The sequence below is a fragment of the Microcebus murinus genome, chromosome 20 (genome assembly GCF_040939455.1).
Source record: "Microcebus murinus isolate Inina chromosome 20, M.murinus_Inina_mat1.0, whole genome shotgun sequence".
In the NCBI taxonomy this organism is placed as follows: domain Eukaryota; kingdom Metazoa; phylum Chordata; class Mammalia; order Primates; family Cheirogaleidae; genus Microcebus; species Microcebus murinus.
Window position 1 is genome coordinate 35,314,100 of NC_134123.1, and position 68,066 is coordinate 35,382,165.

Sequence of the window (68,066 nt, forward strand, 5' to 3'; positions counted from 1 at the left end):
TGGGAGGTTTCCCTAACTGTATCTTCCAGCACTTCCACTGAGGTTTTTACTCGGACTGTTGTAGTCGTAACTTCCATGACCTCCTTGTGTTACTGGGATGTTCTTTCTCGGGGCATCTTGTGCTCACTCCCAAGGCTACGCTGTTTCCTGCTCTGTGAGGACATCGGCGGGTTGTTTCGGCGTTCTCGCTCCTACAGCCCCGGCCCTGCGCCTGTTCTGCTGGTCGTTTTTCGGCTACATCTCACGTGAGAGGCTGCTCGAGACTCGGAGCTGAGGCCACCGCGCCTGACAAAGTTAGCACGGCCCCAACTGCCCCGTCACCGCCGGCAGGACCCACTCGCCGGGCCGGCCCGGAACCCGCCGCCGCGGCGCCGCGCCCGGGGGGACGCTATTGGGCGACGGACGCTTGGCGCGGGGGACGCTGTTGGGCGACGGACGCAGTTCCGGCCGGACCCGGCCTGACCTCTGCCTGACCCCGGCGAGCGCGCAGCTGTACGAGAAGGACCAGCCGGCGAGGTAGAGCGCGCCCCCGAGCTCCGCGCGTGACCCCGGCCTCCTCGCGCGCCCCCGGGCCTCCGCGCCCTTAGGCGCAGGCTCCCATCCTGCCCAACTCGGGCCGTCCATTGCCCGGCTGCCCTGCCTGGTCCCCCGCCCAGGCCGGGCAGACGAGTCTGGACATTGGCCCCGCCACGAGCTGGCGCGCCCGCCCGGCGGGTCATCGGCCGTCCTGGGCCGCGGTGTCGCTGTGTCGCGCGGGTGCCCTCCTGGCGGGGACGCCGGCCCAGCCTGTCCTCATTAGAGCGAAACGTTGTTGTGTCTATAATAAGTTCGTTTCCACTTCTCACCGGGCTGCAGAAGCCATCCTGGAAGCACCCCCGCCCCGCTTTATTTGGGTGCCCTGGGGTCCAGGTTTGAGGTTCGCAGCGGCTCTGGCTCCTGGGGGGGTGGGGGGACTGGGAAGCAAGGCAGCATGTCAGTGCAGCCTATTTTGAAGGCTGGGCCAGCAGCCACTCCCTGGAGAGAGCCGGGGCTTTAAAGAGGAGGTGGCATTTAAGCTGGGCCTGGAAGGGTGATTGGGAATTTGCAAAAACAGAAGAGGGTGAGTGTTCAGCAGGGGAACAAGCACTGTGTGTTTGGGTGCGTTGTTGAATTCCCTGCCTAGGAGTGGGGATGTTGGTGACAGGGGCGCAAGACTGAGACCTGCCTGGGACGTGGGTGCTCAATGCCAGGCCCTGGACCAGAGCGGGGGGCACCTGCGTGGGACGCAGGAGATTTATTTGTAGCCAAGGAGTGACCCTTGGTGTGGCACGTGGCAGAGCCCAGCGTTCTGTGACTGCTGTAGGACAAGGCCTCCCTGCTCCCACCCTTTGTCTCTGAACCTTCTGTTTAAGACAGAACTGGTGGATTAAACTGTGGGTTTGGGGTAGCTGTGTCACCCTTCTAGATTATCTATATATTTTTTATTTTATTTTTAGATTATATTTTTAAAATGGAATTTTTTCCTAAAATGGATATGGGTTTCAATTGTGTCTCCCCCTTTTGATTTTTTTTTTCCCCACTGTACTGCTCACAAATGCAACGTGAATGCCTGTTACTTAATAATTTTGGTGGTGGCTCACGCCTGTAATCCTAGCACTCTGGGAGGTCGAGGCAGGAGGATCGTTTGAGCTCAGGAGTTTGAGATCAGCCTGAGCAAAAGCGAGACCCTGTCTCTACTAAACATAGAAACAAATTATCTGGACAACTAAAAATATATAGAAAAAATTAGCCGGGCATGGTGGCGCATGCCTGTAGTCCCAGCTACTCGAGAGGCTGAGGCAGGAGGATCGCTTGAGCCCAGGAGTTGGAGGTTGCTGTGAGCTAGGCTGACGCCACGACACTCTAGCCCAGGCAACAGAGTGAGACTCTGTCTCACACACACAAATATATATATATAATTTTGGAAACAACTCCCCAAACCACAAGCATGTTGGATACAGACCCTGCACCACAGGGAGAGGCCTCTGCCGCTCACCCAGTCAAGTTCACAAGCAAGAGGAAGTACCAGTGTCCTCTTTGCACACGAATTCTGAGAGTGGCTGGGTCAGGTGTGTTGGGTAGATCAGGTGCCATTTTGTTCATTTCGAAACCAGCTCCCTTCATTTGAATGCAAGTATCGTTCTTATCAAGTGATTTTTGTCTTAGGCTCAGCGGTGAGCGCCCTGCAGCAATGGCGGGCGTTTGTTTTCCACTCGGTGCCCGCCCGGCACCCATTCTTTGTGAACTCCGTGAGGCAAGTCTTGTCCTCATCCCGCCTTATAGATGGGAAGGGAAGGCTTAGGTGAAAAAACTAGGATAAAAAGAATGACCGTTCAGGTCCAGGTCTGTGTTGACGCTAACGTCTGCTCTGAGCAGGGTCCTGGCTAAGAAGGAAAGACGCACTGCTCCTGGTAGGGGACGTGTGTTCCGGAAAGGCCCCAGATCTTGGTCTGATCTGAGAATCTGGTGCTTACAGCACTCGGGGGCCTCTGCCCAGGTCTCCAGCTGGGGTCTTGCCTCCCTCCTGGGGGAATCAGAGAGCAGCTGCTCTCAGTGGCTCCCAAATCTTAGAGGACATGATGTCTTTACCAAGAAGAGGCTGTCCAGGCTCACACACATTCCTTAGCTTTTTTTTTTTTTTTTTTTTTTTTTTTTTTGAAACAGAGTCTCACTCTGTTGCCTGGGCTAGAGTGCCGTGGCATCAGCCTAGTTCACAGTAACCTCAAACTCCTGGGCTCAAGCGATCCTCCTGCCTCAGCCTCCCATGTAACTGGGATTACAGGCATGCACCACCATGCCTGGCTGACTTTTTCTGTATGTTTTTAGTTGGCCAATTAATTTCTTTCTATTTTTTAGTAGAGACAGGGTCTCGCTCTTACTCAGGCTGGTCTTGAACTCCTGACCTTGAGCAATCGCCTGCCTCGGCCTCCCAGAGTGCCAGGATTACAGGCGTGAGTCACCACGCCCGGGCGTTCCTTAGCTTTTGACAGGTTTTGCACATAGTCCTATGGTGACACTGCTCCACTCAGGGGACTCAGCGTGCTGAGTGTCAGGTGCGTGAAGCGGGTTGATTAAGATGGAACCCCCTGACTGAACTGCCTTTGTTTGGTGGGCAGTGTCACGCCAAGCTGTGCTGCTGGTGGTGATGGGAGCCCCACATCAAAGGGGGGTCCCTGGGGTTAGAAGGTGGGGGTTCTCCCTGCGGGAGCTGTGGGTCTCTCTGGACCTGGAGGTGTTCACGGCCGTCTGCCCTGGGTGGATTTTGTTTGCTTGTTCAAGGTAGGGCTCTGATCCAGATGACCTTGAAGACTTGAGCTGGAAGAATTTATGATTGAGTAGTTCAGGGTCTCATACCTGAGAGGTTTAAAGGCTGGTTTGATGGGGCTACCCACTTCCCACATGCTTGGTGGGAGAATAAATCAGGACCTCTTTGGAGGGGACTTTGGCAATATTTACCAAAATTGAAGGCGTCCCAGCAGCACCACTTCCTGACATCTGTTCCACACACACCCTGTGTGAGCACAGCCTTAGATGGGAGGACTTTCCTCGTCCCCGTCATCAGTGCTGAGATGACGTTGGCTGCTCCTCACCCCTCAGGTCCTGGCTTTACTGTCCCTCCCGCCCTGGTGTCTCCTGGAACCCCGTGGGCTCCCTGGAGCCAGGACCGTCTGTCTCACACAGAGCCCATCTCATCGCGGTACCTCGAGGATGCCCAGCGATTCAGGGCTGAGGATTCTGCCCGGGGAACCTGCACTTTGAGGGCTTTGCCCTGTCCCCAGCCCATCACTTGGGCAGCTCCGCCGAGCTCTGAGCTTGTGAACAGTCCACCCCTGCTCTTATGCCACCAGCAGCTGGTCAGCCACTCTGGCTCTGGCCCCACGTCACAAGGCGAGAGATTTGTGGTAGAGCAGGGGAGAGGGGACCCGTGTCTCGGCAGCAAGCTGGGCGAGCGCTTGAACTCACCTTGTCGGAACTTGGTTCCTCATGGTCTGCTTGGCTCTACCGAGCCCTTTTGCTAGAGGAAGCTGGCGTCTCACCTGCGTTTGTCTGTCGTTTTGAGAGCAACAGCTGCAGATAACTATTAATACAAATGTCTTGTATGTCCCCCTTCCATAACAAGTATTTTCTTGGTCTTTCTTTTTTGTATGAAAGAAAATACTAATGCTGGAGTTGGAGCATCTTCATTTTTAAAAAATAAATGACATTGAAAATAAATAACGTTTTATTTTTCTGATTACAAAAGTCATACATGCTTATGGCAGAGAAATTGGAAAAAATTGAGAAGTACTAGGAAGGAACAGAAATCACCCAGCATTCTTGTTGTGACCACTTGGGTGCTCACCCCTCAAGTCTTTTTTTTACTAAATGATGACTGTATTTTTCCCTCAGTAATGTTGCAAGAAGCCTTTCCCATCAGTGCAGTGCACACCGCTCTGCAGTTGGGTTAGCGGCTACCTAACACCCCATGCATGTGTGTGTGCGTGTGCAAAATGTGATTCTCCTGGACCACTTGGTTTAGTTCCAGTTTTTCAATATCATAAAGAAGTGAATTCAGTGGACTGAACATCCTGTGTGTCTTTATGTGCATCTCTATTTCCTTAGGGTAAGTTTTTTAAATACAGCCATGGGAAGAAAGGGTTTGCCTTTCCCATTTTCAGGGTTTTTGCCTGGTGTTCATTTCGAGGTGGGGGAAGCGTCCTCCCCCATCGCTGAGCCGAGACTCGGCCTCCCCAGGAGGGGAGGCAGCCCTTCGGGGGCCTGCAATGTGGCCCTGGGGCCGCCAGGTGCCTCCCTTGTTTTGTGGCCTCGAGCAGGTTTCTTCACTTCTCCCAGATGTGCCCACCTCACCCTTCCCCAGTCCCATTGTGAATATAGGGTTCATGACGACATTTCTAATTTTGGGGTTGTGCTAAAGACACAAGCAAGGTTTTCTGGTCCCTCTGAAGCCGACAAGCCCTCTCCCGGTTAGCAGAAGCCCATTCAAGGGGGGAGGAAGAGGGGGTTCTTCCCTGTGCTCCTTTTCCCTTTGCTGACTGTCCCCTCCCCGCTGGTTAACGTGTGGCTCCCTGTGGTGGCCCGGAAGCCTGGGCGGGAGGCGGCAGGTGCCTCTTCCCTAAGTCCCCAAAGGTGCACGTATGGGCCCCTGGCTGGGCAATCCCGGGGCCTGCGTGTTCGTGGGCAGCTGAGATCGTGGCTGCGTTCAGCCCTCCTGCCACGCCTCCCGGGGAGCCTCAGCACAAAACATAATTTGGTTCTGACAGTCTTTATTGTCGTGGAGTTTGTTTGTTTTGTTAGATAATTATAAAGTGTTGTGTACAATCTGCTTTTTAAATTAAGAGCAGACAGCAAAACTGTTTGGTATGTACAACAAACAATAACACGTTAGTTTTCCCCTGCAAGTTAACCAAAGAAGGAAAAGTGAGGATTTCTCAGAGGAAGAGCATTCTGAACGCGCAGAAACAGCCGTGCAGGGACTTGGGGTGGGGGTGGGGTGGGGGTGGTCCCTGCCCCGGGGTGTCACAGGAGAGGAGGTTCTCGGCCTTGTCATGATGCTGTCATCTAGTTTGGAATGGAACATCTGCCCCTCCCCTGTGTAACATCATTCAGAATTTACCTTAAATACATTGGATTTATTTGGTTCTCTTTGGTTTTACCTGGGTTATTTCATTGTTATCAGACCTCGTATGGTTTTGAAATCCTTAAACTAATGAGGTCAAATAAAAAGCTGGGATGTTGGACATCTGGGTTTCAAAAGTGTTGTGTAAGTGTGAGCATTTCACGTGGGAGGATGTCACCTCCCCAACTTGGGCAGACGTCATCTGTTTGGGAATTTAGGTTATTAGGTATGAAATGTCCAATTTCCTGAAGTACTGAGGCAGTTGATCTCTCTGACATTTCACTTTGATATTTCTTGTTTTATTTTAAGTGTGAAGGTATATCAGTCTTTCAAATGGACACTTTGGCTTGTGATTATGTCTCAAATTTTTTTTTAGAGGAATTTTGTGAATGGATAAGTCAAAAATTCGTGTTATTTTTTAAATATAAGTTCCATTGTGCAACCAATGCAGCATAGACAGCTCAAAATATCAAAGAAGTGTTTGGGAAAGATGTAGCTAATGAACACACAGTATGTCCATAGTCTGAGAAGTTCTGCTCTGTTGATTTTAATCTTGAAAATGAGCCACGTGGGCGACCTGAGAACAAGGTGGATAATGATGAGCTGAAAGCTGTAGTGGAAGCGAATCCATTCCACCTACACATGAATTAGCAGCAAGGTTTGACATTACTATTCTAACAATATTGGACCATCTGAAACAAATCAGCAAGGTAAAGAAGCTGGATAGATGGGTTCCCCATGAATTAAATGAGCACCAGAGGAGAAATCATCTTGAAGTTTGCATTTCTTTGCTGCCATGACATAAAGGTGAACCATTTCTACACCATGTTGTTGTGTGTGATGAGAAATGGATTCTTTTTGGCAATCCCAAGCATTCAGCACAATGGCTGGATAAAGGTGAAGTGCCAAAACACAGTCCCAAACCAAATATCCACCAAAAAAACCAATGATGTCTGCTTGGTGGTCCAGCGCTGGTATTGCCCACTACAGCTTCATGGAACCTGGTCAGCTGATGACAGCAGATGTCTCCTGCAACCAGTTGGATGTGTCAACCGAAAAAAAGCCAAACTCTGTAAAATAATTTTAAAGAGATTTATTCTGAGCCAAATTTGAGGACCATGACCTGGAGCCACTGCCCAAGAGGCCTTGAGCAAGTGGGCTCGCTGTGGCTGGGTTACAGTTCAGTTTTATACATTTTCAGAGAGACAGGGGTTACAGGCAAAGTCACAAATTAATACATGAGAGGCAGACATTGGTTTGGCCCAAAAAGGTGGGACATCTCCAAGCGGGGGCTTGCAGGTTATAGGTGGGTTTAAAGGTTCTTTGGCTGGCAATTGGCTGAGAGAGTTAGACTTTATCTTGAAGACCAGAAAGGATGTGCTTATTTTAAGATAAGGCTGTGAGCACTCTGGGAGGTCCAGACAGGAGGATGTTTTAAATTTACAATAGGTGCCTGCTAGGATGCTTTAAGATATTTTAAATTTATGATAGGCATCTGCTAGGATGCTTGAGTTAAGACAGGAGCTTCTTATCTTTTAGGTGATGTTAATGCCATACCAGAATCAGGTATGGAAGTAAACCACCCCACTTAGTGGGAATGCTTAGTGGGAATTTACTGTTTGTCAGCCTGACCTAGCTGGCCTCCTTAGGAAGGAGTTTTTAGCAAAATAAAAAGATCAGAGTTCAGTCCTCAGATGAAATGACGACACTTGCGATTAAGCAGCTGAGATTGGTCAACAGAGACAGGCCAATACTCTAGCAAGACAACGCTCAACCACATGTCACACAAACAATGCTCCTCAGACTACAGAGGCTGGACTTGGAAACTGTTGTCATCCACCGTATTCACCAGCCCTTGCACCAACTGACCACCACCTCTTCCAGGCTCTGGACTTCTTCTTGCCAGAAAAAAATACTCAATTCTCAACAAACTGTAGAAAATGCCTTTCACGATTTCATCACCGCTCGCTCTCTGGGCTTCGCTGCTGGCATAAACGAGCCACCATTAAGATGGCAAAACTGTGTCGATAGTTTAGGCGCACACTTTGATCAACTGCACTGCTTCTTGTCTGAGACAGTAAACTACACTTTTGATTTGAAATCGGACATTTCATGTTTAATGGCCTGATATTTCTTTTTTGGGGGGGCGGACAGGCCCCGGTGGGTGCTAACGTGCTGTGCTCTCTCTTCCCCAGCGCTGCCCCAGGGAACGCGAGGGGCATGTTTGCGGCTGCGATGGCCCCCCAGCTGGCGCTGTCCCTCCGGCGGCTGGCCTGTGCCTTGGCGTCCTGCAGGCCAGCTCGGCTGAGCCGCAGAGGACGCGGCCTCCTGCACACGGCGCCGGCGGTCTGCACGGACAGGGCCGCGCCGGTGTTCGCCCGCGCGCTGGCCTTCGCGGACAGAGTCGCCGTGGTTGACCGGCACGGCAGCCACACGTACGGGGACCTGTACCGGCGCAGCCTGCGCCTGTCCCGCGAGATCTGCGAGCTGCGCGGCTGTGCGGGCGGGGACCTCCGCGAGGAGAGGGTCGCCTTCCTGTGCTCCAACGACGTCTCCTACGTGGTCGCGCAGTGGGCCTCGTGGATGAGCGGCGGCGTCGCCGTGCCCCTCTACCGCAAGCACCCCGAGGCCCAGCTGGAGTATTTCATCCGGGACTCCCGGAGCTCCGTGGTCCTGGCCGGCCCGGAGCACGTGGGGCGCCTGAGCCCGGTGGTGGGGAGGCTGGGGGTCCCGCTGCTGCCGCTCACGCCCGCGGTCTACGAGGGCGCGGCAGGGGAGCCCGCAGAGGCGCCGGCGCGGGAGCAGGAGTGGCGGGACCGGGGCGCCATGCTCATCTACACCAGCGGCAGCACCGGCAAGCCCAAGGGCGTGCTGAGCACCCACCGCAACGTCGCGGCCGTGGTGAGTGTCGGGCCGCGCCCACGGGGGGTCTGCTGCGTCCTTCCCACGCAGTGACGGCGTCAGTCTGGGCGGGCTCTCAGGGCCGGAAGCGCTTTCCGGTTCGTCTTTCTCCGTAGGGCAGTTTGCAGCGGTCACTGCCCTACGACCCTGTGTGGGATGCTGGTGACCGCTGGCCGTAGGGTGTGCCCACCGGCCGGACGCAGGAGGCAGGGGTCGGGGTGGAGCAGCAGGTATGGGGGGGAGTCCCCTGGGTGGCCCCACCAGGACCGGGTGGCGTGTTCAGGTCAGAAGGGACGGCTGTGTATGATGGGGGTGATTTAAAGAGACCAGCCACACACTCGGCCTATGGGATTAGGACCGAAAACCAGGGCTTATTCTGGCAGCCTGAGAGCAGATCGCGTTTGTGCGCAGCCGGCTTCCTGTGTCCTCACCTCTGGGAGGGGCTTGTCTGGAGAGCCGGCCAGCGAGGATGGGACGGGGAGCTGCTGGGGAGGGGCGCATCTCACTCAGCTTCTCATCTCTGTGGAGCCCAGGGTGCGCCCAGGCCCTGCCTCCAGGGAGGAGTCAGCACGGATGCAATGCTGGGCCCAGAGCCCCAGGGCCTGGGTGGGGCCGAGCTGGTGCTGAAATCACACCTCTGCCCGTTCTGCTGCCCCAGAACTCACGGAAGCCTGTGGGGCATCCCTGGGGTGCACAGGTCTCCCAGCAGATCTTTGGACGACCCACAGTCCTCCCGCTTTTAGTTTCTGTAGTGGGAGGCACAGCAAAGAGCCGGCTCTCTCCCCTTCCTCCCCTGGGCTGGGAGTGTGTGGTGCCCACGTGTGAGCCGGGTCGGTGCGTGGTGCAGCAGCAGCAGCGGCCTTGAGTTCCTGCTCCACGCTGTGCTGTTATCCCTGCAGGTGACCGGGCTGGTCCACAAGTGGGCGTGGACGAAGGACGACGTGATCCTCCATGTGCTCCCGCTGCACCACGTCCACGGCGTGGTCAACAAGCTGCTCTGCCCGCTCTGGGTGGGCGCGACCTGCGTGATGCTGCCCGAGTTCAGCGCCCAGCAGGTGAGTCAGGGATGGGCTCCCCGAGCCACCGCGAGCCAGATACCTTTTCTGGCACACAGTTGTCCCCCGTTATCCACGTGGAGACCTTCCGGGACCCCTGGTGGGTGCCTGGAGCCACGGATAGTGCTGAGCCCTGTCACTGCTTTTTCCTGTACATACCTAGCGTGAGGTTTGATTTATGAACAGGCAGAGTATGAGATTAACAGCTGATAATACAATACAGCAATTACGACAGTGTAAGAGCTATGACCCCACCGGACGCAGAGGGAGGAACCCCCCCTTCTCAGGCCTGAGCCCCAGGAAATGTGCATCAGGAGCTCAGACAGGCCGAGCTCCGAAGGCCAACATGTCTAGTGGATGTCGCATGAGTCCAGATCTCCTAGTTCCTGCTTCGGCAGCGCCACATGCCCTGAGAGGCGTGGCCCAGCAGCTGCGCAAGAGTCAGAATCCAGCAGGGACAGAGAAGCCACCTCCCCCACACGCTGGCCCAGGCCTGGCCCCTGGGTGGCCATGCGCACTCCACCTCTCTCGTCTCTCAGCCCCCTTTGCCGCTCTGGCCCCTGCTGGGCACACCACCCTACTGGGCTTGCTTCTCCCCTCTGCAAGCCAGCGTGGGCCGCGGCTTTCCTTCTCAGGAGGCCCCAGCTTCCCTGTTCCGCTGCAGCCCTCACCCCGCCTGGCTGTTTATCCCGGCATCTGTCTCCTCGAAGCACGGGGTGGAGTCTGGGGTTTGTCCAGCCATGTTCTCTCGGAGAACACCGCCCAGGGGCCCGCCTGTGGCAGCCTGGGGTCAGCCGCCCCTTGTGGGCATGAGAACGAATGAGTGAATGAATGAATGAGTGAACGGACACCCATTGCTTTATTCTGCAGGTGCCCGGGCCCCGAGCCCAGGGCCCAGGTGTCTAAAGCGGCTTGCTCACTCCCCGCTGCGGACTGCCACACCTCACTCGAACGTGGCGCAAGTACCTGGACGCGCACAGCGGGCAGCTGGTGGGAAAGGGCCCTTAGATCACGCAAGGGAAGTTATTTGTTTAATCTCCTCTGAGGAAAGAGGTGAAGCATGAACACACACAGTTCACCGCTAAAAATCCACTGCCGGTTTCCCCGGCAGTGCAAAGCCCAGGGTTTGCGCACGTATGCGAGAGGCCCAGACAGTAGGAGCCGGGTCTGTGCTCACAGGAGGCCGCCGTCTCCTGCCGCGTTGATGGCGTGTGGCGTGGGCGGGCTTGCTGGTGTCTCGAGCCGAGGGAGATGTCGTGTGGAAGCGGCAGAGCCAGTCCTCGGCGTGTGCAGGTCCCCGCCATCCTAGCGTCCACCCTAATCTTGCCGGTGCGAAAGCGCGATGGATTGATGCCACTGCATGTGCGCAGGTTCTAGCTCAGGTGTTCTGGAAAAAACTGAATTTTGGAATAGTGAGCACTCTACAGGAAACAAGAACAACCTATAAGGATTTCATATCTGCTCCCCGGGTGTCAGATGTTATGGGTGGAATTGCGTCTCGCTGGGCATTCCCCAGCGTCCGCGTGCTGCGCAGCTAGCCGCCGTCTCTCCTGGGCGCGGTCAGGCCTCGCTCGCTGCTGGCCGGCCGCACGTCGCGTCGCCACCCTGCTGCGGGCAAGGCCCCTCTGCCCGGGGGGCCTCTTGGGCAGCAGGCACCTGTGGGGTCCGTGTGGCTTGTCTGCCACTGGGATTAGCGCGCGCCCCTCCTGACCAGGCCACGGCCGACGGGACGTGCGCAGACGGGCTGCTGGGCCGGGAGACGTGGGTCGTGCGTGCCGGGAGACGTGGGGTCGTGCGTGAGGGCGTGCATGCCGGGAGACGTGGGGTGCGTGTTGGGAGACGTAGGGTGCGTGCATGCAGGGAGACGTGGGGTCATGCGTGAGGGCGTGCGTGCCGGGAGCCGTGGGGTGCATGCCGGGAGCCGTGGGGTCATGCGTGAGGGCGTGCGTGCCGGCAGACGTGGGGTGCATGCCGGGAGACGTGGGGTCATGCGTGAGGGCGTGCGTGCCGGGAGCCGTGGGGTGCGTGCCGGGAGACGTGGGGTCATGCGTGAGGGCGTGCGTGCCGGGAGACGTGGGGTCATGCGTGAGGGCGTGCGTGCCGGGAGCCGTGGGGTGCATGCCGGGAGACGTGGGGTCATTCGTGAGGGCGTGCGTGCCGGGAGACGTGGGGTGCGTGTCGGGAGATGTGGGGTGCATGCCGGGAGACGTGGGGTCATGCGTGAGGGCGTGCGTGCCGGGAGCCGTGGGGTGCATGCCGGGAGACGTGGGGTCATGCGTGAGGGCGTGCATGCCGGGAGACGTGGGGTGCATGCCGGGAGACGTGGGGTCATGCGTGAGGGCGTGCGTGCCGGGAGATGTGGGGTGCATGCCGGGAGCCGTGGGGTGCGTGCCGGGAGACGTGGGGTCATGCGTGAGGGCGTGCGTGCCGGGAGACGTGGGGTCTTGCGTGAGGGCGTGCGTGCCGGGAGCCGTGGGGTGCATGCCGGGAGACGTGGGGTCATTCGTGAGGGCGTGCGTGCCGGGAGAGGTGGGGTGCATGCTGGGAGACGTGGGGTGCGTGCCGGGAGACGTGGGGTGCGTGTCGGGAGACGTGGGGTGCATGCCGGGAGACGTGGGGTCATTCGTGAGGGCGTGCGTGCCGGGAGACGTGGGGTGCGTGCCGGGAGACGTGGGGTCATGCGTGAGGGCGTGCGTGCCGGGAGACGTGGGGTCATGCGTGAGGGCGTGCGTGCCGGGAGACGTGGGGTGCATGCCGGGAGACGTGGGGTCATGCGTGAGGGCGTGCGTGCCGGGAGACGTGGGGTGCGTGCTGGGAGACGTGGGGTGCGTGCATGGAGGGAGACGTGGGGTCGTGCATGAGGGCGTGCGTGCCGGGAGACGTGGGGTGCGTGCTGGGAGACGTGAGGGCGTGCATGCAGGGAGACGTGGGGTCGTGCGTGAGGGCGTCCGTGCCGGGAGACGTGGGGTGCGTGCTGGGAGACGTGAGGGCGTGCATGCAGGGAGACGTGGGGTTGTGCGTGAGGGCGTGTGTGCCAGGAGACGTCAGGTTGCGTGTGTCTGAAGACGTGAGGTCGTGCATGGTGGGGTGCATGCCGGGAGACATGGCATACGTGCCAGTAGACGTGGGGTGCGTGCCGGAAGACGTGGGGTGTGTGCCGGGAGACGTGGGGTGCGTGCCGGGAAACGTGGCGTGCGTGCCAGTAGATCTGGGGTGCGTGCCGGGAGACGTGGGGTCGCGCGTGAGGGCGTGCGTCCTGGGAGACGTGGCGTGCGTGAGCGCATGCGTGCCGGGAGACGTGAGGGCGTGTGTGAGGGCATGTGTGCCAGGAGACGTGGGGGTGTGTGTGAGGGCGTCCGTGCCGGGAGACGTGGGGGCGAGCGTGCCGGGAGACGTCGGGGCGTGTGTGAGCGCATGCGTGCCGGGAGACGTGGGGGCGTGCGTGAGGGCATGTGTGCCAGGAGACGTGGGGGCGAGCGTGCCGGGAGACGTCGGGGCGTGTGTGAGCGCATGCGTGCCGGGAGACGTGGGGGCGTGCGTGAGGGCATGTGTGCCAGGAGACGTGGGGGCGTGCGTGCCAGGAGACGTGGGGGCGAGCGTGCCGGGAGACGTCGGGGCGTGTGTGAGCGCATGCGTGCCGGGAGACGTGGGGGCGTGCGTGAGGGCATGTGTGCCAGGAGACGTGGGGGCGTGCGTGCCAGGAGACGTGGGGGCGAGCGTGCCGGGAGACGTCGGGGCGTGTGTGAGCGCATGCGTGCCGGGAGACGTGGGGGCGTGCGTGAGGGCATGTGTGCCAGGAGACGTGGGGGCGTGCGTGCCAGGAGACGTGGGGGCGTGCGTGCCGGGAGACGTGGGGGCGTGTGTGAGGGCATGTGTGCCAGGAGACGTGGGGGCGTGCGTGCCGGGAGACGTGGGGGCGTGCGTTCCGGGAGACGTGGGGGCGTGCGTGAGGGCATGTGTGCCAGGAGACGTGGGGGCGTGCGTGCCGGGAGACGTGAGGGCGTGCCTGCCGGGAGACGTGGGGGCGTGCGTGAGGGCGTGCGTGCCGGGAGACGTGAGGGCGTGTGTGAGGGCGTGCGTGCCGGGAGACGTGGGGGCGTGCGTCCTGGGAGACGTGGGGTTGCGTGCCGAGAGACGTGGGATGAGTGCCGGGAAATGTGGCGTGCATGCCAGTAGATATGGGGTGCGTGTCGGGAGACATGGGATGAATGCCGGGAGACATGGCGTGCGTGCTAGTAGATGTGGGGTGCGTGCCGAGAGACATGAGGTTGCGCGTCCTGGGGGGCTTGGAGCTCTGCCCTGGCAGAGTAGAGACTTGTCACCCTGGGTGCTGGGCTGACACCTAAGGGCCAGGCCACTGAGCAAAGCTAAAACAAGAGCCTGGTGCGTCCGCTCCCTGCCAGACAGACCTCCCTTCTAGAGAGCCACGGCAGTCCCACAGTGTCTCCTCCTGAACAGCCTCCCCACCCCACCCCCTCCAGCGGGGCGCCCAGCCGTTCCTGAGGGATCTTCCCCCTCCCCCTCCCCCTCCCCCTCCCCCCAGGGTCCCCACCAACATGAGGTCAGTTTCACACGGGGTTTGGAGGGCCGAGCGTCCAACCACGGCGTGCACCGGTTCCGAGATCCTACAGTCCTTGCAGGTCTCACAGCGCGTTGCGTGACGTGGAGGGAGAATTTACCCGCAGTTCTCAGCGCCTCGCTCTAGGACAGCGGTCGTTTAGGTAAATTCCAAGCCTGGCAAGGGCCTCTCAGCTGGGAGTGGCTCCCAGACCAGCAGCTGAGAGTCAGGTGTTGTCTGTGACAATGAGGAGAGGTCAGCGTCCTTCGTCTGCCTGTGCTGTCACTGCCGTTAGACTGTGCGTGTGCTGTCACTGTCGCTTGATTGTGTGTGTGATCTGTCCCCCCGTAGCTCCAGGGGGACTTGTGGGCCAATATGAATACTTGCTGGAGGAGGCCTGGCTGAGACTCTGAGTCTGCGGGTGCAGGGACAGCATCCTCCGGCCGCCCTCCCGCCTCTCCTGCCTGCGCAGCCCGTGAGGAAAGGACCCCTCTGCTCTCGTGCCTGGGAGTGGCGCGGTGCGTGTCTGTGCCACTTCTCTTCCCTCTTCTGAGCGCCCTGGAGAGCAGAATAAAGAACTGGGCAAAGGAAGATGCCCCTGACCGGGAGCCACCCCCCCCCCGTGGGGGCCCTGCTGTGTGCAGATGGCCGCACTGTACCACAGGCTGTTGGAAGGGGCTCAGGCGGTCAGGGGTGATGCTGAGCTTGGGAGATAGGTCGCTGTCACATGTGTGATGGGGCCAGGCCGTGCAGGGTGGCACCAGGACTCCTAGGGAAGCAGTTTCATCCTGCAGCTCTGCGTTGCAGGGTCAGGCACACCAGTCACACGAACCGGGCAGCTGCTCACCTGCGGACGCCGTCTGGGCCAGAGGCAGGGCGCTGGGCTCTCGAGTGCTCCTGGCTGGAATTGCCAGAGTCCCCAGTGCGGTGCCTACTGGCGGGTCTGGGAATCCCAGCTGCCCTGTCCTGACCAGCAGGTGGTGGTGTCCGTCCTGCTGCTCTGGCCACTTTGGCAGGTGGGTCTGAGGTCGTGTGGTTTTCGTTTCCCTTTACTCGGGCGTGGTGACGTGGAGTCCCAGAGCTGGTGCATCGATGGAGTGTGTCGGTGGCTCAGCTGTGCTGGCCCCGCCAGGGCGTGACACCATCCTCGCCCGTGACACTCCTTCCCCACTTCTCCAGTCAGCGACCCTGTCCTGACGGCCGCCCTTGTGACTTCTGTTACCTCGAGCTAGTTTCCTGTTCTTGGCCTTCGTTCACACAGAATCGTAGAGTGTGTGTCTCGCTTCTTTCTGTGATGTGTTTTTTTTGTTTTTGTTTTTTGAGACAGAGTCTCGCTTTCTTGCGTAGGCTAGAGTGAGTGCCGTGGCGTCAGCCTAGCTCACAGCAACCTCAAACTCCTGGGCTTAAGCAATCCTCCTGCCTCAGCCTCCCGAGTTGCTGGGACTACAGGCACGAGCCACCATGCCCGGCTAATTTTATATATATATATATTAGATGGCCAATTAATTTCTTTCTATTTTTATAGTAGAGACGGGGTCTCGCTCAGGCTGGTTTTGTCTTTTTTTTTTTTTTTCTTTTACATGTTGTCAACAGCTGGGATCAGGCTGGTTTTGAACTCCTGACCTTGAGCAATCCGCCCGCCTCGGCCTCCCAGAGAGCTAGGATTACAAGCGTGAGCCACCGCGCCCGGCCTTCTGTGATGTGTTTTTAAGATTCATCCAAAATCTCAAAATTTATCCAGAACTGTACAACACGCACGTGCCAGAGGGGAGTCCCTTCCCCAGTCCCGCGGTGCCGCCTATGCTCCGTTGTCAATGGAGGTGTGGGTCGTTTCCAGCATGTGGCTTTCCGAAGGAAGCTGCTAGAACATCCGCACACACGTCTCTTTGCAGACGGGCGATTTCGTTTCTTCTGGGTAAACACCCAGGGCAGCATTGCTGGGTCCTCAGTCAGCGTCTGTCTGACTTTGTAGGAAACAACCAAACCGTTCTCCAGGTGTTATCCGTTTCTCAGTGCCGTGGGCGGCGTGTGAGAGCAACCATGGCTGGGCACGTGTGTCTGAGCGTGGTCCCGCTGGTGGGTGCGTGACACTGTCTCACTGTCACTATAAAAGCTGCATTTCTGTGATGAGTAATGTTGTTGGACACTTTTTATGTACTCATTGGTTCATGTGTCCTTTTGTGACGTGCTCCTTCAAGTCTTGTGCCCATGTTTCAGTTGGCTCATCTGTTTACTGCTAACTTGTAGGTGTTCTTTACATATTCTGCATAAAACTATTGTCAAAAATACACACATGAAGCCAGGGACGGCGGCTCATGCCTATAGTCCTAGCACTCTGGGAGGCTGAGGCTGGTGGATTGCTTGAGCTGAGACCAGCCTGAATAAGAGCGAGATCCCATCTCTACCAAAAACAGGAAAAAAAATTAGCCGGGCATGGTGGCGCATGCCTGTAGTCCCAGCTACTCAGGAGGCTGAGGAAGGACGACTGCTTGAGCCCAAGAATTTGAGGTTGCTGTGAGGTAGCCTGATGCCACGGCACTCACTCTAGCCCAGGCAACACAGTGAGAATTCTGTCTCAAAAAAAAACAAACACGTGAGTCTCCCCCAGGCTCTGGCTGGCTGTTTCACTTTTTTCTGACAGTCTTGATAAAGAGAATTTTAACTTGAATCACTCTAATTGGGAAGTGATAATGGCACATGCCCATCAGATTGTTGCTCCTCCCCAAGGGCCAGGAGTCAGTGGCCCGAGACACCCCTTTCAGCTGGGGCTGTGTGGACTCGTCCATCTCACAGTAAGGAAAGGCTCCTGTTAAGAACACTGATGGGGCAGAGGCCTCAGGTGGGGGTTGTGGGGCCGTGCCCAGAGGGCTCACATGGGGGGGTGTCCGGGCATGTGCAGAGGGCTCATGTGGAAGGTGTGGGGCCGTGCGCTGAGGGTTCACGTGGGGAGTATGGGGCCGTGCGCAGAGGGCTCACAAGGGGGTGTGAGGCCGTGTGCAGAGGGCTCACGTGAAAGGTGTGAGGCCGTGTGCAGAGGGCTCACGTGGAAGGTGTGGGGCCGTGTGCAGAGGGCTCACGTGGAAGGTGTGGGGCTGTGCGCAGAGGGCTCACGTGGGGAGTATGGGGCCGTGTGCAGAGGGCTCACGTGGAAGGTGTGGGGCCGTGTGCAGAGGGCTCACGTGGAAGGTGTGGGGCTGTGCGCAGAGGGCTCACGTGGAAGGTGTGGGGCTGTGCGCAGAGGGCTCACGTGGAAGGTGTGGGGCCGTGTGCAGAGGGCTCACGTGGACGGTGTGGGGCCGTGCACAGAGGGCTCACATGGGGGTGTGGGGCCGTGTGCAGAGGGCTCACGTGAAAGGTGTGAGGCCGTGTGCAGAGGGCTCACGTGAAAGGTGTGAGGCCGTGTGCAGAGGGCTCACGTGAAAGGTGTGGGGCTGTGCGCAGAGGGCTCACATGGAAGGTGTGGGGCCGTGTGCAGAGGCCTCACATGGGGGGGGGGTGTCCGGGCATGTGCAGAGGCCTCACGTGGGGAGTGTGGGGCGGTGTGCAGAGGGCTCACGTGGGGAGTGTGGGGCAGTGTGCAGAGGGCTCACGTGGAAGGTGTGGGGCCGTGCGCAGAGGGCTCACGTGGGGGGTGTGGGGCCGTGCGCAGAGGGCTCACGTGGGGGGTGTGGGGCCGTGCGCAGAGGGCTCACGTGGGGGGTGTGGGGCCGTGCGCAGAGGGCTCACGTGGGGGGTGTGGGGCCGTGCGCAGAGGGCTCACGTGGGGGGTGTGGGGCCGTGCGCAGAGGGCTCACGTGGGGGGTGTGGGGCCGTGCGCAGAGGGCTCACGTGGGGGGTGTGGGGCCGTGCGCAGAGGCCTCACGTGGAGGGTGTGGGGCCGTGCGCAGAGGGCTCACGTGGGGGGTGTGGGGCCGTGCGCAGAGGGCTCACGTGCGGGGTGTGGGGCCGTGCGCAGAGGGCTCACGTGGGGGGTGTGGGGCCGTGCGCAGAGGGCTCACGTGGAGGGTGTGGGGCCGTGCGCAGAGGGCTCACGTGGGGGGTGTGGGGCGGTGTGCAGAGGGCTCACGTGGGGAGTGTGGGGCGGTGTGCAGAGGGCTCACGTGGGGAGTGTGGGGCGGTGTGCAGAGGGCTCACGTGGAGGGTGTGGGGCCGTGCGCAGAGGGCTCACGTGCGGGGTGTGGGGCCGTGCGCAGAGGGCTCACGTGGGGGGTGTGGGGCCGTGCGCAGAGGCCTCACGTGGAGGGTGTGGGGCCGTGCGCAGAGGGCTCACGTGGGGGGTGTGGGGCCGTGCGCAGAGGGCTCACGTGCGGGGTGTGGGGCCGTGCGCAGAGGGCTCACGTGGGGGGTGTGGGGCCCGTGCGCAGAAGCCTCACGTGGAGGGTGTGGGGCCGTGCACAGAGGGCTCACGTGGGGGGTGTGGGGCCGTGCACAGAGGGCTCACGTGGGGGGTGTGGGGCCGTGTGCAGAGGGCTCACATGGGGGGTGTCCGGGCGTGTGCAAGAGGGCAAAAAGTACAAAAAAAAAATTATTAAAAATCTCCCTTTTCCTACCTTTGTCATAGTTCTGTTACTTAGATGACGTTCTGAACAATTTTTGTTATGTAACAGCCCCTTAGGTTTCTGGAAATTAATTATATATCCTACCTGCAAGCCTTTTTTTTTTAATTGAAGTTGGAAAAGAAAAATCTGTTTCTTTAGCCCTTGTTAAGTGATTCTGAATGCCTTCACCACTCTGAATACGGAACGTGTTCCAGTTCCCCTTAAAGTGTGGTTCTTCCAGATGCCGTCGGACAGCGTGGAGCACTGTCCGAGAGTGCTGAGACCCCCCTTGTTCTAGGGAAGGAGTGACCCCTCACGGTTAAGATTAGCAGCTTCAAATTAGAGAGGCTCGGGGAGACTCACAGCTCTGCCACTTGTGGCTTGTCTTGGACACGTCACCTAAGTGGCCTCAGTTTTTGTCTAAAAAAAACAAAAAAACAAACACTGACAGGGACCAGGAAACACCTGACACTGTGCGTTGGCTTCCTAGTCTCTTACATGGATACTTCCTTTTTTCGCTTTAGGTTTGGGAAAAGTTCTTAAGTTCTGAAACTCCACGGATTAATGTATTTATGGCCGTGCCTACAATATACGCCAAACTGATGGATTACTATGACAAATATTTCACCCAGCCACACGTCCGAGATTTCGTGCGTGCAGTGTGTGAAGAAAAAATTAGGTAAACGAAAAGAGCCCATTTTCCCGCTCAGAGAGTCTTGAGGATCAGCTTGTACAACTTACTTCTGAGGACTCAGTACTACTGAGTTTTAGGGAGCAGTGTTTTCCATTCCCTCCAAATGACATATCCGTACACCTCTCTCTGTCAGTCCGTGTGCATGTCTGTATTCTGTCCATAGTCTATGTCTGTACCTCCGTCTGTTAGTATTCTATGTCTCAATCTCCATCTGTCTGTGCTCTATATCTCTACCTCCATCAGTCCATATTCTGTCTCTGTCTCCCTCCATGTGTATTTTATGTCTGTATCTCTCTCCATCTGTCCATAATCTATATCTCTACCTTCATCCGTCTGTCTGTATTCTATATCTGTATCTGTCTCCATCTGTCCGTATTCTATATCTGTACCTCTGTCTGTCTGTATTCTATATTTCTATTTCCGTCCGTCTGTCCGTATCCTATATCTCTGTCTCTGTCTGTCTGTATTCTGTGTCTGTATCTGTGTCCATCTTGTCAATGGAAAAAAGCCAAACTCTGTAAAATAATTTTAAAGAGATTTATTCTGAGCCAAATTTGAGGACCATGACCCGGAGCCACTGCCAAGAGGCCTCGGGCAAGTGGACTCGCTGTGGCTGGCTTACAGTTCGGTTTTTATACATTTCAGAGACAGGGGTTCCGGGTAAAGCCATCTATCAATACGTGGGAGGCATACATTGCTTTGGCCCAAAAAGGTGTGCCATCTCGAAGCGAGGGCTTACAGGTTATAGGTGGGTTTAAAGATTCTTCACATTGTAATTGGCTAAAGACATGAAGCTTTGTCTAAAGGCTTGGAATGTTTTAACATAAACTGTTTTCCAGAGATAAGCCACCATTTGTTGAACAAATTGAGGGCCTGCAGGTTTGTCTTGCATACCCTTAGGCCTGTTAATGGCTTACAAAGGAAGTCTCCAAGAAGGGAGGGGGACATGATAAGGCTCGTCTGACCTCCCTCCTCCTGGCAGGCAATTTTGCTTTAGGATATTTCTTTGGCCACAAGGGGGTCCATTCAGTCAGCCGGTGGGGGGGTGAGCATTTTAGTTCACAGTCTGTTTGTCTTATGTATCTATCTGTCTCTCTCTCCATCCACCTCCTGTCTGTCTCTCTGGCTTCCATATCTCCGTCTGTCTCTCTACCTTGCCATCTGTCTGTCTGTGTCTCTGTCTCTGTCTCTGCCTGCACTGTAGTAGGACCAGCGTAAGGACAGGGAACCACTGACCTGTCCACTCCTGTCCCCGGCTCCCGCCTGCCATGTGTCCGTCTCCCTGACTGGGCCATGTGCCACTCCTGCCCTGGCTCCTTTGTGAACCCATCAGGTCACCAGGCTGCGTCTCTGGGTTCCCAGGCGAACCTGCAGACACTGCGGGTTTCTCCTCCCTCTTTTTATCAACGTGTGAGTCACTAACTGGGAAGCGCAGGTGTGAGCATGTAGCTCGGTGAGTCCCCACACACCCGAGGGACCTGCGTTACCCGCGGAGGCCCGGGTGGGTTGGGATGTCTTCCCTTTGTCGCAAGCGGAAGAGGTGACGGGGCAGCGCCCAGCAGGGAGGAACAGGCTCTCGCTGGACGCCAGGGAGCTTGAGTCCAGCTCAGATGCGCTTCGTGCAGATGTCCCGTGGCCGCTGTGCCGCTCGGAGGAAGCACCTTCGTGCTCGGAGCGAATTCTGGGTCATCGCGACAAATGCTTGGGCAGGGGGGCGTGTTCTTGCCCAAGTGCCATCGCTCTGCGCCCTATCTATAGAGACACTTGGCCTGTGCTCCCATCCCGCTGCTCTGCCACGGCCCTGAGTTCCAGGGAAGGACCCGCCCTCTGGGGCCACGCCTGGGGCTGGCAGAGCTGACAGGGTGTGGAGTGCGCGGTGGCACAATTTGCCGCCTGTAAAGAACCAAGACGGGCCGGGTGTGGTGGCTCACGCCTGTAATCCCAGCACTCTGGGAGGCCGAGGCGGGAGGATCGCTCAAGGTCAGGAGTTTGAAACCAGCCTGAGCAACAGACGAGACCATCTCTACTAAAAATAGAAACTATTTGGCCAACTAAAAATATAGAGGAAAAATTAGCTGGACATGGTGGCGCATGCCTGTGGTCCCAGCTACTCGGGAGGCTGAGGCAGGAGGATCACTTGAGCCCAGGAGTTGGAGGTTGCTGTGAGCTAGGCTGACGCCATGGCACTCTAGCCCAGGCAACAGAGTGAGACTCTGTCTCAGAAAAAAAAAAAGAACCAAGGCGAGAGTGAGGGCAGTGAGGGAGCATCAGGGGGTTCCTGTGACAGGTGAGAGGTTGGCTGGTCTGGTCGTGGGGGTCACCGGGGTGCACCCCGCAGAGGAGACACAGTGGCTGGCGCCACTTGGCCCAGACTGCAGACAAAAGGGTCTTCCCTTCTGCACGTGGGGCCTAAGGGAAGCGCCGTAGGAGAGGAGGGCGGGAGCTCACGGACCTGACCTGACTAAACGTCCTCGTCCTCGCTGTTGGCCCCCAAGCCTCCCTGGGTGTCGTATGGCTCTGTGGCGCTCAGTTCCCCCCCCCCCCCCCCGCGTGTCTGGCTCCTGCTCCTCAGCGTGGGAGCATTTCATCTGTAAACTAAGGGTATTGTCGTCTTCGTTAGCGCCATTATTGCCGTTTTTTAGGATTGTTTGTGAACAGCATATTAATTATTTGCAATGAGTGCTACCAAAGACTCTAAAAATATTTTTTTTTTGGCCTTGATTAACCATTCATCCTTTTTGAAGACCTGTTTTCATTCTAAAATATACATAACAAATTATTTTCCAAAAGCTAGAGTTAAGTTTTAGTACGCTACGGTTTTTATCAAGAATTTAAAAATGTATTAGCCGGGCACAGTGGCTCACACCTGTAATCCCAGCTCTCTGGGAGGCCGAGGATCGCTTGAGCTCGAGGAGTTCGAGACCAGCCGGAGCAAGAGCGAGACCCCGTCTCCAGTTGAAAAACAAAATAAAATATAGTGATGCACATGTACTCACCAGCAAATTGGTATTAATGGATCAACACCTCAGTGGACACATAGGAATAACATTTATCGGGTGTCGGGCAGGTGGGAGGGGGAGGAGGGATGGGTGTATACAAACAGAACGAGTGAGATATGCAATGTCTGGAGGATGGACACGCTTGAGGCTCTGACTGGGGGGGGGCATGGGCAATATACATAACCTAAACACTTGTACCCCCCCCCCAATACGCTAAAATAAAGTTTTAAAAAATGGTGATACTAGGCCGGGCGCTGTGGCTCACGCCTGTAATCCTAGCTCTTGGGAGGCCGAGGCGGGCGGATTGCTCAAGGTCAGGAGTTCAAAACCAGCCTGAGCAAGAGCGAGACCCCGTCTCTACTACAAATAGAAAGAAATTAATTGGCCAACTGATATATATATAAAAAAATTACCCAGGCATGGTGGCGCATGTCTGTAGTCCCAGCTACTCGGGAGGCTGAGGCAGGAGGATCACTCAAGCCCAGGAGTTTGAGGTTGCTGTGAGCTAGGCTGACGCCACGGCACTCACTCTAGCCTGGGCAACAACGAGAGACTCTGTCTCAAAAAAAAAAAAAAATGGTGATACTGAGCGAAGGGTGCTTTACGTGGTCTCTGTTTTCGAGTATCAATATGTACAGAGAGGCGTCGTCTTTGCGCACGAGTGCCGAGCCCTGTCAGAAGCTAAGGCTGCGTTTGGTTGTGCCGTGCAGGTTGATGGTCTCGGGCTCGGCCGCCCTGCCCCTGCCCGTGCTGGAGAAGTGGAAGAGCATCACGGGGCACACCCTGCTGGAGAGGTACGGGATGACGGAGGTCGGCATGGCCCTGTCTGGCCCCCTCACCGGGGCACGCCTGCCAGGTAGGAGCAGTTGCCGCCGCGGTGCCCCTCCCCCACTGCACCCTGAGCCCTCAGGTGGGCCAGTCCTGGCCCCCGGGGACCGGCCAGCGGAGCCCTCTGGGGCCCTCGCCGTCTATTAGGACCTGTCCCCTCTGGGCAGGTGTCCGGGGCACGGTGGGAGGGTGCCCTTCACGCAGGTGCCTGCCTGCGTTACCCGGGCAGGCGCCCGGGACACAGGTGTTGGCAGGTGTTCTCAGGGCAGGACGCCTCGAGGGCTCTGCCCACTCCAGACTCAGCAGTGGCAGGGTCTCCCATGGGCATCAGAGCCGGGGTGCCACGCCGTGCCCGTGGCGGCGGGCGGGACGGGACGGTGGGCGTCGAGTCCACCCCAGCCTGTCCAGAGCAGGCTCAGTCTGGAAGTGAGAGTGGGGTGAGCCCTCCTGTCTCCGTGTCTGCTCGGCCACCTGGGCTCACGCAGCATGGCGCTCACGCTCTGGGCGGCGGTTCTGTGAGTTTGAAAACTCCGTCGTAATCAAGGCAGAGGCAGTTCCTCGCCTCAGAGACCCTTTCGGGGCTCCCCTTTTCTGTGGTCGCACGCGGCCCCCCGCCCCAGGCCCGCGGCCTGTTCTCTGCTCCTGCCCTTCGCTGTCCCGGAGTGTCGTGCGGTTGAGCCCCGCGGGTACAGCCTGGGCCTCTGGCGCCACGTGCTCGGCAGGCCCCAGGCTGTCCCGGCATGGCCTGTGCTCCCTGGCCAGGCGGGTGCAGCTAACGAGGAGCCGACACTAGAGCCCACCAGTGGTCCCGAGGCCCCCGGAATCACTTGGGAAGTGACGTGTGAAGCGTTTGGAGCCTGCCAGTGCCCTGCGAGCTTGCAACCACTTGCTGCGGCCACGGTGGGCCGTCGTCATAGCGTCACCCGGTTGCTCTCGCTGACCTCCGGCACGCACAGCCTGCGGCTGAACACGCAGGAGTCCTGGCCAGGGTGCGAGCGCCGCGTGCGGGTCTCTCCTCCACACTTCTCTGACTCTGCCCCTCTTCCCTGCGTAGGTTCCGTGGGGACCCCGCTACCGGGGGTGGAGGTGCGCATCGTGTCTGAGAACCCGCAGAAGGAAGGCAGCCCCTACGTGGTCCACGCCGAGGGGAACGAGAGGGAGACCAAGGTAGGCCGATGCTGTGTTGGCTGGCAGTGGGGGGACTCCGCCGCAGGGCTGGAAGCCCACCCAGTGTGGTCACACGAGCCGTCTCTTCCCCATGGAGACCCACTCCTCACGGGCCGGCCCTCCCGTGTGGTGGACATGCAGGCTGGGTGCTGAGGGCACGCGCTCCTGTCCCGTCCTCGCCTGCCCTGTGTGCCCCGGTCGTGCACAGGACGGGGGACGAAGGGACCCTCCCGGTCGTGCTCCACCCGGCCCTCCCAGCGGCGCCGTCTGTCGGGGAAGCTCTGACGCGGCCAAGGGCAGCCCGAGACACAACAGCACACGGGCGTCTGGCTAACAGTGCTGACCTGGCACGGCCGCGCCCAGCCCAAGCGGCAGACACTGACCCACGACCCCCGGGGCGGGTGCGGCGGATTCGCCGAGCCGCGCAGGCTCCCAGACACGCCTCTGTAGGAGTCAGCCGTAGCTCTGAGCCGTGTGTCACTGGGACGTTGACCCGGGTGCCAGGTGTTGTCTCTTCTCCACGAAGGTTTCTGTAGTTGAGAGTCTGCTCGTTGGGAGGGGGCCCGAGTCACGGGGAAGAGCTTAGGGGTTGTTGGGAAATGGAATGTTGATTTAAAGGAAAATTACGTTCCCTGAAGCCACCGTCCACACTGGACGCCATGTGTACTGGGTGATGTCACCCCGAGAAGGTTTCGAAAGATGGAGGGGTCACGAGTCCTCTCTCAGCCGCTCCTCCTATGCGGCCAGCGCGGCCGCCGTCGCCTTCCAGGGCTCCCTGCCATCACTCGAGCCCCTTGGGCAGCTTGAGGGCCGGAGCTCAGCAGAGGGACGTCAGTCCTGTGAAAGGCTGTGGGTGGCGGCAGGGGCAGGCGTGTGGCTCACCCACAGGAACGTCTCTCCCGGGCCCACAGCTGGCCGCGCTGTGTGGGGGGTCACCTGCGCACCTGCCCGGGCTTTGACTCTCTGGGCCCCGCCTCCTGGAGGTCGCAGGGCCCCGGACCCCGCCGTGGTCTCCGCCCAGAGCCTGGGGCCTCCCTGACACCGCCCGGGGGCTGCCCCCTGCCGCGGCCCCAGGGCCCCGGTGTGGCTGTCCGTCCCCGACACGCCCTGCCTGGCTCTGGGGCTGTCGGCCACAGCCCAGTCCCGGCTCTCGGTCGAGGACGCCCCCGGTGGGCCACCCAGCCCCCTCCCATGCACACAGGGCTCCCACAGAATGCTCCCAGCAGAGCACGGGGGTGAGCGAGGGTGGGGTGGGGTGGGGGGAGTGTGGAGGCGCCTGGCTCACGCCTTGGCAGAGAGACGCGCAGAGGAGCAGGCCTCGCACGGCTGCACAGCCTCTCCAGGTGCCGGCGGCGACGGCTCCCACCTGCACGACGGGCGCCTGTTCTGCCGGGAGTGGCGGAAATGTCACCAGAGGAAGGCGTGGGGTGGGCGTGGGGGTGTTTCTGTCTTAAAGCAAACTTTAGCTGCTTCGCACCTGCCGTGGGAAGCTGCCGTTCCCGCCAGGTGACGCTCCTGCCCGAGAGCCTGGCTGTTTCTCTCTGCAGGCGGCTCTTCCCGCAGCAGGGCCCTGGACAGAGAGGAGCCTGCGTTCGGTGGCTCTGGGCCCTGGGGCCGTGCGGAGAGACCCCGTGAGGCAGGCCCACGCAGAGGCACCCGGGCCGTTTAAATGTGAAACAGAGGGACTTAGGTCTGGTGACAGCATGTTCCAGAGCGTTTGCAGTCCAGTCACAGGGCGGTGCTGCCTCCCCCAGAGCGCTGTCTGAGAGCCGGCGGCTGGAGGCCCTTCCTTGGGGGAGCGGAGCCCGCGGCCCCTTCGCTCCACGCGCAGCCAGGGCTTGGAGGCCGCGGTGAGCCGTGGTGGCACCACTGCGCTCCTGCCTGGCGACAGGGCAGGACCCTGTCTCAGTACCCCTGAGAACAAGAAAGAAAAAGAGAAACAGGGCAGTTCTCAGACCTCTGAGAAGGGGCCGCTCTGGACAGGTGGTGTCAGACCCTCCACCTGCAGTGGGAGCCCTGGCATTGCCCCAGAGCGTTTGTGGGGACGGAAGGTTCTGTGGAAAGGGACGTGCCGTGTGGAGGGGAGGACGCCTTCCCGGGGCCTGAGTCTCCGTCTCCTCCCAGGGCCGCCGCCCACCTGCTGGGGCCCCGCCTCCGTCCTCACCTTGTTGGGCGCCGCCAGGTCAGACCACCAGCGTCCTGCTGCATCGTCAAGGGCTGGAGCTTAGCGGTGTCGACTTTTAGGGGTTACCGTCGGGTCTTTTTTCTGCACGTGTGTGTGTGTGTGCACCTGTGTACACACAGTACATGTATGTTCTCATGGTTTTGAGCTGAGTGCAAATACACATTTTCGCTTTTTTTTCGCACGTAACCTTAGGTCCTAAAGCATTTGCTTGTGTGATTCACCTCCAAGAGCACAGATCGATGTGTGGCAGGTTCTCCTGTATCAAGAGTGGCATCGGCCACGTGCAGGTGCGGGAGGCACAGGCTGGGGACCACAGGCAGTCGGTGGCCGCAGGGTGCCAGGTGTACAGGTGGCCACAGGCCTGCTGCAGACGCTCCACCTGCTGTTGCCCAGTAGGGTGTCCCAGACGCATGCACCTCCCTCCGGGGGCACCTTTTTTTTTTTTTTTTTTGAGACAGAGTCTCACTTTGTTGCCCAGGTTAGAGTGAGTGCCGTGGCGTCAGCCTAGCTCACAGCAACTTCAAACTCCTGGGCTCAAGTGATCCTCCTGCCTCAGCATCACGAGTAGCTGGGACTACAGGCATGCGCCACCATGCCCGGCTAATTTATATATATTAGTTGGCCAATTAATTTCTTTCTATTTATAGTAGAGACGGGGTCTCGCTCTTGCTCAGGCTGGTCTTGAACTCCTGACCTCGAGCAATCCTCCCGCCTTGGCCTCCCAGAGTGCTAGGATTACAGGCGTGAGCCACCGCGCCCGACCTCCGCGGCACCTTTTACCTCCACGGGAGCGTCCTGCAGGGACCTCTGTGCTCGCTCCCCTTGGGTGGCCCTGGGACGTGCAGTCTGGCCTGCCCGGCCCCCACCCGGACCTCAACAAGTCCCTGCGGTGCCAGGCGTGGCTGATGCGTGAGCAGCGTGAACCTGTGACGTTCTTCCGCGAGCTGTTCCCATTTTGCACATGAGCCGCCACGTGGGGGCTGTTCCCGACCCGTCCTAGACGCTGTAGGGTCGTCAGCACCTCCGCGCCATGTCCTGTGGACACGTGCTCAGCGCTGTGACTCTTCCGCAAGGCCGGTCCTCCGACTTAGGACATTTGTCACGGGATCGTCCCCACACAAGTCTGGGCCGCTGAGATCATAGGATGTACTTGAACGTGAATGTCAGAAACCGTCGCGGTCGCTGGGATCAGATATCACGGAAACGTGGGCGTGCGTTTCCACTCGTCACTTTCTGCCTTCGTTCATTCGAAGGTGATTTGGGACCAGCCCCCTCGGCCCTGCCGTCTGCAGCCTCCCTCGGGGAGGCCCGGCCCACACCGTGCAGCTGGTCACTTTTGGTTTCAGTCTCAGCCTCTTACCCGTGGTCCTCACCGTGGCGGAGCCTTTCACGGCCCTGAGCGCTCGGGGTCCTCAGAGCGCTTGTCCGTGGCCAGCCCCTCCCGTTACCGTCCGCTGGCCGCTCTGCTGTGGCCACTTCCTGAGTGTGCGGCTTTGTCAGGTGCCGGAAGAGCTGGCGCCTTCTCCCCTCGCCCCGGGGAAGGTTCCGGCTGCTGCACTTGGAGTCGGCCCACCTTCATGGCTGCTCCAGGCCAAGACCCGCAGCCGCTCTCCCTGATGTGCCTGGGAGTCAGCCCGTCCCTCCGTGGAGCCTTGCAGGCCGGGGGGGTGGGGGAGTCGGGGGCTGCTCTCGAGCCCGCCCGCCGCGATGCGTGTTTCACTTGCAGCTGCCCAGCTGCTGCCGCCATAGACCCTGTGAGCACATCAGGCTTTGTCTCTCTCTTTCTGTGTTTTTTATTTTCCAAATCGCTCACTTACGCGAGAGCCGAGCACCAGCCAGTGACGGGGGGGTCTGTCACTGGACAGGTGGCTGCACGGCTGAGGGGCCACGCCGCAGCCACAGGCTTTGCACAGGGTCGACCGCTCTGCCGAGGAGTGGGCTGTGCGGGAGGCCGCCAGGCCGAGAGCTCGGTTCTCTTTATTTCCCCCTTTAAAAAGCCAATTATCTCATCGTTTGTCCATATGCAAGCTGTCGCCCTGGACACAGGCTGCTCCGCGCCCGCCTGCCCTCCCCACGGCCACCAGCACCCCGGCCCCCGGCCCGCCATCTGCCAACTGCTGCACCCGACCCGCCCCGCGGCGGCCCAGGGCCCAGGCTGCGCAGGGGGAGCCGTCCCCGCACGCAGGGGGACGCTCTCCTCAGACCCGCACTGTCTTCCGCTGTGTCCTCCCCTGGAGCACCCCAGATCCGCCCCCTCTGTGACCCCACAAGTGTGTCCGGGTGCCACCCTTCCCTGTGCAGGCAGAGCCTCGTCCCCACGGGGACGCTGGGCGACGCGGGGCTTCGGGCCATTCTCCAGCCTTTCTCCTGATGCTTCATCCGCCCTCGGGTGGCCAGAGCCTTCTGGACGGGCCGGGGCTGAGGCGGGCCCTTGCGCAGGGCTCCGGCGCCGCGTGGTTCCCCGGGTCAGACTCTCTCCTGCCGGCCCAGGGTGCTCTTAACACAGGCCCCCCTCCCCGGCCATTCCCAAGTCCACAGCGGGACCGGGTGCCTTGGGGGTGGGGGCTCCGCTGTGGGTCCCCGCTCCTCACCTGGGGTCTGTCCCCAGCCCCCGCCCACCTGCCAGGGCTCCGGCGTCTTCCCAGAGGCAGAGCCGTGTCCGTGGGCTCGTGTCGGGAGTCCCCGGGGGGCGTTCCAGTATCTGCCACTGACAGCAGAGACGGGTGTCGCTGGCGACAGCAGGTCCCCAGCAAGCAGGAGTGGTTTGCAGCGTGGCGGCAGCTGCCACCGCCCCTGACCCCAGGACTGCGCTGCCGGCAGGTGAGGGCCATGCCAGGGTCCCGCGTGGGCCGCTGTTGAGCCGTCAGGATGGAGCAGTCGGAGTGACACGCAGGCAGGTGCGCCTGTGTCCTCAGCCCCACGCCCGCCACACGGAGAGGGGCCTCCCTGCAGGGACAGCTGGACGTTGACTGCCGGTGCCGCCTGGAGCCACCAAGTGTCCCCTTGGGACAGCCGGGCCCTGGGGACAGCCGTGCTGGTGGCCCCCAGCTCTGCTCTGGGTTCTCTGTTTTTTTTTGTTTGTTTGTTTTGTTTTGAGACAGAATCTTGCTCTGTTGCCCAGGCTAGAGTGAGTGCCGTGGCGTCAGCCTAGCTCACAGCAACCTCAAACTCCTGGGCTCAAGCGATCCTCCTGCCTCGGCCTCCCGAGTAGCTGGGACTACAGGCATGCGCCACCATGCCCGGCTAATTTTTTTCTATATATATTTAGCTGGCCAATTAATTTCTTTATATTTTAGTAGAGACGGGGTCTCACTCTTGCTCAGGCTGGTTTCGAACTCCTGACCTTGAGTAATCCGCCCACCTCGGCCTCCCAGAGTGCTAGGATGAAAGGCGTGAGCCGCCGCGCCTGGCCTGGACTCTCTGAACCTCGATTCCAAGGGACGTGGGCGTCACTTGTCTTGCTGGAGCTTTTCCGAGGAGTCGCGGAGGCCCCTGCGGTCGCTCTGTCCGAGTCGAGGGAAACGTCACGCAGGACTTTAGGCCGATAGTCGTGTCCCGAGGAGCTCATTCTGCTCGGTCTCTGCCCTTCTGCGGCTGGTCCTCTGTGTCCCTGTCTCTAAAGTGTTGGGTGCCATCGACCTCGTCAAGCCGACCCTGCTGTTTCGAGGTCAGCGCCACGCTCAGCTGTGCAGGGCGCAGCTCCTGTTCAGGGGCCGGGGCTGGTGTTGGCGGCTCGTTTTCTCCTCCTCTCCCCAGGGAAATCGAAAGTGACGACGAGACACTTGCCTTCCGTGGACCTCGTGGTCATCGTGAGCAGGGGTCGGGTGGGCGTGGCCTGACTGTGTGGTGTTGAGCCCGTGGGGCGCGTGTCGTTCCAGCCGAGAAGAGTTGTAGGCGGAGTCTCGTCCCGAGGCCCGGCTCTGCCCTGTGCGTGTCCACGGCACCAGGCCGCAGCCGTGGCACTCAGGGCCAGCGGCCGTGGTGCTGGCGGGTGTGTCACAGGCGGGGTGCCGTGGCGTCTTCCTTCTCGGGAAGCCTTTCCCTGGGGCTGGCCAGGCGGTGTCTGGCGTCGGTGTGCACCTGCCCGCGGGAAGGAGGTGGCCTCGCCTCCTCTGGGGTTGCCATCCTCACTCAGGCTATGAGGTGTCCCACACATAGAGGGACAGAGTGGCTGACACAGGTCTCCCGGCTGCAGGGCTGTAGGGACGCTGGCCCAGAGGGTGACATTCTGTTCCAAGTTGAAGGCAGCGTGTGTCCTCCTGGGTCTAACCAGGACACAGAAACCACGCAATGGATTAGGCGCTCGGCGTCTCAGGGGCTGGACTGTGGGAAAAGTAACTGCAAGGCCCAAGAACGTGGCAGGCACCACGGGCCGGGAGAACGCCCGCAGGGCAGGTTGGCAGGGGCGTAGCGGCTACCGCTGGAAGGCAGAGACAGTGGCTGGGGCAGGTCCCACGGGGCCCCTGGGCGCTGGGTAAGCCGGGCAGCCCTCTGAGACACACGGGGGCCACAGCTGGTGGCTAGATGTACAAGCACGCAGACGGAGTGGGGACGTCCACGCAGGCAGGAGGCCTGGAGTGATCGTGTTGTGAGGCTCAGGAAGGGATCACCAAGGGCCTGAGGCCTGGGCCGGTGATGTCTTAGGGTCTGGAGAACAAGGTGGAGGGACCTGCTTTTCACGCTGTCTCGAGAGCAGTGAGGTGACAGACGGCTCCCAGTGCCAAGGACAGTGGGGGACGCTGAGCCCTGGAGTGACTGAGCTCTCCCCGGGCAGAGCTGCGTTTCTGAAACCATTTCCACGAAGCACCTGACTTCAGAAAGCGCGTGGCCCTCGTGGGCAGAGAGCAGCCCGCGCGGCCCGTGTGGGTGCACGGGTGCAGGTGGGGACCCTGCCGTGGGCAGGCGTGTGCCCGGCCCCGACGGCACGTTTCTCTCCGCAGGTGACCCCGGGTTTCGAGGAGAAGGAAGGGGAGCTGCTGGTCAGGGGCCCCTCCGTGTTCCGAGAGTACTGGGACAAACCAGAAGAAACTAGAACCGCGTTCACCTCGGACGGCTGGTTCAAAACAGGTAGGACCCAGCTCCGCGGCAGTGGAGGGGGCGGAGCAGTAGGTGACTAGGGCCCCAGGTTAGGTCTGTGCTGGCATCATCGCCCAGCTGCAGGCCGAGGGCAGGGTGGGGAGTCCCGGGCTGGGCGCAGGAGCGGCGAGGGTGTTGCCTGCAAGGTGCGCACTGGTCACTCAGGACAGGCAGGTGCGTGGGGCGTTGCAGGGGGTTGCTGGGCAGACGTGTGAGCCCCCAGAACAGGCCAGTGCCGGAATGCGCATCTGCAGGGCAGGTGCCGGCCTGCCGGGGACCGGGGTGGGGGGCCTGGAGGCCTGGGGGACCTGCTCCTGCTCCTCAGTCTGCGGCCGGGGCGTGGCCAGCGTGAGGCACAGCCGCCCGGGTCCTCCTCTGGTGTCCCACGACGACTACGGCAATCGAACACTTAGTGCTGCCTCCCCCGTAGGTTCTGTTCCTGCCCATCCCTCCCTCCCTCCGCAGCCCCTAGGTGGTCCTGCCCGGGAAACCTGACCTGCTCTGCGGCCCTCTTATTTTTAAATTCAGATAAGAAGCTGCAGATATTTTTCTCTCTGTGAGCTGGGGAGCCCAAGCCCCATGGACCCTGCCGACAGGGCGCGGGCCGGGCCGCCGGGGGCAGCAGCAGAGTGTGGGGCAGCCGCGCTCCTGATGAATATTTCAGCCGTGCGGGGAGCAGCGCGCATTAATTATCGTAAAGAGACGTCTTTAGGAGAAGACGGTTTTGAAATCCAGTTTAATTTCATTGTGGTGTGCGGCAAACAGGAAGGGAGTATGTGTGTTTAATTGGCTCTCGGGGGTAGGGCCGGGAAGCCGCACGCCTTTGTCACAGGCCATTAGCGACATGGGCTGCATAATGAGCGCGCGCAATCAGCTCGCAGCTGCGGGCTCCTGCGGGGAGAGCGTGATATTAAACAGGAATCAGGACGGATTAAGCTTAACCCTTTCCCCGGCCAGCCCCTCCTGCCGCGCGGGTGCTGGCGTGAGCTGCCGGCGGGCACCGAGGGGGCCGACAGCGGGCTGGGTGAGGGGAGGTCGCCCACGGTGATGCCGCCACCTGCTCCCACGCAGCCCCTTTCTGCCACGAGCGCGTGCAGGGCACGCACGGGGCCGCCCTCGAGCCGCTCCTTGCGGGCAGAGTGATGTCTGCAGACTCTGACCTCCCCGGACCTGCTGGGAGCCTGGCGCACCTGCTGCCCAGGGCAGGGGGATGGACGCTTCCAGGGGCCCGGCGTCCTGGGGGCTCAGCTGACCGACCCCGTGGTCCAGGCTCCACCAGGCAGGTGCTGTGGGCAAACGGCGGCCCCTTCTGGGAGTGGGTTTGGGGGCAGCGGGCCAGGAGAGGGGTTGGGGGTCTTAGAAAGCACCAGGGAAGAAGCCACGTGACGTGGCCCCTTAGAGAGCCGCCCCAGACCCCAGGGAACCCTGGGCGCCCACAGAGACGAGGGCAGGAAAGGAAATCTGCGGTCGAGAAGCCACTCGGGGAGCAAGGACACGGCGGCCCGTCCCCAGCCGAGCGTCAGCCCTGCCGTGCCGAGGGCTCACGCACACTGCCAGGCCCAGCCCCATTCTTGGCTGGGCGCACAGCCCTGCCCCCCTGCATGTCGAGGGGCAAGACAGGCCGCCAGGGCCCATTTAGGGCTCCACGCCCAGTGGGCTGGACGTCCCCACAGCCCTGCGGGGCTCACGGCGGTTTCGAGCTCTGCCCCAGGCAGGGCCGCAGGTTTCAGGGATCTTGAAATTCCGTGGGGATTCGCCTCAAGCAGTAGAAAAGCAACTCCCGCCAGGGCCACCCCATGGGCTCTGTGGGGCTGTCACGGTGGCGTCCCCGCAGCCTCCCCCTGTGGTGACAAGGCGGCCACTGAGCCCCAGTCCCGATGTTTGAAGTGGCCGTCACTGCAGTGGCTCCTCGTGCAGGACGCAGGCGCGGTCTCAGGAGGCCCCGCTGGGCTGCCCCGTCCCGCCCGCCAGCACCGAGTCTCGAGGCTATCCCTGCCGCACAGGACACTGGGGCCCTCCGCAGAGGAGGGAGCGGGACATGCTGTCACGGTGGGACCCCAGACCCTCCCACGGCTGGTGCGGCCGTGCCCGCCTTTGTCATCACCAGGGAGTGGCGGCGGCAGTGCCCCCTCCTGCCCTCCGGCCATTCCAGGGAGGGGCCGAGCTCAGGAGAGGGTGCTCCCCGCCAGCCTGCGCGTGTTCCTCCGTGTGGCGCACACGGGAGGGGCACGGCCTTAGACGCCCCCAGGTCTCCCCAAGGTGGATGGGGGGAGGGGGAGCAGGCAGTGCAGGCGGCTGTTAGAGCCACGCCACCCTCGGGAGCCGGGGGCTGAGGGGTCACAGCGGGCGGGGGCGGGGCCGGGACCCAGGAGATGGTGCGGGGGGGGGGGGTTCAGAACCCCCGTGGGAGCCTCCCCCCCCCCAGACGTCACCCGCCGCTGTGCCAGGTCCCCTGCGGCGCCCGTGACTGTCAGTCCGTCAGGCGTCACTGCACGTGGGAACACCCACCCACACCCCCGGGACAGCCCAGGGTTCTCGTCTCTCTGCTGCTGCCAGGAGCCCGGCCCTTCCTGGGTGGGCGCTCACGGCCCCGCAAGGCTCACGGCCCCCCGTGGGTCCCGGTGGGCTCTGGGCCCTGCTGGGAGTGCCGCGGCCGCTGGGGACACACAGACTGAGAGTGGGGGGCATGTGAGCCGAGCAGGGGCCCCACAGGGAGGGCGGGCCCAGGGCCCACCTTGGGACACGTGTGGTGACTGCCAGGGGCTCACGGCTCACCCGTGACCAGACACACGTGGGTTTCCTCAGGGGACACGGCCGTGTTCAAGGACGGCGTGTACTGGATCCGGGGCCGGACCTCCGTGGACATCATCAAGAGCGGGGGCTACAAGGTTAGCGCCCTGGAGGTGGAGCGGCACCTGCTGGGCCACCCCAGCATCACAGGTGAGCGGCCGGCCCCGTCCCCATGCTGAGTCTCGCACCGTCGGGGGCAAGGTGACCCTTTGCTATCTGCCCCGGGGACCCCTGCCCTGGCCACAGCACGCGGGCTCTGCTGGAACCGCGGGAGCGCAGCTGCCACCGCGCCCACGGCCCGGCTCCAGGCCCGGGCAGGAACGCACGTCCCGTCTGCGTGATCCACTGGCGGCGTGGCTAGCGAGCGTGTCCGGGGTGACCCGGCCCCGAACAGAGAGCTGAGTGGCGGGAAGGCTGAGCCCCAGGAATGCCGCCGAGCGGCGCCCCCACCCCTCCCTGCAGGACCCACCAGCCCCACTCGGGCAGCACAGCAGCCTCCCGCGGCCTCCCACCGCAGGGGCCTCCACAACCACGGTTGGACGCCACCCGCTGCTCCCTGCGCAGTCGGTCTGGTGTTGTCCAGCCCGCAGCGGCCACGCGGGTCCCCACTCCCTGCACGGTCTGGTGGTGTCCAGCCCGCAGCGGCCACGAGTGTCCCCACGGCCCATCCTGCTCTTCTGTCCTCAGACGTGGCCGTGATCGGAGTTCCAGATATGACCTGGGGCCAGCGGGTCACGGCGGTGGTGACCCTCCGGGAAGGACACTCGCTGTCCCACAGGGAGCTCAAGGAGTGGGCGAGGTAGGGCGGGCGGGGCGCCCAGGGGGCTGGGGTGGGGCGGGGGCAGGGGCGGGGGCCGTCCTGGTCTGGGCAGCACCCCCTCGGAGCGGACGTGAGGGACTGGGAAGGGTCGGCCGTGCAAACCCCAGAGGACACAGCCTCTGCCCCCACGCAGCGCAGATCTGGACGCCCAGTCTCACGGCGGCGCGCACGGGGCCTCCCGCCCCAGCGTCGGGTCAGAGCGACCCTCCGAGGAGCAGACGCTCCTGTTCCGGGTCCTCTGAGGCTGCAGGGAAGCTCCGTCCTGGTGCAGGGACAGACCCCCTCGGTGCCAGAGCCGCTGCGGTCGGACCACAGCGGAGGCTGAGCCAGGGGCGGCCCTCCCTGCCCCACCCGTGCGCCCCTGCGCCCACACAGCCTCTCCCCTCCTGCCCTCGGTGGGACCCCCAGCGCCGTCCCCACCTCTGTCCTGGCTCCTCCTGTCCCAGAGCCCCTGGCGCCCGAGGCCACCGTCCCTCCCGCTCAGCCTGCCGCGCCCCACCTGGGAGACTGTACCCCAAACCCCCCAGGGCCTTCCTCCGCCTGTCCCGGTGGTGCCGGGCCCCACAGCGTCACCTGGAATTTTCTCCTCCCGTTCCCTCCCTGCCTCCCCCCGCCTGCCGCCTCCTCGGCGCTAAGGATATTTTTGGCTCGTCCAACATGATTTTGCAAACAGTAGGAATCCTTGTTTCATCAAGGGCAGCGCAGCTGGGCGATTAAAGATCCCGGGATCTGCAGAATCGCAGTTGGAGCCCTGCGGCCTAACAAAGGCAGGGAGGGTCTCGTTGGCCGGTCGCTGCTTTCCTTAAACAATTACTCTGTCGAAGAGAGGAAAATAGAGACCCGTCCGAGGTCTCTCTGCCTTGGAGCTGCTCCGAGGGTTTGTCACGTTGTGGCCTGTGGGGTCCAGACCCTCGGGGTCACGGAAGGAAGTGGCACGTTCCCCAGGCTTCAAAGCCCCGTCCTCGGGACTCGCCGGGGTCTTTTCTCTTAGCGCCCGCTCACTTTGGCTTTTGGACTCAAGTCCCGAGGTCACCCCAGCTGCCTGCAGGGGGCGCCCCGGCTGTGCCGTGTGGGGGACCACAGGCCGCGAGGGCGTCACTGTGAGGGTGTCACCGCCGCCTGGCTGGTGCCTGCGGGACTTGGAGGTTCGCTCAGGTGTCCGAGTGCCCCGTGTGGATGGAGCGGCTGCCCCCACCTCCCAGCCCCTCCGGAAGCTTCCCTGTGCTCTGGGCTCTGCAGGGCACGGGCCGTGGGTGGTACGGCTCTCTCCAGCTCCAGCTCGGGGGCCTTTCCCTGGCCGTCCAGTGGTTGCTCCCGGCAGGCCCATCCTCAACGTGACCTTGACCAAGGCCTGCACACGCCGTGGTGTCTGCGCCGCACGAGCGTTTGCGGGACTCCAGCCGCCTCCTGCGGCCAGCTGCCCCGAGCTCTGGGGGCAGAGACGCGTGCGGTCGCTCAGCTTGCCTGTCCCTGTTGCTGAAAGCCAGCCCGGGCCCGGGGCTCCTGCCGCGGCAGCATGGCAGTGAGGCTCACTCGGGCCGCGCTTGTCTCCACAGAGGCGTCCTGGCCCCGTACGCCGTGCCCTCCGAGCTCCTGCTGGTGGAGGAGATCCCCCGGAACCAGATGGGCAAGGTCAACAAGCGGGACCTGGCCCGGCAGCTCTACCCTGCCTGACCCACCACAGGGCCGGCAAGGACCCAAGCAGGCACACCCTGGGCACCTGGCGCCTGGGGGCTGGCAGAGGCCCCCAGATCAAGACCTGCCTGTCTGGGCTGGAGTCCCCGGCCCCAGGCCGACTGCCACGTTTCGAGGTGGCCCCGGCCCCCCACAGCCTGTTCGGGCACCTCCCTCCCCCCGGGGGGCCCTGAGGTTGCCAGGCTTTCTCCAGGGCAGGCCCCGAGGGGTCCCAGAGGGGTCACCCAAGAAAAGAAATAAAGACTCCGTGGGCGGAAACACGCGTGTGTCCCGTGCTGTCTGCCCACCCAAGCACACACCCGGCCCCCGGCTGAGAGGCCCCCACAGGCCAGGTCAGAGCAGGCGCAGGTGCCTCGAGGTGGGGCTCCCACTGCCCCCTCCTAGGGCCTGCGGCCTGGGCCAGGCCAGGTCAGTTTGTGGACAAAATGCCGGCTCTGACCCCAGCCTGACCCCTGGGAGGCCCAGCCTGTCGCAGGCCCCAGGAATGGCGCAGGAGCCCCGACGACCGGCTCGTCCCCAAGGCCACAGCTGCAGTGCAGCCCCCCGAGTCTTGGCTGCCCCAAGTTGGTGGCCAGAGTGAAGTCCCCTCCGCCTCCCCCATCGTGGCTTCACCCTGGGGGACGTTCCCTTCTGACGGTGGCAGTCGAGCAACCACCCTTCTCCCGGCGTCCAAGCCCAACACCCAGAAGGCCTGAGCCCTCTCTGCCTCGGTTTCCCTGCTCCCATACCAGACCCCCCCCTCCAAACAGGACGTCACCAGCAAGTCGCTGCCGGGACCCCTGAGGACCCGTCACAGACTCGCCTTCCTGTGAGGGCAGACCCGCCCTGGCCTGGCCTGACGCTGCTGGTCTGCACGGCTGTTTGGACACGTGACAGGACCACTGTCCCCGGGGCTCTCCTGCTCGGGAAAGGACCACCACCCCCCCCCCCCCCCGTCTGCGGGGTGGGGTCTTTGTCTCGTCTCAATAAACTTCTGTCCCCAGCTGGCCGCACTCGGTTCTTTCCAGCGTGAAGCCAAGAACTCACCCGGTGAGTGCGGGCCCCTCCCTGACGCGGACCCCCACCCGTGTCCTTTCCTCCTCGTGTGGGACAGGCCCCAGCCTGGCTGTGGCGCCCCCACCCCAGGCCCCCCCATGCCCTCAGCCCCCCTCGGCCTCTCTGAGGGCGCCCCCTCCCCCGCACTGGGACACGTGGCGTTTGTGTGAGACCGTGTGTCAGTGGGTGTGCAGGTGGGGTGCTCGTGCCCGCCTGCCTCTGCACGCGTGTGCGCAGGTGAGTGGCCCCGCCCCACCCGGGGGCCTCTCCCAGCAGCTGGTGCCACCCTGCCGCCCTCTTGTCGGCAGCTTGCCGGGCGGGCACGTCCCCGTCGGCAGTCTGCCCACACGCGAGCATCGGCCGCTCCGCAGTGGCTACGGGACGTTAGGCCGCAGTCTGGGCCACCTGCCCGCCTGCCCCACGCGAGGTGAGGACCAACACGAGGCGGCGAAGGGCAGCGCGTTTTAATGCACCAGGGACACTCCTAGTAGCTCCGGCTCTAACGGGCAACAGCCATTTCTCAGCCAGAAAAAAGAGGACACCCCACACCAGCCACATGGGCGGCCTACAGCACACACACGCACACAGATGTGCACAGGCACACACGCATGCCTCCATGTGCATACACATGCATGTACATGTGCATGTGGACACATTCACACAGAGACCCATATACACATTCACACAAACATGTATATATATGCACACACAGACATGTATACACATGTACACAGAGACATAAACATGCACACACAGACATGTATACATAGGGTACACTGACACATATGCATTCGAACACACATGCACACATGCACAGACATGTATACACATGTACACACTGACATACATGTGTACACAGACACATACACATGCACATAGGGACACATGTACACAGACACGTATATATACTCATGCATCCACAGAGACATGTATACATATGTGTGCACAGACACGCGCACATGCACACAGACACACGTACACAGAGACACATATACACATGCTCAGAGATATACACATGCACACAGACACACGTGCACACAGACACACATACACATGCACACACAGCCACCCAAGTGTCTGCAGACAACACAGATCTGGTCTCAGAAACCACCTTCCAAGTACCAGCTGCCCCGGGAGCCCCGGCGTCTAGCAGTGGCCCGAGCAGGACGGGGAGCAGGGGGGCCTGGCCACACGCCGGGGTGCAGCAGCCTTGGCTGCAGGGTGGGCAGGGAGGGCTGGGCCTGGGCCCCGCACTTCCCCTCAGCAGGGGGTCCCAGCACCCTGCACAGAAGCCCGCAGAGCCCCCAGCTCGAGCCGTCCTCACCCAGAACACTGACGCCCGGCAACATTCTAAACATTGAGGACAATACCCTGCGTGTTCTCACCAGACTTTATCCAGCTTGAGCCCCCCGGCCTCTTAAAGAAGTAATGCTGGCCAGGCACAGCGGCTCCCACCTGTAATCCCAGCACTCGGGGAGGCCGAGGCAGGAGGACCGCTTGAGCCCAGGGGATCAAGACCAGAACTGGGTCTTGATCAGCAGAGCAAGACCGCATCTCTACAAAATTAAAAAGAAAAAACCAATTAGCTGGGCGTAGTGGTGCCTGTAGTCCCAGCTACTGGGCGGCCGAGGCGGGGGGATCGCTTGCAGGCTGCAGTGAGCTGTGATGATGCCACTGCACTCAAGCCCAGGCAACAGAGCGAGACCCTGTCCTAAAAAAAAAAAAGAAGAAGAAGAGTTGGGCGTCAGCGTCCTCAGCCCCACAGGGACGCCCTCCCCTGAGCGCCTCGGTGATCCTGTGGGGTTAGGTCCCCAGTGCTGAGATGCATCATCCTGTGGGGTTCATGTTATTCCGTAACTTGCTTTTGTGGCTCCTGCTCCCGTCTGCTGTTTCCTCGGTTGACAGGCGCGCTCTGACTTTGCCTCGAGGAGGCCACGCCAGCCCCTGCCCCACGGTCATGGGCGCTGTGAGCGCAGCTGCTTTTGCACAAGTGGAAGAATTTGTCCAGCAAATAGTCCTGGGAGTGGAATCACTGCGTGAACTAAAATAAAATCTTCAGCCCCCCCCCCCCCAGCTGACTGAATGGACCCCTCTTGGCCACGGGGACCCCAGAAATACCCTGAGTTGCTGCTGTGAGCAGGCTGGGCGCGGCGGCTCACACCTGTAATCCTAGCACCCAGGGAGGCTGAGACGGGTGGATGGCTTGAGGTTCGAGAACAGGAGTTCGAGACCAGCCTGAGCAAGAGTGAGACCCCCGTCTCTACTAAAAAAATTTAGCCAGACATGGTGGCACATGCCTGTAGTCCCAGCTACTCGGGAGGCCGAGGCAGGAGGATCACTTGAGCCCAGGAGTTTGAGGTTGCTGTGAGCGAGGCTGACGCCACGGCACTCTAGCCCTGGCAACAGAGCGAGACTCTGTCTTAAAAAAAAAAAAAGAAGGGAGGTCAGACAGCCTGGTCACGCTGGTCTCCCTTCCTGGAGACGTCCTTTGTGTCAACAACTCGCTAACAGGCTGGGTCTGTCCCGCCAGGCAGAGCTCACCCCACACCTGCGGCCACCACTCACCCTGCAGACCGCCCGAGTTTCTGTGAATATCCCTGCCTGGTCTCTGACTCACGGACTTCCCTGTCTTAACGCATTCCCAGCCCTTAGACAAGGCTGCGTTTCTTTAACCAATTTACAAATCAGAGAACTTTTAAACCCGCCTGTAACCTGTAAGACCTGCTGTGGGATGTCCTGCCCTTTCGGGGCAAAACCACTGTGCCCCTTCCTCGTGCTGACCCGGCCTCTTACGCACGAACGTGTGAAACCCAACTGCAGCCCCGAGACCGCGGCGGCCCCTTCTCTCGGGACCTCTTGCGGCCACGTGCTCCGGGCCACTCACACACATTTGGCTCAGATTGACAGAGTTTGGGGTTTTTTCCACCATCAGCCGGGGCAGAGGCTCAGGTGTGTCCATGTGACTAGAGACAGCCCAGCGCTGTTCAGAGAGGCGCAGAGACACCTTCCTGCTGCCTCTGCCCGGCCTGGTTCTCCTATCTCGATTTATTTTTATTTATTTGTTTTTTGAGACAGAGTCTCACTTTGTTGCCCAGGCTAGAGTGAGTGCCGTGGCATCAGCCTAGCTCACAGCAACCTCAAACTCCTGGGCTCAAGCGATCCTCCTGCCTCAGCCTCCCGAATAGCTGGGACTACAGGCGTGGGCCACCATGCCCGGCTAATTTTTTGTATATATAGTTGGCCAATTGATTTCTTTCTATTTATAGTAGAGACGGGGTCTCGCTCTTGCTCAGGCTGGTTTTGAACTCCTGACCTTGAGCAATCCGCCCGCCTCGGCCTCCCATAGTGCTAGGATGACAGGCGTGAGCCACCGCGCCCGGCCCTCTCATCTCCATTTTAAGAGCAGTTCCATGCTCCTCTCAAAGAACCTCCTTGGAGCTCCTGTTGGGAGTTGATCAAATTTATGGATTAGTTCGGTGAGATCTGGCATCTCTGCAAGTCTTGACCTCCAGGCCTTCGTGGTTTGCACCTTTGCTCTAATAATCACACACGTCTTTTGGGAGGTTTTAGTCCCAGACTCAGCGCTTCTTGGAACCGTGAATGGGGTGTTTTGTTTTCGGGTTGGTTCCTGGGAGGCCGTGGGTTTGTGTGTGGTGTCTCCGTCCCACGCTCCCTGGGGCCGCAGCCCCTCCCCAGGGTCCCCTGGCCCAAGTCCCCCAGCTGGGGAAGGCAGAGGATGCTGTGGCCCGTGGCCTCTGAGGTCCAAGGCCCAGCTGCCCCTAGACGGGTGACTCCAGAGAGCTCGGCCTGCCGGGCCGGTTGGAGAGAGAGCCTCGCGGAGCCAGGGCTGGGGACTGGTGGGAGGGTTTGCTTAGCAGCAACTAAATCAATCGATTCTATGGTGGCGATTGATTTAATCTGAACGGTCATTAATGTGATTTATGCGGCTGCTTGGGATTCTTTGCTCCCAAATTTGTCTCCTGCACGCAGATAAGTCTGAAAGACGGTGGGGGCAGGGGACGGCTGGGGCTGCTGGGCTGCAAGGGGCACAGGAAGGGACCAGACACCCGCAGTGCCACCTGGCCTCTGCCCTGCCCCAGCCCCCAGCCAGGAAGGACCTGCCCTTCCCCACCCACCCCTGCGATAATGACCCTCTGGGCGGGAGCAGGGGCCTAACCTGCGTCTCCCGTGTCTGAGCACCTGCCCCGGAGGCCCAGAAGCCAGGGTGGGGCCAGGGGCTGCGCCGCTGGGAGGGGCTGCTGGGGGTCCCGGCCCACCCCAGCCCTTCTCCTACCCGGAGCTCCCAGCCCCCTGCGCCCCACTCCCTGACAGCGGCAGGCCTCACAGCCCACGCCCTCCCCATGGCACTGCTCAGGGGACACCAGGACGCGGGCAGCAGGGCGCACAGCAGAGAAACAGCCAAGGCCGCGGGCGCCATGCGGGGAGACAGGAGGAAGTCCTCAAATCCGTGTCCCCGAGAAGTTGGGAGAAAGGGTTTCTAAGGACAGTTTGGCGGGCAGAGCGCTGGGGAACCGGGTCTGCTGAGGGCTGGGGACGACCCAGGGGGTCGGGAAGCAGAAATCGAGTCAGGTCCCAGGTCACACGTGGTTCCTTGGCGTGGGCCACTGGTCTGATGGTGTGGGTTGGGCCACGGGGTGCAGGACCTGGAAGACACGTCTCAAAGACCAGCCTGGGGTTCGCCAGCGGGTGCTGAAGACAGCCAGGAATCTTCACAACCATCCACTGCCGACTCCTGAGCAAGGATAGGGCAGGACCGCAAGCTCCCCTCCCCTCGCCTCCCCTCCTCTCCCTCCTCCCCTTCTCTCCCTGCCCTTCCTCTTCCTCCCCTCTCCTTCTGTCACCTGAGTTCGGCTAAGAGGCTGAAGGACAGAGAGCTTGACGTGGGACAGGTGAGCAACTGTGTAGACGCCGGTGGAGGAGCAAATGGACAGACGTCCAGTCGGGGCGGAGGGGCCCCAGCCACTGGGTGTGATTTGCCGGGAGTGGGGAATGGGGATGGGGGACTCTCCAGGATCACAGCTTTGTGGGCTGGGGCAGGATGAGGCCACACGTGTACCCCTGCCTTTCTGGGGCCCCCACCCCCACAACTCACAGGTCGGCCCGGGGCTCAGGAGCTTCCCCGGGGGCAGCCTGGCCTCCCCACGCGGCCTCCCAGGGGCCCGGCTGCCTGGAGTCTCCAGGTGTGGGGGCTGCACCTGCCCAGGCCCCAGCCCTCTCAGTGAGTGTTTACTCGAGTGGATTTTGCTTCAAAACCAAGCCTGGGGGTGCCGTCAATGACGCATAAATTGTTTTAAAGACTGGGCTGTTAGGAGAGAAGTCGGGCGAACTCTGCTCTCCAGCCCCTGTGACCCCATGGCACCCTCCCATCCATGCTGCCCTCTGACCCTCTGACCCTCACCCTGGCTGGGGGCCAGGCTGACTCAGGAGCCCCTGGTGACCCAGCCCACGTGAGTCGGCCTGGGCAGTCGTGGGTGGGGCTGGCCTGTGCTGCCCCTTCTCCTCCGACTTTCCTGGGGGCTGTGAGGGCAGGCAGGCAGCCAAGGGGACGGTCCCCTTGCTGGGCTGCAGAGCTGGGCTGGTCAGGCCAGGCGTGGGGGCCTGTGTCTGCAGGGCGTGTTGGTGGTGGGCGTGGCCAGGCCGGAGAGGGACACAGGAAAAGCACCCCCAGTCCCCCAACGAAGCTCGAATCTCTGTCCTCAAGACCCTGTGGCAAGTGGCCATCTCCCCCACCTGCGCCCACTGGGCGTCCCTGGAGCCACAGTGCCCCCTGCTGGTGCCAGGGGCTGTGACAGGCTGTGACGTCCCTCCAGGCTGAACACCCACCCCGTGCCTGGCGGCCTCACAGGTCGAGTAATAATCTGGAAGACTGGCCCTGGCAGAGCCAGCCACCCCGGGGTCCCCCGGCCACCTCCCTGTAGGGCTCTGTGTGGCTCATGCCAGCCCCCGCTGCTCAAGACTGAGGGTTCTGCAGGCCCAGCCAGCACCCCCAGCCTCTCTCACCTGCTGTCTCGGTTGCTCTCACGCCTGTCCACATATTCCCAACTGGAGAATGACGTCTGCGTGTTTGTGGGGTGTCATGGTCTCCGAACAAACAGCACCCCAAACCTGATGGGGGCCACTCTAACCACCTGCACTGCACTTGTGGCTGCCAGGAGGTGGATGGTGGCCTGGGGTGGGGACAGTGCCCCCTGAGCCCCCAGGCCCCCCACCCTGTGCAGGCCACGGGGGGCCAGGCCAGGGCTCAGGTGCCACAGGTGTGGGTGGTGTCCACCCACCAGTGCTTCCATACTCTGCTCACCCCTCTCGAACCCCACTGGAGGTACCCCCCCCACCCCGTTCTGCTGTTAGGAAGGTCAGGGCTGGCAGCTGTGGGCGGGGCCTGGGGCACCGAGTGGGTGAGCATCTGCCGGGCCCAGCCCCCCATCCCGCCCGCCAGGCCAGGCCAGGACAGAGTGTGGGAAGGGCTTTCCGGGCTCCTGGCCAGGCCACCTGTGTCTGCCAAGTGAGCTCAGCCCTTGCCTGTGAGATGGGGCCCCAGGCCTCAGGGTCCTTGGGGGCAGGTGGAGCAGGCACGTGCAGGTGGGGCCGGCGCCGGGACTGCTGTGAGCCTGGACTGTGATGAGCTATGGTGAGCACCCGCCCACCCGGCACCTCTCTGATGACCACGGGCACCCAGGTGCACGTCCCAAAAGAGCACAGCCCCCCAGGCCAGTGCCTCGTGTCATCAGGGTCACTCCTTCACTGTCCGGCACTCCCTGGGCACCCCCCCATCCATGGCCTACCCTCTTGCCCCTCCCCCACACCGCCTGCACCTGCGGGAGCTGCGCACCTGGCCCGGCCCCTGCCTCCTGGCAGGGCCCTGGACTCCTCCAGGTGGCTGTGCTCAGCACACCTGCCAACCCTGGTGTCCTGCTGGAGAGGACAGAGGACTGCACGCCCGACCCTTAGTGGTTAGGGTGTGTGTGTATTTGTGCATAAATTCTCCATAAACCTGCATGATTTTGTATCTAATCATTATTGTGTCACTATATGATGACCATATTGTTCTAAAGCAGGAGGCATCACTCTGCTGAAAGCCATCAGTGCCCCCCCCATTTTATCATGAGAAAGTTAAAAATGCCCCAGGACCCATGCTGGTCCCTGGCCACGCTGGACCTCCCGCCCTCCGGAGCCTGTGGGTGCAGAGCAGGCGGGACCTCAAGTACATCAGGGCTGCAGGGTTGCTGAGGGTCCTGGGCCTGCGCCTTGTCCCGCAAGTCCCCATCTGCTGGGGAGAGGAAACAGGGTGGAGCAGTGGGGTGGGAGAGGGTGTGAGCAAGGAGGTGACCGCCCAGCATGGCCAAGGTTGCAGAGTTGGGAAAAAGGAAGGGAGGCCCAAAGTGGGGTGACTTCCAGAGGTTTGGGGTACAGGAGGGTCAGATGTCCCCCAAGTCAGCTGGGAAAGAGGGGGCTCTTCTGGAGGTGGTGGTCCTGCAGCCCAAAGTGGACCCTCACCCGACTGACCTCCAGACTCATGGAGCCCAGCTGCTGCCTGCCCCCTCCTTTGACACAAGAGGAAACTGAGGCCAGAGGTAGGACTGGCCCCAGGGCTTCCCATCTGCCCTGGGCACCTTGTGGGGCAGGGTCCCTCACTGGAAGGCTGGCGGTCCAGCTGGGACCACCCCTCCCCCAGAGCCTGAGCACTTGGGGCCCACCTAGGGCCCTGCCAGCTTATCCTGGGACCCCCACAGCCCTGAAGGAAGGGTTTCTCTCCCTCCCCAGGTGGGTGGGAGGCAGATGGTGAAAAGCCAGGTAGAGGCAGAGTGGAAAATGGGGGGAGGGGTCCCAAGGGTAGTTTCCCCCAAGCCTCTTTCTGGGCAGGGGCCACTCCCTTCCACCCAGCCCTAATCCCTACACTAGCACCTCGAGGCAGAAGCCCAAAAGTATTCAGAGGGCTTCTGCACCCCCAATTTTGGGGTCCCTAGCCTCAGAGGAAGGAGGGTGGTCCCCAAAGGGCTACTCCATTAGCCCTGGGGGCCTCCAAGCCTGGAGGTGGAGGGGCCCCCTGCCCTCCGGCATCTTGGAGCCACCAGTGCCAGGGACAGTCCTGGCCCAGAGCCTCCCCTGGGCAGCCTGGCCCTGTCCAAGCTGGCCAAGGGCACAGATGGCCCCGCACCTGCACAGCCACCCCCAGTCTGGAGAGAGGAGCAGAGCCTGAGCCTGCCACTGCTCCCACCCCCCACACCACCTGCTCCAAAGCAAGCAGCACATGGGTCCACGGAGCCCTTCCCCCACCCCACCCTCGCTCCAGGGCTCTCCTCCCATGCACTGGCCCTGCGGGAGCGGGTGTTGCACACACGTTTAGACACACACATATGCGTGCTCACACATGCGCACGTGCATACATGCACACACGTGCACACACGCACTCCCAGCATAGGAGTTGAGGAATGCAGGTACGCAAATCACTGCCACACCCACCAGGAGGCCAGAGGAGGCGGGAGGGCGCTGGCTGCGGCGGGGAGGGGCTCCGAGAGCAGGGGGGGCCTGAATTGGGCACCCAGGGGTGAGTCCAGCCCGTAGGCGACTGTGCAGAGGAGGCTGTTCCAGGCAGTGGGCCTCAGGGGACACGTCAGAGGAGGCGAGTGGACGGGGGAATTTGGGGAGCACTGGGAGTCGTGAGGGAGGGCAGGAGGTGGCTGGAGTGGGGACACTGACGGGGGGCGGGAGGGTGAACGACATGGAGGTGTCCAGTGGCCTCAGCTGAGACACCAGCTTGGGAGTCCCCAGCTCATGGTGGCATTTAAAGCTGTGGGATGAGTGGGAGCCCTGGGACCCCCAGCATTCCCGGGCGGCTGCTGGTGCTCACGGTGCTCACTGCAGCCTGGGAGGGCCTGCACCTGGCCTTGCACTCACGGCCCGGGCACTGGCCGCGGCTGGGTCTGGCCCCGTGCAGGGGACAGCAAGCGGACCGGAAGAGACACGCTTTGGTGATGCCTTGAGACAAAACCCTGAAGGCACGAGGGAGCCGCCTCTGGGACCGGAGGCAGCGCCAAGGGAGGAGCAGCCCGTGCAAAGGCCCTGAGGCCAGAGCATGCCAGGGAGTTCCGGAAACAACGCAGCAAAGAAGGAACTATTCCTCGGGTCCCCGGCCCGGCCCCCCAGTTCACACTCCACCCCCACTCCCACCCCCCCCACCCCCGTCTCAGGCAGTCCTGACCTCCGCTCTCCTCTTCCCAAGCCCAGCCCCACCCAGCTGCCCTCCGCCCCGCCGGAGTCCTTCTAGCCTGCACCTGCACTGTCACTCAGCCCTCGGCCCCGCCCCTCCAGAGGCTCCGCCCCGCCTGGGCAGGAGCTATCACACGCCCCGCCAGAGGCCACCAACGTGTGTCACTCAGCCCTAGGCCCCGCCCCTCCCCGCCCCTTGCCTCGTCAGAGTCCTCCCAAGGGCTGTCACTCAGCCCCGGCCCCGCCCCGCCCCGTGCACATGCCGCTGGGCCCCGCCCGCGCACTCGCGCTGTCACTCACCCATAGGCCCCGCCCCACCCCCTGCCTCGTCAGAGTTCTCCCACGGGATGTCACTCAGCCACGGACCCGGTCCGCCCCCCTCCCCCTGCCCCCCCACCCCCACCCCCGTGTATGTGCTGCCAGGCCGCACCGGCGCACTCGCGCTGTCACTCAGCCACAGGCCCCGCCCATGGCCCGCCCCCGCTCCATCACAGGCCTCCCACGGACTGTCACTCAGCCCCGGCCCTACCCCGTGCACGTGCTGCCAGGCCCCGCCTGCGCACTCGCACTGTCACTCAACACTAGGCCCCACCCTCCGGCCCCGCCCCACCCCGTGCACATGCTGCCCGGCCCCGCCCGCGCACTCGCGCTGTCACTCAGCACTAGGCCCCACCCCCGGCCCCGCCCCGTGCACATGCTACCCGCCCCGCCCGCGCACTCGCGCTGTCACTCATCACTATGCCCCACCCTCGGCCCCGCCCCGTGCACATGCTGCCCGGCTCCGCCCACACACTCGCGCTGTCACTCAGCACTAGGCCCCGCCCCGCCCCGTGCACATGCTGCCCGGCCCCGCCCGCGCACTCGCGCTGTCACTCAGCACTAGGCCCCGCCCCGCCCCGTGCACATGCTGCCCGGCCCGCCGGCGCAGTCGCGCTGTCACTCAGCACTAGGCCCCACCCCGGCCCCGCCCCGCCCCGCCCCGTGCACATGCTGCCCGGCCCCGCTCGCGCACTCGCGCTGTCACTCAGCACTAGGCCCCACCCTCGGCCCCGCCCCGCCCTGTGCACATGCTGCCCGGCCCCGCCCGCGCACTCGCGCTGTCACTCAGCACTAGGCCCCACCCTCGGCCCTGCCCCGTGCACATGCTGCCCGGCCCCGCCCACACACTCGCGCTGTCACTCAGCACTAGGCCCCGCCCTCGGCCCTGCCCCGTGCACATGCTGCCCGGCTCCGCCCACACACTCGCGCTGTCACTCAGCACTAGGCCCCGCCCCGCCCCGTGCACATGCTGCCCGGCCTGCCGGCGCACTCGCGCTGTCACTCAGCACTAGGCCCCACCCTCCGCCCGCCCCACCCTCCGCCCGCCCCACCCCGTGCACATGCTGCCCGGCTCCGCCCACACACTCCCGCTGTCACTCAGCACTAGTTCCCGCCCCTGCCCCGCCCCACCCCGCCTCGTGCACATGCTGCCCGGCCCCGCCCGCGCACTTGCGCTGTCACTCGGCACTAGGCCCCGCCCCGGACCCGCCCAGCCCCGCCCCGCCCCGTGCACATGCTGCCCGGCCTCGCCCGCGCACTCGCGCTGTCACTCAGCACTAGGCCCCGCCCCCGATCCGCCCTGCCCGGTGCACATGCTGCCCGGCCCCGCCCGCGCACTCGCGGTGTCACTCAGCACTAGGCCCCGCCCGCAACCCGCCCTGCCCGGTGCACATGCCGCCCGGCCCCGCCCGCGCACTCGCGCTGTCACTCAGCACTAGGCCCCGCCCCCGACCCGCCCTGCCCGGTGCACATGCCGCCCGGCCCCGCCCGCGCACTCGCGCTGTCACTCAGCACTAGGCCCCGCCCCTCCCTGTGCACATGCTGCCCGGCCCCGCCCGCGCACTCGTGCTGTCACTCAGCGGCTAGCCAGCTTCGCTCCGGGCGGGAGGCTGAAGTCGCTGCCCGCGTCCCGCACCGCCGCTGGCCGCATGGGCGCCGCACTGCTCCTCGCCCTCGGGCTGCTGGCCCAGGTAAGGCACCGGCGCCCGCGGGGTCCCCGCCTCCGGCCCCCGTGTCCCCAGGACCGTCCCGAGCGCCCGGGGACTGTGGGCTGAGGGTCCCGGGTGGGAGCTGGGCCGAGGCCCTAGGCACTGTGGGGTGGGGTGCCCGCGTCCAGGTGGGCTGCAAAGGGAGTGTAACCCGCCTCCTCTTGGACAGATTTTGGGGGACTCGCCCCAGGACTGGGGAGCCCCGCGGGGGACACCAGGAGACCACTTAACTGGCTGTCCTCCTTTGGGGGACAGGGCAGAGCCTCCCCCAACCCCGCTGGGCCTGGGGCTGCCGGTGCTGTGGTGGGGGCAGGGCTAGAGGGTGGCAGGAGACCCCCGAGCTGGGGGAGCTGGGGGTCCTTAGGGACTCCTTGCCCGTGGCCCGAGCTCACGCTGACCCTGGTGGTCTTGGGTGGTGTCCGGGCCCCTGCCTCCACCGCGACCCGGCCAGCAGGGCAGCTGCGGGCTCTGCCGTTCAGGAAGGCCCCACACTCTGCAGTTCCCCTGCGGGGGCGCCCGTGGGAGCTGGGCCCCCCACGCACCCCGCGCCTTGGTGTTCACCTGCAGACCGTAGGGCAGCAGCTGCCCCACAAATCTCGGGTCCCCTGGTACTGTGGTCTTCAGCAATGTGGGCACAGACAGGGCGAGAGGAGGCACAGGCCTCTGCCCCCCCACCCCCACCACGAGCACTCCCTGGATAGGGCCACGTCTCTCAGGCCCTGGGGACCTGGGGGTGGAGGATGTGGCCTCCTGGCCCCTGCCACAGGGTCTGGGCCGAGCCAAGGCCGGGCCTGGCTACGGCTGGGACATCTTCACTTGGAACGGGACGGCCCCTGGTCTCCTGCTTTAGCAGACAATGGGCTTAAGCGGCCACCACTGGGCATCGTGGCTCTAGGGTGGCCAGGCAGCGCTGGACACTGGTGTGGGGTGTGTGAGTCCCTTCCCAGCTCCCACCGAAGGGGGTTCCTGAGCCCCCTTAATTCCCATGGGCCTCCTGGCTCGGCCGGCCAGCTCAGGTTTCAGCTCCTGGTGCCTACCAGGTGCCTGGCCGGCCAGACCCCCAGCAGCGGCCCCCCCAGGGCACCCCTGCTCCAGCCACCTCCCACCCTGCCTTTGGGCATCCACGGCCCCCGCTTAGCAGCAGTGGCCCTGCCGCCACGGCTGCCCACGGCCCGCACCCCTCCAGCCCTGTGTGGTGGGCTCACCCGCCACCCCCTCTGCAGGGCCTGGACCCCTCACCCCTCACTGGCCCCGGGGACAGCATTTGTTCCCTAGCCCCACGCTGGGCGCATGGGGGCCTGGCACTATGGAAACATTCCTGGGGACCCTTCTTCTCTGGGTTTGGGGGTGTCTGCCTTTCAATAGGCCCCAGGTGGACTCCACTGGTGGGCAGGGGCTAGATCCCTCTCTAGGCTCCCTTTCCTCCTGGAGGGCGCCCCTCCCCCACTTCCCTCCCCCAGGGCTATGGCAGAACACCCCTCCCCCCAGACAGCTGGAGGCTGGGGGGTCATGGGGGCTGCAGTGGCTCAAATTAGCTCAGACCACCAAAATATGTCAGTCAGGACCTTGCCACCTCTCCCCCACCTGTCCGGGCTGCCAGACTTTTGTCCTCTCTGTCCAGGCACAAGGTTCTGTGGACACCTGGGCACCCCATCCTCACCTCCGTGAGCCCCCAGGTGGTGGCCTAGCCCAGCAGGGCCATCTCAGACAGCCCCAGGTGGGACCTGGGTACCTGTACATGTCCACGGCTTGCACCTGGGCCTTGGCTGAGGCTCCAGCCTTGCCTGCCCTCTCACCTGTAACACCCTCTGGGCCCCAGAACGTGGGGAGGGAGGTGAGGACCGTGTGTCTTCCCAACAGTCCCCCGACTGCCCCACCACCCCTGGCCACTGGTCCAGCTCCTGGCACCCACCCCAGCTCGGGGATGGGGGAGTGTGGATGGTTCAGAGGGGCCCCGACAGCTGGGCCCATTCCTGACGTGCCGTCCAGCGAGGTGGCCTCGGATTCCAGCCCGGGGAGGGGTTCGGGCCTGAGAAGCCAGTGGGATGTCTGGGCCGGGGGAGGGGGGGCTTCTCGCCCCCTCCCGAGAAAGCCCCACCCACCATCACGTCACTTTCCTGGAGTCTGGAAGCGGCTTCCCTTGGAAAGTGGACACTCCCTCCCCTTGAGCCGGGCAGGGGCTGTGGGGGCCGGGGCGGGGGGCAGTGGCCAAGCCCCGCCACTCAGCCTTCCCTGTGGGTCGATGGAGCCCAGCAGAGCCGTGAGCTGGGTCCACGCCGCAGAGAGGGAGCCGGAGACCTGGTCTCGGCGTCAGTCGGTCCCGCCACCCGGAGACCAGCACCGCCACCCCGGCTCAGGCCCAGCCTACGGAGGCAAAGCACCTGTCGCTGTGCAGGGCGCGGCATGTGGGATTTTCCACCCAGCAGCTCCCTGGGGTTGGGGCTGGGGCTGGGGGTTCAGTCCCAGAGCTTGGCTTCTAGAAGTCTCTTTCAGAGTCCGTGGTTAAGTGTGTGGTCAAGGTCGTAGAGCCTCCCCTTTGGGGAAGGGGGTCCAGGTTGGGGGCACAGGGAGGAAGGTGCCAGAGCCCACGTCCATGAGGTCGACCCCCCAAGTCTTGTGCCGCACCCCCGTGTGTGGGGTCTGCGTGAGCCCGCAGTGGCGTGGGGCCTTGTCCCGGGCAGCGGATGTCCCGGCCCCCTCAGGGCGGCCCCCAGAGCTGCCACGTCTTCTGGGAGGGGGAGGGCTGGGAGCGCAGAGAACCGGCTGCGAAAACCCCCCTGGGAGCCGGTGGGCTGTGGCCTGCCCGCCCTGCCCGCCCACATCCACCACAGCCTCTGATCTGGGGACGGGCCCTGCCAAGGCTCTGCGGCCTCCACTGACCTCTCGAACTTGGGCTGTGGACGGGCCGGGCACCCGGGATTCCCAGGGTCTGCCTTGCAGGCGCCAGCCCAGAGCCAGCCGGGTGGGCACCGTCCGGGACCCCTGGCAGGGGGTGGGGGAGAGGGGCCGGCCCAGGTCTGGTGGCAGCTTCTGCCCCCGCTGGGGTGGCCCGCTCTCCCTCGGCTACACAGGGTTCCCGGAGCCTGAGGCCCCCCCAGCCTCCACCCAGGCCTGGCAGGGGCAGGGGGCAGGGGCAGGCTTTGCGAGTCTCGGGGTTCCCTTGTGAGTGTGGTTCAGGGCCTGGCTTAGGGCGCAGACCCTGGCTCTGGGCAAACGCTCAGCCCCCCAGCCTCTCTCTGGAGCTGTGCGAGGAGGTTACGGGGGCTGCAGGGACCCTGGGGGGGCAGAGAAAGAGAGAGGCAGGCACAGGCACAGAGCAGCCACGGCCGTGTGTTGGACGCAGACCGCATGCCGGGCAGGCAGGTTTCCTCCTGGCAGGAACTCACCCTGCCCTGGAAGTGGCGTCTGCTTTGCTGGTGCAAGAGCCAGCGCTGCCATCTGTCCCCAGTGAGGCCACTGGGGGGGGGGCTGGGAGCCTGCCCCGTCCTCTCCCCACTTCCGGTCTGCAAAGGGTCTGCATCTCTCTGCATGCCTAAGACCCGTGCAGGTGTGAGGCGACCGGCACAGGAGGAAGTAGCCGGGCCCTGCCGGCCAGGTGCAGAGAGCCACCAGGGGACGCCGGCTCTAGTTTTAAGTTGCCGCCTCTTGTCATTCTGCCACCGTGTGTGAGGACCTGCTTCGTGCGGGCCTGGGGACAGGACCTCCAGTAGGCACAGTCCCCGCCACCCCACGGAGTCAGCCTTCCTGGGCACCGCACCCCCGGGTCCTAGAGGCATCTGGGAGCAGGACCCCAGGCCAGGGGAAGTGTCGGCGCCCAGCCGGCCTGCCGTGGGCAGCGGGAACCCTCAGGGGACCCTTCTCCCCTCTGGGCCTTTCGGGCAAGAGCGGGCGTTGACCTGGCAAGTCGGCCAGACCTCAAGAATTCAGGCTGGGAGGAGCCAGGCATGGCCAGGGCCACCCCAGCCTCAGACAGAGCCAGCTGTGGGGGGAGCCGCTGGCCCCAACTTTCTGCCCACTGTGCGGACCCCCGCCAGGCCTCTCACCCCGGGGCTCTGGGGCTGGGTCCTACCGGCCAAGTCCCTGCAGCTGTGCGGACTCATTATGTGGAACCACTGCCGCCTCCGCCTCTCCCAGCCCCGAGTTCCTGGGGAGCCAGAGCTGCCCCCTGTCCACTGGGCCCTCCCTGCCCCCTCTGCCTCCTGGCCAAGGCCTGGAACCTGGGGGAAGGGAGAGGCACAGGGCCCTCAGGTGCCCCTGCCAGCCCACACTCACCTGTGACAACCCTGCCATGGGTCCCTGGACCCCGGGGATCTCAGTGAGAACGGGGGGTGCTTTGGGGGCAGGCCCTTGGGGCTGTGACTTTGGTCCCCCAGGGCCTCCAGCTCAGGGCTCTGACATGGCTGGTCCCAGGTGCCCTGGACGCAGTGTGGGGGCATGGAACTGCCACTCCCGACTCCAGGGAGCCCAGGGGAAGGGCTTCACCCTCGGGAGGTCCTCTTGGGTCCATGGCTCCCAGCACCTGCCTGCACAGGGGGCAGAGCTCAGAGACCGTGCCGTGTGACTGTGTTTCTCTTTGTTGCAGAGCCTGGGCCCGTCTGTGGGCAGCCCCGGGCCGGGGAAACCCAGCATCCTGAACCCCTGGCACCGGCTGCCAGCGCTGGGCCGCGTGCGGAGGGCCTGGGTCATCCCCCCGATCAGCGTGTCCGAGAACCACAAGCGCCTCCCCTACCCCCTGGTGCAGGTGAGCGGCAGGGCCTGGGTCACCCCGGTGGGTCCCCATTCCCAGAAGGTCCCAGAAGGTCTCCCGGGAGCTGCAGGGCCAGAGCCCGGGATTCTCATCCAGGTATGAAGTGCAGCCCCCTCCCTCCCACCGGCCACACGCATGCCGAGCTCGCCCCAAGCTGTAAGCCCTGCGGGTCGTGACTTTTCGTAGTGATTTTATTCATCGGACACAGAGAAGACGTTGGCTGGACCTGTACATACCGTGTTTCCCCAAAAATAAGCCCTACCCATAAAATAAGCCCTAGCAGGATTTCTAAGCATTTACCCAATAGAAGCCCTACCCCAAAAATAAGACCTAATGACGGGCGTGGCTATGCAGCGCATCTGCACAACCCTTGCATGTAGTCGTGGAGCGGGAAAGAAGACAAGCAGCCCTTCTCATCTGCCCCCTCGTGACAGCTACTGTCCCAGAGGTGACCGGAAACGTGCGGGCAGCCCCACCAACAAGGTCGGCTCCTCCTGTCAGGTCCCAGCCATCCTGTGCGTGCTGCAAGCTGAGGCTTTGAGGGAAAAATAACAGATCTTCTGGGAGGCTGAGGTGGGCGGATTGCTCAAGGTCAGGAATTCGAAACCAGCCTGAGCAAGAGCGAGACCCCGTCTCTACTATAAATACAAAGAAATTAATTGGCCAACTGATAGATAAAGAAAAAATTAGCCAGGCATGGTGCTGCATGCCTGTACTCCCAGCTACTGGGGAGGCTGAGGCAGGAGGATCGCTTGAGCCCAGGAGTCTGAGGTTGCTGTGAGCTAGGCTGACGCCACAGCACTCACTCTAGCCTGGGCAACAGAGAGAGACTCTGTCTCAAAAAAAAAAAAAAGAAAAGAAAAATAACACATCCCCTGAACATAAGCCCTGGAGTGTCTTCTTGAGGAACACTAAATATAAGACCCTGTCTTGTTTTCGGGGAAACACGGTACCAGGGTCAACTTCCTGCAGGCTTGAAACGTGTCCCCAGGGACCAGGGTCCCAGGACACCCAGGAGCTGTGCCTGGGATTGGGGCTTTAGGATGGGGACCCCCTCGGGGCTCCGGGCTGCAGAAGGGCCTGGGGGGCTGCAGAGAGGCAGGGACGCCCCCCCCTTCCCTGGGAGCCCCCTCCCCAGCCCATCTCCTGCCCCACAGATCAAGTCGGACAAGCAGCCGCTGGGCAGCGTCATCTACAGCATCCAGGGGCCAGGCGTGGACGAGGAGCCCCGGGGCGTGTTCTCCATCGACCGGCTCACGGGGAAGGTGTTCCTCAACACCGCGCTGGACCGCGAGCGCACAGACCGCTTCAGGGTGGGGGCCTGCCCGGTCGGCCGTTCCCTGGGGGGGGGTAATGCATCCCTCCTCCACCCAGGCTCCTGCCCCAGTCCAAACCACTGCTCCTGCCAGATCTGGGCACCCCAGTGACAGGGGAGTGGGCCCAGGGATTTGGGACCCAGGACCTGCAGCCCGAGGAGGCAGGTGTTGGGGAGCAGGCTCCCATTTAACAGCCGGGCAGGTGGAGGCGGGGCTGGTGGAGGAGGGGCTTCGTTCTGCCGGGGGAGGAGCGGGTGGTCTTAACCACACCCAGCTCTCCATGCCGCTGGCCCCGTTTGGTGGTGGTGGTGGGGTTCACGCCAGGTCACGAAGCAGCATGGGCCCTCGCTCTGCGTGCGCAGCTCCGAGCCTTCGCCCTGGACCTGGGAGGCTCCGCCCTGGAGGACCCCACAGACCTGGAGATCGTGGTCGTGGACCAGAACGACAACCGGCCGGCCTTCCTGCAGGAGGCGTTCACGGGCCGCGTGCTGGAGGGTGCAGCCCCAGGTGAGGCGGGCGCTGGCGCAGTCAGGGGCTGGGGCTGGGTCGCAAGTCCCGGCTTTTCCTTATGCAGGAATTCCAGAGCCCTTCAAAGAGTCTGAAAATAAGTAAAGAGGGTCTCCGAGACAGAATTTCCACAGGTCAACTCGAGCCCCTCGAATCCCAATACAATTTCAAATCCAAAAATCAGAGCCTCAGGGTGGGGCTTTTTCAGGGGTCTTGCTCTTCCCCCCAAAGCAAACGACCTCCCCCTCCTGCTCTGGGGGCGTCTAGAGACAGGCAGACCCACCTCGCCCTGTACTCGCGCACCTGGACCCGGCCGCGGGGCTCTGTGGCCTGGCAGGTGCCCGGGGACTGTGAACTGTACCCCTAGCCCCTGCTCAGGCTTTGAGAATTGGATCCAATCTCCCGGGTTTGGGTGTGGCAGATGAGATCTGGGCGGGGAGTCCACGGCAGCGCCTCCTGGGTGGGCGTCTGGTGTGGCACCTGGTCGGGTGGCACCTGCTGGGCTCACTTGTGAGGTCACGGTTTTCCCTCTGCAATTATAAATGCCTTGCGGGCAGGCAGGGGGCGGTCCTTTGTGCAAACGTCCCTGATTCAGCATCCACCGGTGGATTGTGGTCACGATCAGTGGTTGTTACTAACATGGTTACCAAAGGTGGCGTTTGAGTCCCGTCTTCTTCCTCCGCTTGCTACACAGTAGGACTTCCCTCTCACGTGTGGGTTTTTGTGTGTTCCACGCGTGCACATCTGTGTGGGCCGGTGGCTGAGTCCTCAGTGTCACTTCCTGGTGCTCACGTTGGCCCAGACTGGCTGGTGGAGCCACCTGGCCGGCTGCGGTCTGGGCCCTTCCAGCAGACACAGCTGGGGAATGTGCATGTGCAGACACGTGTGTAGGTGTGTGCACGTGTGTATACATGTGCGAGTGCCTGTGTGTATGCACGCATGTGTGTGTGTGCATGGACACAGCAGTGTGCACGTTCACATGTATACGTGTGTGTACTCCTGTGTTTACATGTATGTGCAGGTGTGTTCACACGTCCATCTTCCTCACAACTCGCCCGTCCTCAGGGGCACCCCCACCTCCAAGCCCACTCCACGGGGTCTCTCTCTCCCCTCCGCCCGCGTCCGTGGCTCTTTGATGGGAGAGACCTGGCGTCTGGCTCCTGACACAGGGAAGGGGCTGACAGGCTGACAGCTTCCCATCCCACCTCTGCGGATTTACCTGGTGGGCTGGAGTCTCCAAACAGCTCTTAACCCTTCGAGTGCTGGGCCAGGTCTGATGCTTACTCCTGTTCATCCTGCTCAGTCCCTGATGGGCCGAGCCCCAGAAGGACCCTCTGGCCCAGAGCAGCCCCGCAGGGAGCCCCCAAAGCCCGTCCTCCCGCCCTGCCTGGTCCAACGTTCGTACGCCGGAGCCAGGCATGGGTCAGGCCTAAACCTGGTCGTCAGAGGGAAGGTGGTGACAAGCAGGCCGGCCCCCCTCCCACGTGTCCCCTGTCACTGTGGGGGCTGGGGCTGCCCGGTACTCCTGGGCAGGCCCTGGGGCGGCTCCTGGAATCTGGCGCCGTGTCCGATGCCCCAACCGCACAAGCCCAGCAGAGGGGCCACGTCGGAGTTCCCACAGGACGCCCCGGTGCGCTGGGCTGCAGCAGGCAGGGAGAAGCGTGTGGGCCGGGGCTGGCGCGTGCTGCTGGCGGCCTCAGCAGTGGGGAGGATGCGACCCCAGCTGCACCGGGCCGGTGGGACCCAGGGGGCCTGTGCACACCGAGCGTCCCCGCCACGGCGGCCCACACACCTCCCCGCCCTTCCAGGCACCTTCGTGACCAGGGCGGAGGCCACGGACGCGGACGACCCCGAGACGGACAACGCGGCCCTGCGGTTCTCCATCCTGCCACAGGGCGGCGCCCAGCTCTTCAGCATCGACGAGCTCACAGGGGAGATCCGCACCGTGCAAGTGGGGCTGGACCGCGAGGTGAGGCGGCGCTCGGACGCCGGCGGCACGGCTGGTGCTGGGTGTGCGGGGCCGGCGGTGAAGGCTCACGCGGGGCGGGCGAAGCCGCTGGCCGGCAGGGACGACAACTGCGCCCCCCACCGTGGGTGGCAACAGGTGCCAAAGGCACTGGCCACGCTGGCCCTGCCCAGCCCTCAGTGGGGTTTCTGTCCCACCCTGCAGAGAGCCTCCCAGCCCCCTTGCCTGCAAACTGGGGGCGCCCTGGCTTGGGAGGGGTGTCTTTCCAAGGGGCCCCGCCCTGGCTTCTTAGCAACCACTCCCTGGCGCCCAGGACTCACTAACTTCTGTCCGCCCTTTGCACGCCATTCCTGTGTCAGGCCCCGCCGCCCCACGGCCAGGCTTCATGGCCCCCTGGAGACCCACCCTGCGCCACCACCTCTGGGAAGCCCTCTTTGGTTTCTCCCACAGCCGCCTGCGTGGGGCTCTGTAGGCCACGCGCTGCGTTACGTGGTCTTTGTCCGTCGCGTCTCTGTCCCTGCCTCTCACCGCGGCCCCCACAGCAGGGGTCCCTTTGTGTCCAGTATACAGTAGGTGCTCTGTAAATGCTGATGCGACACCCTCTGCGTACGTACTCACAGGCTGGGGCAAAGTCTGTGGTTGACGAGGATGTCACCGGGCCCCGTGTGCTCGGAAGCAGGCGGGGTTCTCAGAGCTGCGTGTGGGCTCCTGACACCCACCGGCGCCCATGCGGGTTGGCCAAGCCCTGCCCAGCCCGGGCCCCACCTGGGCGCCTCACCCTCCGACCCCGTGTCCTGGCGTCCACAGGTGGTCGCCGTGTACAACCTGACCCTGCAGGTGGCCGACATGTCCGGAGACGGTCTCACTGCCACCGCCTCCGCCATCATCTCCGTGGATGACATCAATGACAATGCCCCGGAGTTCGCCAGGGACGAGGTGACGCCACTTCCCCCCCCCTTGGGTTCCTGGCGGGGGTGGGGGCCCCACTCGGGGCTGGCAGCTGCTTGGGGAGGACCTTTGCGTGCATAACCACCAGCCCAAGCTAGCGGTCTGCAGAGCTGGCCGTGCAGGAGCATGTAATGAAGTCAGGAGCTGGGGGAGGCCCCAGGGCCCCCCCAGGAGGAGAAGATGGCACAGGGCGAGGTGCCGGCGTGAAGCTGAGCCCATAGAAGGGCAATTGGGGTCCCTGGAGGCAGCAACTCGGGGAAACAGACCAATCTGGAGGTCGCCCGGTGGACGGCAGCCATGCTGGGTGGGAGGGAGGGATCTCCGTGGTGAGGGTACTGTGGTGAGGGCCGGGCCACGTGCCTCGGGGGACCCCCGCCACGCTCCCCCTCCCTGTGGCTGACGGGGTCTGGGCTCCCCAGTTCTCCATGGAGGCCCCGGAGGCCGTCAGCGGTGTGGACGTGGGGCGGCTGGAAGTGGAGGACAGGGACCTGCCCGGCTCCCCCAACTGGGTGGCCAGGTTCAGCATCCTGGGAGGTGACCCAGACGGGCAGTTCGCCATCCGCACGGACCCCAAGACCAACGAGGGTGTGCTGTCCGTGGTGAAGGTGAGCAGCACCCTGGCATACTCCACTCCCCAGCCCGGGGGGGGGGGGGCTGGCACACCCCAGGCCAGCTGCGCTTCCTGGGTCCTTCCCCTGGGGCGGCCTCCCCTGGCCTCGGAGGACCAGTGAGAGGACACAGAGGAGGGTTGTGGAGGCTCAGCCCCGGGACTGGGCACGCTGGCTCTGCAGGTCCCAGGCCACGCTGGCCACGGGTGGGAGGGACACCTTATACGGTAGCCCAGATTGACAGCACTAGTCCTCTCTATATATGTAATCCACGCGTAAAAGTACTGCTGCACGCTTGTGTTGGAGCCAGTGGGGATACATGTGTGCAGATATATGTTGATGTTGATATAGTAAGAGATGATTGGCCGGGCTTGGTGGCTCACGTCTGTAATCCTAGCACTCTGGGAGGCCGAGGAGGGCGGATTGCTCGAGGTCAGGAGTTCGAAACCAGCCTGAGCAAGAGCGAGACCCCGTCTCTACTATAAATAGAAATAAATTGGCCAACTAATAAATATAGAAAAAAAAATTAGCTGGGCATGGTGGCACATGCCTGTAGTCCCAGCTACTCGGGAGGCTGAGGCAGGAGGATTGCTTGAGCCCAGGAGTTTGAGGTTGCTGTGAGCTAGGCTGATGCCACGGCACTCACTCTAGCCTGGGCAACAAAGTGAGACTCTGTCTCAAAAAAAAAAAAAAAAAAAAAAGAGAGAGAGAGAGATTATTGCTAGGGATTGGTTCGTGCAATTGTGGGGTCTGGCTGGGGCAAGTCTGAAACCATCAGGGCAGTTGGAAACCAGGTGAAACTCCGCTGCAGTCTGGAGGTGGAATTTCTTCTTCCCCAGAGAACCACAGTTTTGCCCTTAAAGCCTTCACCTGACTGCAGGAGGCTCACCTGCCTTACTCAGAATAATCTCCCTTATCTATTGTTTTATTTTTATTTATTTATTTATTTAGAGACAAGAGTCTCACTGTGTTGCCTGGGCTAGAGTGCCAGGGCATCAGCCTAGCTCACAGCAGCAACCTCAAACTCCTGGGCTCAAGCAATCCTCCAGCCTCAGCCTCCCGAGTAGCTGGGACTACAGGCATGCGCCCGGCTAATTTTTTTTATATATTTTTAGTTGGCCAATTAATTTCTTTCTATTTTTAGTAGAGATAGGGGTCTCGCTCTTGCTCAGGCTGGTCTCGAACTCCTGACCTCGAGCGATCCTCCCGCCTCGGCCTCCCAGAGTGCTAGGATGACAGGCATGAGTCACCGCGCCTGGCCAATCTCCCTTATCTAAAGTCCGCTGGCCACAGAGGCTGGCCACACCTCTCCCGCACCTCCTCAGCAGCCCCCGGACTGGTTCTGTCTGGCCCACGGGGCCGTCCCCAACCCCCCACCCCCCGCAAATTCATTTTGAGTGATGGGTACTTATTTTACTATCTTATATTACTCTTTGTGCCTTTCCGTCGGTGTAATTTTTATTTCTTTAAGGTTAAAAGGGGAAGAAGGGAAGGAGGGCTCTCAGGACAGACCCAAGGCGCGGCTCCCCCTGGGGGACCGTCTCTGGGTGCCCAGACCTGAGCTCTAGCAGGTGACAGCCCCGCCCCTCCCACAGCCCCTGGACTTCGAGAGCTGCGAGCTCTACCAGCTCACCGTGTCTGTGCAGAACGAGGCCCCGCTGCAGGCGGCCGCCCCCAGGGCCCAGCGGGGCCAGGCCCGGGTCACCGTGCACGTGCGGGACATCAATGAGGCCCCCATGTTCCAGGAGAACCCGCTTCGGACCAGCCTGGCCGAGGGGGCTCCGCCAGGGACCCCCGTGGCCACCTTCTCCGCCCAGGACCCCGACATGCAGCAGCTGCAGAGGCTCAGGTGGGGCTCAGTTGGGGCCCCAGCATGGGGCAGGCGGCAGCTGCCAGCCCGACTCCTGCTGAGGTCACCGAGGGCTCCTGGGCTCTGGGGGGCGGAGGGTGGAGGAGGGGCTGTCTGTCTCTGGGTTTCTGAGGGTCCCAGGGTCTCAAGTCCCACACATGCCTGTGTGTGTGTGTTGGGGTGGCCGTGCCCCATAGTGGGGGGCTGGGCAGCTGGTGCACACTGACGCCCCCCCACCCCCCCATCTGTTCCTGCCAGCCGTGTCCAGCTCTGTCCGGCAGGCCCTGGTCCCCCGGGGCTGGCTGTCATTGTCTTAATTTCTCGCTCCTCATCTGGTCCTGTGTCTGGCTTCACGTCACACGCAAATGGGCCCAGTGCCGACTGGGGTTCAATCCGGGCTGTCACCCAGTTGCCACAGGGCCCTGGCAGCTCACCTGCCCTCCCTGAGCCTCAGTTTCCTCATCTGTCAGTTGGGACAGGGGAGAACTTGCCTCAAAGACTCAGAAGGTGCTGGGTAACCACAGCAGGGCCACATGGGCTGTGTGTGTGCATGTGTGTGTGATGTATGTGTAGGGTGTGTGTAAGGGGTGTGGCTTTGCCATGTGGCCACACTCCTGGGGGTCCCCCGCGTAAGCTCAGGACACCTGCCCTACCCCTCCCCTCCCCTCCCCTCCCCCACAACAGCTACTCCAAGGACTATGACCCTGAGGACTGGCTGCAGGTGGATGGAGCCACAGGCCGCGTGCAGACGCAGCGCGTGCTCAGCCCCGCCTCCCCCTTCCTCAAGGACGGCTGGTACCGGGCCATCATCCTGGCCCTGGACGACGGTGAGCCGCCAGCCCGCCCCTGGCTTCGGGGCTCTCTGACCTGGCTTTGCCCTGGCTGGACAACCCAGTTGTGCACGCCCTGGGGCTCAGCGCTGTGCCCCCTCTGAACAGACTGGCGGGGTGGGCCTGGGCGGGGACACTGAGCCCACCTGCCCCTCCGCCCGCAGCCTCCCCGCCAGCCACAGCCACGGGCACCCTGTCGGTGGAGATCTTGGAGGTGAACGACCACGCCCCCGTGCTGGCGCCGCCGCCACCAGGCAGCCTGTGCAGTGAGCCGCACCAGGGCCCCGGGCTCCTCCTGGGCGCCACGGACGAGGACCTGCCCCCCCACGGGGCCCCCTTCCACTTTCAGCTGAGCCCCAGGCTCCCGGAGCTTGGCCGGAACTGGAGCCTGAGCTCGGTCAACGGTGCGCTGCCTCCTCCTCCTCCACCGGGACCTGGGGGGTCGCGGCTTCGGGGTCCTGCCGCGTGTGCGCCCCACGGCTGCACCCTGGGCGGGGTGGGCTTGCTTACGGTGCCCAGTGGACGGATGGGAAACTGAGGTCCAGGATCTCCGGTTGTCCACCCCGTCCAGGCGCGAGGGGGCAGGCGAGGTGGGGGGCCGGTTGGGAAGGCCCTCGCTCACCGCAGGCGCCCTCCTCAGTGAGCCACGCGCGCCTGCGGCTGCGGCACCAGCTCCCCGAGGGCCTGCACCGGCTCAGTCTGCTGCTCCGGGACTCGGGACAGCCGCCCCAGCAGCGCGAGCAGCCGCTGAACGTGACCGTGTGCCGCTGTGGCCAGGACGGCGCCTGCCTTCCGGGGGCCGCGGCGCTGCGCGCGGGGGGCGCGGGCGTCAGCTTGGGCGCCCTGGTCATCATCCTGGCCAGCGCCCTACTGCTGCTGCGTGAGTGCCCCGTGCCCTCGGCCTCCCCTCCCCCACCCCGCCCTGCGACCCAGCCCCGGCTCTGTACCCCTGCCCTGGGCCTCCGCTTCCCGGCCCTGGCCCCGCCCCATGTCCTTGGTCTCCATTTCCCCACCCCGGACCCTGCGCCGCACCCTCGGTCCCGCCCCCATTCCCCCCGGCTCTCAAACCCCGCGGACCCCCACCCGGACCCAGGAACCCCACCGGCCCCAGCCTCTGTCTTGTGCCCCCAGTGCTGGTCCTGCCCGTGGCGCTCCGAGCGCGGATGCGGCGGCGTTCGCGGGGCAAGGGGCTGCTGCTCGGGCCCCAGGACGACCTTCGGGACAACATCCTCAACTACGACGAGCAGGGAGGCGGGGAGGAGGACCAGGTTGGGGAGGGGCCTCCCCCAGGTGGCCCCGGGAAGGAGGAGCGGGCAGTGGGGCGGGAACCCCAGGCGGGCCTTCCCAGTGGCCAGGGCTGAGCTCCACCTCCCTTGCCCGCAGGACGCCTACGACATAGCCCAGCTGCGCCACCCTGCAGAGCTGAGCGTGCGGGGCGTCCCCCTGGGCCGGCCGCCGCTGCGCCGCGATGCCCCCTATGGCCGCGCGCACCCCCAGGCCTCGCGAGCGGTGCCCACCAGCCCCGCCGACATCGCGGACTTCATCCATGACGTGGGTGCTCCGGGGACGCACAAGTACACTCGCGGGCACTGGTGCACAGACACTGCATGTGTACATGTGTGCGCATCTGTGCACGTACACATACGGGCGTGGCGTGTACATACACGCGGGCACAAACACATGTGCACACACGCTAAGCCTGTCCAGAGATGCTGTGTTCTGTCGGGTTCTAGTGGGTGAGCTCACCAGAGGGACCCCGAAGACAGGCAGGGTCCCCCAGGCTTGGGTCGCGCAGCCTGGAGCCGGCTCTGGCTACCCAGGAAGGGCTTGGCAAGCGGGGGTGGGGCACATCCCCCCCACGGAGCCACTGGGGCGTCCCCAGGTCTTTGTCTTTCTGTGTTAATGACACAGTAGATGCCAACGTGGGAAATGCATGGGGGGGCAGCAGGAGAGGGGCACACAGATGACCTTCCCCTACACCTGCCTGCATGCTCGGCTAGGAGAAAGCCCCAGCACACGCATGGGGCTGCCTGGGGCGTGGCAGGCACAAGGTCTGGTTGGGAGCACGTGTCCCCACAGCTGAGAGGACAGAGGTGGAGACAACACCCCGGAAGGCAGACCCGCTGGTCCGATGGATGGGGGTGCCCAGGTGGCCTCGTTTCTGAAGCAGACCAGGGCACAGTGGCAGGGGCAGCTCACAGTCCTTGGGGGAAGGGCTGGCCCTAACTCCCAGGAAGAAGAGCTCAGGCCTCGGCAGCCCTCCTGTGCCGGTGCCTCGGGCCACCGTGCCCTGGGCTGTGGCTGGGCGGGGGAGGGCGCCCGCTGGCCCCTGCGTGGTCCTGAGCTCCTCGGAACCTCTTGGCAGGGCTTGGAGGCTGCGGACAGCGACCCCAGCGTGCCGCCCTATGACACGGCTCTCATCTATGACTACGAGGGGGACGGCTCCGTGGCCGGGACTCTGAGCTCCATCCTGTCCAGCCTGGGTGACCAGGACCAAGATTATGACTACCTCAGGGACTGGGGCCCGCGCTTCGCGCGGCTGGCGGACATGTACGGGCACCCGTGGGGGTCGGACTAAGGGCCTGGACTTGGCCGTGGTGATGTGGCCACTGGGCCAGGGAGGGAGGCTTCCTCCTGGGCACTCCTCCGCCAGCGGCAGAGGGCACCTGCCCGACCGTGGGGGGCCGTCTGGACACACCAGCTCCAGGCAAAGTGGCAGAGGTGGCCTCCGACCAGGCAGCCTGAGGGCACCCGGCCCCACACCATGGGCCCCGAGTGGCCTCCTCCGGGAAGGGCCCAAATCCAGGACGCAGGACTCAGGGTGCGGAGGGGGCGGCTGGGGAGGCGCCTTCCTGCTTGTGTAGCAAGTGTTGCCCTGAGTCTCCCCGCTGGGGTCACACACCCCTTTTCCCACCTGTGCCTCCCGTGAGCGGACCTCCTCTTTGTACGAAAGCGAGCAGCCCCTGGGTAAATCGCAACGGAAAACGTGCTAGTCTCTGCAGTGCGGCCGGCGGGACGGAGGGAGCGCTGGGCCGTGGAGGGCTGAGGGGCGGGTCCTGGGTGCGCGGGGGCGGGGCTTGGGCGCTCAGGTGCGCACGTTGCGCCCGGCTGCGCTGGGGCCTCCGCTGCGAGCTCCAGAACCCGGGCCCGACCTGGCGAGCCCGAGCCAACCTGAGGCCGGGGCCGGGACCGCTTCCACAGGTGGGCGACGCCGGGCGGTGGGGGCCTTGGGCGTCCCAGGGCGGGGAAAGGGAGGCTGGGAGGGCTGCGCCTTCCTCTGCGTCTCGGCACTTGGCAGGTTACTAGACGATTCTTCTGCGAGGTCCTCTTCCAAGTCACTTTGTCACCGTCTGAATCAGTCTGTGAATTTTCTGGCAATGGTATCATCGCATTCCGCATTCGGTGGGGAGAGTGGACGCGAGTGTCCGCTTCCTAGAACAAGTAAGGTCGCAAGGGGTTTTTTTGTTTGTTTGTTTTTTGAGACAGAGTCTCACTCTGTCGCCGGGGATGGAGCGCAGTGGCGTCATCACAGCTTGCTGCAGCTTCCAACTCCTGGGCTCCAGCGATCCTCCCGCCTGGGCCTCCCACAGTGCTGGGACTGAGCCACCGCTCTGGGCCCAGGTCGCATTCGTCCTCCACTCTGGTTTCTTTGTGATAGCACAGTGAGGAAAATCACACTGGACGCTATGCGGTGGTACTCACACTTTCCTAAGTACTAGTTGGCTTGCTTTTGCTTTGAGAATGGTCTCTGTATTGGCATTAAAATTCCTCATCAGCAGTATTTGACATTTAAGAACGCTATTGGGGGGGGGGCGGCTCACGCCTGTAATCCTAGCACTCTGAGAGGCCGAGGCGGCGGATTGCTCAAGGTCGGGAGTTTGAAACCAACCTGAGGAAGAGCGAGACCCATCTCTACTATAAATAGAAATTAATTGGCCAACTAATATATATAGAAAAAAAATTAGCCGGGCATGGTGGCGCATGCCTGTAGTCCCAGCTACTCGGGAGGCTGAGGCAGGAGGATCGCTTGAGCCCAGGAGTTGGAGGTTGCTGTGAGCTAGGCTGACGCCACGGCACTCACTGTAGCCTGGGCAACAAAGTGAGACTCTGTCTAAAAAAAAAAAAAAAAAAAAAAAAAGGACGCTATTAGCTTGTTTTAAAGTGTTATTGAAGTTAAATTCATCGAACACCATTCTAAAGTGGACAAGTCGGTGTCACGGAGCACGTTCAAATGTGACGGCATCACCGTCGCGCTGCACAGGGACAAACTGTCCATCAGGTGGACGTGGGGGGAAAAGGAAAGTTTCCAAAATGCTTCATCACCAGGAAACCCGTACCCATTCAGCAGTCGCTGCATGTCTGCACCCTTTTTTTTTCTTTTAGAGTAATCTAAGATTTAAATTCAAAAATTTTTTTAATGATGTCAAAATGTACACAATAGGAAACTTACTATTTTGTCTGATAGTATAGCCTTCCATCCTGCACTTTTTGTTACTAATTGCCTGGAGTATCTTTTTCCATCCTGTCACTTTTAGTCTATTTGTGTCTTTGTATCTCTATTGAGTCTCTTCTAGACAGCATATAGTTGGATCACATGTTTTTGTCAATTCTGCCAATCTCTTGTGTTGTGACTGGAGAGTTTAATCCACTTAAACACGATGAGGAGGTGCTTCTGTCATTGTGCTTTTTGTTTTCCATGTGCCTTACAGCTTTGTGGTCCTGCATTTCCATCTTCTGTGTCTAGTTGACTTTTTGTAGCAATGTTGAAATTCCTTTTTTATTTCTTTTTGTGTAAATTCTGTGGCTGTTTTCTTTTTGAGACAGAGTCTCACTTTGTTGCCCAGGCTAGAGTGAGTGTCGTGGCATCAGCCTAGCTCACAGCAACCTCAAACTCCTGGGCTCAAGCAATCCTACTGCCTCAGCCTCCCGAGTAGCTGGGACTACAGGCATGCACCACCATGCCCGGCTAGTTTTTATATATATATATTAGTTGGCCAATTAATTTCTTTCTATTTATAGTAGAGACGGGTCTTGCTCTTGCTCAGGCTGGTTTCAAACTCCTGACCTTGAGCTATCCACCTGCCTCAGCCTCCCAGAGTGCTAGGATGACAGGCATGAGCCACTGAGCCCGGCCGTGTAGCTGTTTTCTTTGTGGTTACCATGGGGATTACCTTTAACATCCCAAAGTCATAACACCCTCAGGTGAATTTATGCCAGCCTGGCTTCCATGACATAAAAACTCCGCACCTGTACAGTTCCAGCTCCACGTCTTTATATGTTGTGTGCTCAAAATTATAAACTAATTATTTAAAGTTCATTAGTTTCTTAAAGTATGTAGGACAAGAAATGTGGAGTTAGAAACCAAAGTTAGGCAGGGTGAGGTGGCTCACGCCTGTAATCCTAACACTCTGGGAGGCTGAGGTGGGAGGATCGCTCGAGGTCAGGAGTTCAAAACCAGCCTGAGCAAGGGTGAGAGCCCATCTCCACTAAAAATAGAAAGAAATTAATTGGCCAACTAAAAATATATAGGAAAAATAAGCTGGGCATGGTGGTGCATGCCTGTAGTCCCAGCTAACTCAGGAGGCTGAGGCAGGAGGATTGCTTGAACCCAGCAGTTTGAGGTTGCTGTGAGCTAGGCTGACACCATGGCACTCTAGCCCCGGCAACAGAGTGAGACTCTTGTCTTGGGGAAAAAAAAAAGTTTCTTCTTTTTTTTTATGGCTTGAGATCTCATTTTTTTAATGCTGAATGATATTGCATTCTCTGGATGTACCACAGCTTATTTAATCCATTCACTACTGAGGGACATCTTGGTGGCTTCCAAGTTTTAGAAATTCTGAATAGAGCTGCTGGAAACACGTGTGTGCAGGTTTGGTGTGAACATAAGTTTTCAACTCCTTTGGGTAGATACCAAAGAGCACAAATGCTGAATTGTATGGTACGAATGTTTCGTTTTGTAAGGAATTGCCAAACTGACTTCCAAAATGACTGTGCCTTCCCACCTGCACTGAGTTCCTGCTCTCCCACATCCTTGCTACCTATTGGTGTCGTCAGTGATCCAGAC

The 68,066-nt window shown here is 62.1% G+C and overlaps 2 protein-coding genes across 3 annotated transcripts; both read left to right on the top strand.

Annotated features, from left to right (window-relative positions):
• The first annotated feature begins 445 nt into the window (after positions 1-445).
• Positions 446-37,833, top strand: ACSF3 (acyl-CoA synthetase family member 3). 2 transcript variants are annotated; one of them, XM_012737114.3, is made up of 10 exons: positions 446-516; positions 7,831-8,536; positions 9,436-9,591; positions 19,212-19,366; positions 23,091-23,236; positions 24,263-24,375; positions 31,501-31,627; positions 34,442-34,576; positions 35,114-35,225; positions 36,803-37,833. In XM_012737114.3, exons 2-10 carry the CDS (start codon positions 7,856-7,858, stop codon positions 36,918-36,920), a joined length of 1,743 nt encoding a protein of 580 aa, XP_012592568.3. In that variant the 5' UTR covers positions 446-516; positions 7,831-7,855; the 3' UTR covers positions 36,921-37,833. The 2 variants fall into 2 exon arrangements, 1 of the variants encoding a protein (XP_012592568.3); XR_012913725.1 differs by lacking the exon at positions 31,501-31,627 and having other exon boundaries at positions 36,803-36,935.
• An 11,253-nt stretch (positions 37,834-49,086) lies between these two features.
• On the top strand, positions 49,087-65,048 carry CDH15 (cadherin 15). Its single transcript, XM_012737270.3, has 14 exons — positions 49,087-49,213; positions 53,814-53,972; positions 55,136-55,291; positions 55,657-55,801; positions 57,610-57,770; positions 58,575-58,703; positions 59,135-59,320; positions 60,919-61,172; positions 61,857-61,999; positions 62,167-62,406; positions 62,643-62,882; positions 63,134-63,270; positions 63,386-63,553; positions 64,368-65,048. The coding sequence occupies exons 1-14, from the start codon at positions 49,172-49,174 to the stop codon at positions 64,578-64,580; spliced, it is 2,373 nt and encodes a 790-aa protein (XP_012592724.2). The 5' UTR covers positions 49,087-49,171; the 3' UTR covers positions 64,581-65,048.
• Positions 65,049-68,066: the final 3,018 nt, after the last annotated feature.

What these genes read in the sequence shown, in the direction of transcription:
- ACSF3 (XM_012737114.3), top strand. Translation starts at nt 7,856, where the DNA reads ATGTTTGCGGCTGCGATGGCCCCCCAGCTGGCGCTGTCCCTCCGGCGG. An exon ending in ACCGCAACGTCGCGGCCGTG is followed by an intron (nt 8,537 to 9,435) that starts GTGAGTGTCGGG and finishes TTATCCCTGCAG; the next exon opens with GTGACCGGGCTGGTCCACAA. An exon ending in GGAACGAGAGGGAGACCAAG is followed by an intron (nt 24,376 to 31,500) that starts GTAGGCCGATGC and finishes TTCTCTCCGCAG; the next exon opens with GTGACCCCGGGTTTCGAGGA.
- CDH15 (XM_012737270.3), top strand. Translation starts at nt 49,172, where the DNA reads ATGGGCGCCGCACTGCTCCTCGCCCTCGGGCTGCTGGCCCAG. An exon ending in TCCCCTACCCCCTGGTGCAG is followed by an intron (nt 53,973 to 55,135) that starts GTGAGCGGCAGG and finishes CCTGCCCCACAG; the next exon opens with ATCAAGTCGGACAAGCAGCC. An exon ending in TCGCGGACTTCATCCATGAC is followed by an intron (nt 63,554 to 64,367) that starts GTGGGTGCTCCG and finishes ACCTCTTGGCAG; the next exon opens with GGCTTGGAGGCTGCGGACAG.